Source organism: Chelonia mydas, chromosome 1 (assembly GCF_015237465.2).
Source record: "Chelonia mydas isolate rCheMyd1 chromosome 1, rCheMyd1.pri.v2, whole genome shotgun sequence".
In the NCBI taxonomy this organism is placed as follows: Eukaryota; Metazoa; Chordata; order Testudines; family Cheloniidae; genus Chelonia; species Chelonia mydas.
The window spans coordinates 111,713,115-111,785,203 of NC_057849.1; the positions used below are offsets into that span (position 1 = coordinate 111,713,115).

A 72,089-nucleotide genomic window follows, 5' to 3' on the forward strand; every position below is an offset into this window, starting at 1 on the left:
GGGTGTGGATGTAGTTAGATGATGTAGTTATACCTGCCTAAGTTTGTAGTGTAGACCAAGCCTTGTAGCCAGGCATTATGCTAGAGTTCTCTGTGGGGACCTTGGAATCTTCCCCCACTTGAAAGAGCATCAGTACAATCCCTCTGCAGTTTCTGTAACTCCCCTCTATGCAAGCATATAGGTTTGTTTTGTGGATTGGCAGAGTTGTGGAACCAATACCCACACCCCAGCCTCTCCTTCCCCCTCTGCCATAGGTGCTGGAACTAGGGATGCTGCCGCACCCCCGGGCTTGAAGTGGATTCTATTATATACAGGGTTTACAGTTTGGTTCAATGGCTCTTAGCACCTCCACTACACAAACTGTTCCAGAACCTCTGCCCTCTACTGCAATAGTGATGCCATGGAATAATGCTGCTCAGAGAGCAACAGATGTGGAATCCCCCATTTAGAACTGGTTGGGAAAACTTTGATAGAACCATTTTCCATCAGAGAATGCAGTGCTGTTGAAACTGAAACACATTTGTGTTGGTTTCAGTGAAATTTCACCTAGGAGATAAACCAGAAATAAAAAGTTTTGATAATGTTGAAACATCCTGTTTCAATATTTTTGGAATGAAACACTTTGATTTTTATTATGAAACACACTTCATTTTGAAATTTTTAAATTCTGTATTATAATATATAATTTAAAAAGTCAAAATTGAAATAATGATTGTGACTAAGCAAAATGTTTCAATCAACACAAACTTTTTTTTTGTAATCTCCTTTAGCTGAGAATTTAGAAGTTGCTGGGTTTCATTACAATTTGGAATAAAACCAGTTTGTGAAATGGAATCTCCATCCTCTGCTCAGCCCTGCCCTCAGTACAGCTTCACTGCAGGTTGTCCCCATGAACTAGCAGATCTTCAGTAGTTCTGCTATGTTCAGGCCTTCTAAGTCCATGGAAGGTGTTAGTATTTAGCCTGAAGGATGAGATCCTGGCTTCCCCTATACAGAGCCAAAGTATCAAGGCTTTGCATGGTTCATTTACAAATCATTGCCAGATGGAGTCTTCATACTCATCCTGGAACTAGGGCACTGCATTATGGCTGCAAGTACAGGCATGGTTCACTGTGCCATCAAATGGGGGGCTTTGGACTAGCAGTTCTAAGCTGTGCATAGACCCACTGGCCAGACCCCAGCAACTTCTCCTTCCCTTTCTATATGGTCCAATGGAGAATGCCACTGTGTATGCAGCAGGTTTTGGAGCCCCCTAAGTGGTCTGAATCTGCTCTTCCCTCACTCAGACAGTAGAAACATGGCATTTCTACTGTGTATTGGGCCATGTGTGCATTTGAAGGAGATCTAGTTTTGATCTACAGTCTTTAGAGCTTGACTTTTTTTTTTTTTTAAATCTAGTACTGCAGTTCATAAGGTGCACATTCAGAGCTGAGATGCAGTGTTATTTTTGAAATATGACTTTTGGAAAAACATTAACATTTCTAAAATGAATTTTATGTACATACATAATATACATATAGAATTAAAACTCCACAAAAGGAGCAAAAAAATTTAAGGATCAACCTTGTGAAAGTTACATTAACACTGAATGCAAAAGTTGATGGCTTCTTCCTATAGCAGCAAAACATATTCTTACATTTTCTGTTCTCTGCTATAATTCATAGTTTCATGAATGTTAATAAGAAACTGTCACCAGTAATCAAAACATAAGGAAATATGAATTTCAGTTTTACACTTTTCTGTCATCTGTTAATTTTACAAGGATCACTGGAGAATTACTGGAGTATAACTCTTCATTGTAGAGCAATTTAGTTATTAGGCCTCCCATTGGGAAGGACCAGTACCACTGAGAACAGACACAGACATCTAAGATGTGGTCAAGTGGCTGCAATTTTATTTGTTCTTAGTTTTCAGTGCCAGGGGGCTGAGCAGTAAGAGGCCAACGTCAGTCTGGTGCTGCCTTTTATGGGTGGTGATCCACCTGCTGACCAATCCTAGTGTTCCACAGAGGCATTGGGATTGACCAATAGCAGCCCTCCTAACAAAGAAGGACTCCCTTTGGCTGACAAGCATCTCTGTGCCAGCTGTTGGGTGTGTGGATTAGCTTGAAGGCTGACACTTACGGCTGCCCAAAAGTTTTCTGTCAAAACTGTTTTTCAATACAAAATTGGGTTTTCAACAAAGTGAATTTTTCCACATGTCCACTTTCCATAGAATATTTAGACTTTTCACAGCAAAACCCAAAATAAAATAGATTAAATTTTTTTGTTTGAAAACATTTTGTTTTTGATGAAAAGCCAAAATTTTCTACAGAATCCGCACCCCCATCTTCCATCCAGCCCTCTTGATTCCCCCTACTATTAATGGACTGTGCACTGTTACATTTCCACACCAGCAGACTGTTTATGTCCAATATTCATTTGTACACTGAGCAAAGAAATTGTTTCTTTTCTCACAACTGCAAAACTGCATTTACCTCTACAAAGCATAAATTCCCATTACTTCACCCAGAGCTTAATTTTCAACTCAATTTATTGCTTTGTTTTTTAAAAACAAGTTTTTCATCCTCTATTGGTGACAGCCACTCAGAGATAGAAAGGAAAGGCGTCTGTTGTAATATACTTTGTTTAAGTTTATCTTGCATATTGCATAAGATAACACCACTTTAAAATAGTGATATCTTTTTAAAAAGAAAAGGAGGACTTGTGGCACCTTAGAGACTAACAAATTTATTTAAGCATAAGCTGTAGCTCATGAAAGCTTATGCTCAACTAAATTGGTTAGTCTCTAAGGTGCCACAAGTACTCCTTTTCTTTTTGCGAATACAGACTAACAGAGCTGCTACTCTGAAACCTGATATCTTTTTGAACCTTTTGTAAGTATAATACATTTAACCCTCCTATAAGGAACTTATTGTTGTTCACACACTTAATTACTTTAGTAGAAATAATAAAATACTGGATGTATTTTTACAAAATTTGTTATAAGAAAAAGCAAGAAAGGTTGTTAATTATTACTTCTTGTTCAAGCTACCTGATAATTAGCAATGAATCACTTACAGTAGTGACCACACATTTTTCAATTAGTGCCAATATAATGCTGACTGCTCATTATTTTAGAGTGACCATATCATAATCTCACAGATGACTGAATACAAATGTCAAGTATCTTTATATACTGGCTGACCTAAATAATTTTCACTGTTTTTTGTTACTTATATTTTGTGTTGTATATATTTATTAAATTCTGTAGTATCAAGACCTGTTTGCATGGGGGGAGATGCGGAATTTATCCTTTGTTTGAGATTCTATAACCCAACGTAACAAGTTTGATAATAAAATACAACAGTTTATTCCCCAGGCTCCCACTCTCATAGAAGTGATTTAAAGAATTGTGCAGTGGCATTTTATTCCGGGTCCCTGTTTTTCTTCTGCTAAAATGCCTCTTACCATTCTTCATGGGATACCCTGTTGCACTGCATTTTATGTGAAAGCAGAATTTCATTTTGTGTTGGTCACTAAGTTATCTTCAGCACTGGATAGCTCTGGACTTGAATCAATGTCACTGAAGGCCTCCTTATTTGTGAAAGTTGAGTTCAGAGTCAGACTGTGCCGAGGCTTCACAGGTGCAAGCTCATTTAATATAATATTGTCACTTTTTACAAGAGTTGCTTTGTCCATGTTTTCTTGACTGTACCTCGCAACAACAGCATCAAGGAAGTCTAATTTTGGTGGCAAAGAACCACTTTCAAATAAATATTTTGCTAGGTAGGAGACTGCAATATTAGTGAAGAAGGAGGTGAGCATAGCAAGTGTTTTAAATGGGAAGCGTTGGATGTATATATGATTTTTATCTGCGTAGTAACCAGGATAGAAGATCAAGGGCTGAAGGTAAAGGTATGGTTCTCCTCCAGTAATTCTGAGAAGGAGGCCAAACAAATATCCTGCAATGGCACCATAAGTGTTGGTTCCTTTGATAAATAACACACATAAGAGTTGTGGGAAGATGATGATGTAAACGAGATCAGAACTGAGATACCAGAGTCCATAAACTGACTTAGCTAGCAGTGCCATTGCTGTTGCTGATGCTCCAAAGACAAAAATAGTGATTCGCATGACCCAAATTATTTCCCTGTCTGAAGCCTAAGAAAAAAGAAAAAAGTGTTAGTTTTCCATAGTAATGCATGTATGACTTTTATTATGAATAGATCATACATAAAACTCTGAAAAATCAGAGGATTTTGCATGATTCATAATCAGATATTGTGAAAGATTTAGCAAGATATGTAGCATGTAAGAACAAAAAAATTCAAGGAGCATGGCTGTCCCCCCCCCCCAATTTTTGCAGCTTTAGGGAAAAATAGTTTAATATAGTGCACAATCAAAAGAACAAGTAGACTGACAGAACTGAATTTTAAAAATAAGCACATCATGAAACAATTTGTTGATGTGAGAACATATCACTTCATTTACACCGACAGGCTTTTGAGCTACAGTTCATTCTACTCAATTTCAATTTGTCAAATGATTTCTAAACATTTTTGATGTTAATCGGTGATCTGAAAATGTCTCATAGTTAATGATTTAATAAAACTTGTGCTGACAATAATAATTAGGAATTGTTCAAGTATATTGTAACATCATGAATAGAGCTAGCTACAGTTTGAGCAGATGTTACTTTTTCACCTGTGTAATTAATCATAATCACCAGGATTTCTATGATTTTTCATTTTCTTCATTTAATATACTGTAATAAGAGAAATGTTACATTTTATCTTACTAGAGATAGAAACAAATGGAGAAAATTGTCAGTGTCACTTTGAAAGTCTCCCCAAGACCTTTTCATTAAAAATATAAATTGAAATTTAATCTCACATTTTGTCGAAATGAAAGTTGATAAATGTTTCGAGCAAACATAGAACTCGCTGATAAGATTGAAGAGTCAGCTGATGACATTACAGCAGCAGATACTGCACCAAGGCCAAAGAAAGAAATATAGACAGGACAAAGATATTGAAGCACAATTGGTAAAATCATATCTGCTTCTTGCCTCTCTGTGGGGTCTGGTAAACCATACATAGTCTTATTCCAATCTGTAATACAAATATATATACATATATATGTAATGATTGTATAGGATACATATTGACTTCTTTGCCTTTGTGAATAATGAGTGATCCAGTGCATATTGTCATGTTCATTCATGCTCATTGAGCCTATGCAAACCTTGCCAATTTGAGTTCCGATGGTTGCAGCAAATCTAAACCAGCTGTTCTGCTTTGCAGGGGGTTTGTACCACCTGAGGTTCTGTTGGAGGGGTGGGCTCATTTCAGCCTGAACACTCCAAATATACCTGGCTAAATTTGCTGATTTCACAATGAAACTAATGGGTTGTGCTAGCGCCTTCCCCACTAACCTCTGCACCCGAAAGGCCCCTTCCTTTTTGTTGCTATGTTCTGATCCAGTGGCCCTCAAACCTTCCCGCCTTCTTGGAATCTTTTGGGTGGCCATGTAGCCTGCTGCCCTCATCTGACTCTTTGAAATCAGTGCACGGGACTATCCCCTTCGCCCATGAGGCCCAGTCTAGGAAAGGTCTTCTGCCCCCAACTCCTCCTAATCATTAGCAGCATCACTGAAAACAGACTCTTGGTGCTGCAGATCACTGTTCTGCATTGACCACTCCCGGGGGCAGCACTAAGTGTCTCGTGACCGAAACTAGAACTAAAGAAACTCTGTGTTTCTCTAGCTCCTGTGCAGGACAGCATGGTGTATTAAGACAGCAGACTTCCCTAGAGAGCAGGGCAACAATGGGAGCAACAGCCTTTCCTGTGGTTCTGTTGCTGAATTGGAGTAGAAGGAAGGAATGCCCCAGGATATATGTCAGCGATTGCTGAACACAGGGTGGCTTTACCTATGTAGCCACTGCCCAGGTGTTTGGAGTATGAAATATCTTTTCGTTATGCTTGCACAATGCCTAACAAAATGGCCCGTGGTCCATGGCCCGTGGCTGGGGCTCCTTGGCAATATAAATGCAAATTATATTATTAATAATAAACAGCTAATATCAGGATGTAACTCAAACTAAAATATTGTATCAAGTTTGTGAACATCTAGGAGAGGCAAAATAACAGCAGCAACAGGGAAAAAAATCCCAGCTGCAATAGCACCAGGTTCTGCCACTTGAACAATAGTAAAATCTTTGTAAGATGGTATTTGCATAAGGTCTAAGACACACACAGTTAATTTGCTCTGATTCCATTCAATAGAAGGTAGGTTTAGACATTTACAATAGGTAGTTCATGAGTGTATTCAAAATATATTAAATATTTACATCATTAGACTGAGCTGTGGGATACTTTGAGTCAAAAGAATGTTCTGTACAATTAAATTCAGGTCTCTTCCTGTGTAAAGGAAATCAGGAGAAGTTTAATGGTATTCTCTAGCTGGATTATATTGAACACACACTCTCTAAGGGTTTTCACACACTGATAGTCGTGGTTGTATTCACTCTGTTCAGTCATTTACCTGTTGATGCTCCTATTGCACCAATGAGTATTGCAGGAAGGGCCATCACAAGACAGCCAAAAGCAGCCAGAAAGGATAATACTTGAGCATATGTGGCAGATGAAGAAGAAAGAACTCGCTGAAAATATGCTTGCCATGGGATTCCTCCCAACATCTGGAAGTACAATAAACAACATTCTATCATTTCTGGTTTACTGAGGGTTTCTTTAATATATTTATATACGCTGGAACAAGCAACAGCAATAATCCACTGTTGTTACTACCTCAATTATATATACTATCAAAAATTTCAACCAGGCACAGCCCATAACAATTGAATATCTTCACTCTCTCAAGTAACACTGAAATCTTTTGATGTGTAATCACATCTCTCCTTTTCTGTGCAGGCCATTCCCTTGAACAATTACTTTGCACTTCACCAGTCATCCAAAGATCTCAATGAGCATCACAAATTCTAATTAAGCCTTACAACAAAGATTAGGAAATATTATCAACTAATTTCATAGATGGAGAATTGACATTCAGAGCACCCTCTGGAACTAACTAGATCTACCTTAGGCACCAGTGGGATTTGAAATGAAGATTTCTTTGTACTTGAGACATGTTTTAGACCTCCAAACCATGCAACTATGTACTTTCAACCCAATCCTCAAATAATTCTTCTAAGCCATGCAGCCAAAGTAATATCAATGGAAAGTCTAAGAAAGCAGTGGCACGGAACTTTCAAACCATCATAATTGTAGAGAAACAATATTTTTTCTTTTAAAAATGGTGCATCTCTTCTTCTATCTTGTTGAATAACAGGAATCATGTTTGAGTAAATTTAAAAAGACACACAAAAATCTACATTACAAGTACATGACTAAGGTTGCAATGTCAAGTCTGTCTAGAGAGCAGGGTTTGAATAGTGTCCAAAATATAAGGAATGGGGCCACACGTTGAACAAAGAGAAAACAAAATATTAAACGGCTGCTCATTAACTGAGCACCATTCATCCTGTGCACGGTGTGTGGCAGGGGTCCTGTGGAAAAAGTAATATGTGATCACATAGTTAATAAGAAAAGGAGTAGTTGTGGCACCTTAGAGACTAACCAATTTATTTGAGCATAAGCTTTCGTGAGCTATGAATATTCTCAAATAAATTGGTTAGTCTCTAAGGTGCCACAAGTACTCCTTTTCTTTTTGCGAATACAGACTAACACGGCTGCTACTCTGAAATCTGTCATATAGTTAATGACTGTTATTATAATGCATACACACAAAGGGGACCAATTAAGGTTTCACAGGCAACCTAAATTCTGACATTTCTTTATTTTTGAAAGTTTGGCTTTACAGTCTTAATAGTGATTTTTTAATACAGTTTTTTTTGCGTTTATGCACGTAACTTCCTAAGTTTTTATAAAATGCATTCCATCATATGGAATCATATTGACACCCTCATGGGCCATCAACAGGGTTGGAACCTTCAGAACCACCAAACAGACCTCTTCCCCTTGAGCTAACAAGGTAATAGAGACCAGTAATATGTTCTATTCCTCTACACCAGTGGTTCCCAAACTTGTTCTGCCGCTTGTGCAGGGAAAGCCCCTGCCGGGCCGGGCTGGTTTGTTTACCTGCCGCGTCCGCAGGTTCGGCCGATTGTGGCTCCCACTGGCCGCGGTTCACTGCTCCAGGCCAATAGGAGCTGCTGGAAGCGGTGGCCAGTACGTCCCTCAGCCCGCACCACTTCCAGCAGCTCCCATTGGCCTGGAGCAGTGAACCGCAGCCACTGGGAGCCGCAATCGGCCGAACCTGCGGACGCGGCAGGTAAACAAACCAGCCCGGCCTGGCAGGGGCTTTCCCTGCACAAGCAGCATAACAAGGTTGGGAACCACTGCTCTACACCTTCCCCAAGTTGGCCAAATTTGCCTGATTTTCAGAGGGATAGCAAAAGTTACAATCCTGGCACACAGGGCATCAAATTCCAAGTTCCTGCTCTAAAGCATGGGGGCACTTGAATTCTCAAAGGAAAGGGTGACAGAATCTTTTAACATAGGCAAAAAATATATTTTCTAGCTCCATTCTTAGAAACACCTGAACCATTTTGGCTGAAATTTTATAAATAAATAAATTCATTCAGCCTGAGGCATTCACCTGGAATAGAAAGTTATATGTCCAAAGTTATAAGCAACTGAAAAGAAGGATGTTATAATGCAAAGTGCTGGGCAACCTTAAGAATACATGGAGTTACCAGCCGTTCCTACACTAAATGGATTTTGCAAACATTAAACTCAGTTTCACTCTGGCATGCATCTGTCTGTCCATCCATCCATCCAAGGTTTTCTAACTCACCTACAACTGTGGCATCTTTAATCAGCTGTATATAGTATTTATTGCCTCCTACAATATAGTCCTCTGGCAAGAATACCATCTGTTAAATCGTATCCCTATTCTATTCCTTAACTTTAACTAGGTCAACTCTTTTAGCTAAATAATATTTAACTGCTTTGCTAATGGCCCTCCAGTTCAGCTGCTGTGCTGCCATATTCTACTGAAATTTCACTGAAATCAATTGACTATCAGGATATATCTGGTATATTCATCAGCAGTGAAGAAGTTAAAAATCTCCATGCACAGTTTACTGGCAACTTTTAATTAGCCACTTTACATTTACACATGTCACATGGCAATACACTATGAATGATTAAATGCTTTTTTTCTCTCATACAAGCCATGACTTACCAGTAAAAAGAAATTGTCAAGCCATGAGTAGACATCAAGTGATTCAATGGATCCAAGCCAAGACTCTTTCTGCCCAGCTGTGAATCCAATGTTTTTAACTGCAGGATGTGACATTGCAAAAGGAACACTGATCCACTATAACCAAAGAGTGACATTTTATTGAGCGTAACAATCTGTGCAAAAATTATGAAATTATTGTATGAAACATTTTACTCAGTATTTTTCTTCTTACTGTGTGCTTTAGCTCAAATGTCAAGTTTAATCACAAGAGAACCAAATTCTCTGTTGGTGTAAATTCACTGATGCAGAGGTGGATTAGGGGTTTGTGGGGTCCTGGGACAGAGCAAGTGGGGACCCCTCCCCATCCCTTCTGTCTGCAGCCTCCCCCAACTCCCTTCCCCCCTGCTCTGCCCGCCTGGTGGTCCTGCCAAGGAAATGGGGTTAGGGTGCAGGGGCTCACCCTGTTTTGCCCACTCAGCACTCCTGTGCGGGGGTGCCCATTTTTCCAGGGGCTCCCCAATTGGCGGGGCCCCTTGGCATGGGTCCCGTTGGCCCAGTGGCTAATCCGCCACTGCACTGAAGTCCACAGAGTTATGCCAGTGGAAAGTTTGGCACAAAATGTAGGTACACATAAAAAGCAAAAGTATATAGATAAGAGGGAATTATGCTATAAATCAATGTTTCCCAAACTTTTGAAAGTGGAGTCCCCTTCAGGAAAATGAAACCATCTACATGTCCCTGTTATTGGACACTTGAAATCTGGCCATAGGGGCTGGTGTTTGCCCCAGGGATGTGCCTTGTTCATCCCCACGAAATTCTGCTCAAATTTGGTCAAGTTCTAAGCTTTAGAAAAATCACAATTTGCATATGCTCAGTAACCTTTAGATTGTAGGAGCTAAAATCTGTGAAGATTTTATCCACACTGGGCATGCTCCAGCCCAGAGCTGAACAGGACTTCCCCTTTCATTGATGCTCTGTGTGCTGCGAGTTGTGCTGAGTCCAGGTCTGGGCACCTGAACTGAGAACAGGGAGCCTGTCTCTCTTGTGCTCTCATTGGCCTCCACTGGGACCAGGAATCTTAAAAGAGGAAGCTGCCTGATTTGACAGCAGAGGGAACAAGAGCTAGACCTACTAGGGGGTGGACATTGGGGTGAAGGCCATCAGGACGGGAGAGGGAAACGGGGACGGGGAGGTGGGGTTGTGGGGAGACTGTGATTGGCTGAGCAAGGAAACTGGGACTGAGAGACAGGAACAGAAACAGGGAGAGCCGAAAGAAGCAGGATTAGTGTGGGGGTAAAATAGTATGTGATCAGGTCATTAAAGACTGTGCTGCAATACATACACGTAAGGGGGCCAAATTAAAGTTGCACAGGCATCTTTAATGCTGGCATTTCCTAAGAATTGAAAGTTTGACGTTGCCATTTTAATAATGTTTGTTTAGCGTAGCTGTTGTATGTACCATACACACATACAGTGATTAAAGGGCAGATTCTTTGCTGCATACAGTTTATGTTGAACTGAACAGAAGGGGAGGGGTTTCTCGGTAAATTCAGTAATGGATCCATTATTCTATGCCCTAATCCCAAACACTGGCATAGTTTAGGACAGTCTAGGGACTGCTCTGAACTGTGCCTGAAGGCTGTGTTTCCTTAGGGACCAGATGCCAGCTGGGGATTTCTGGAGCAGTTCCCCCTCTGGCTGCTCACCCTCTTGCACTTCTTCACCCTCTGTGCCACAGGCCGCTGGGAAGGAGGTGAAGGGGCTGGTTCCAAAAGGTATGTGTCAGCTAGAACTCCCCCATACCAGGTATGTCCCCAGCTGAGGAGTTACAAGAGGTTTGGCATTGCCTGAGTGGTTCAAAGGGATGGAATCAGCCAGAGAATAGAATCCTGTGTCCCTCCTTCAAACTCTTACACGTCATCAGTGTATGGGCTCACTGGCACAAATGCAGCTCTGTGCTCACAGAGGTCCCTCTGGAATCAAACTGGAGCAGTTCTGCTGTGCAGGCTGGATTTGGAGGCTTTGCATGAGGAAGAGGGGGCAGGACTGGTTGGTTATGGGACAGGTGTATAGATCCACTGCTGTGAGAATCTTCCAGTGCTCCTTTGAGCAGAAGCTCTTTGGGTCTGTGGAAGGCTACTTCATACTGCCACTAGGCTGAAGTAATGTCTCTGTAGAACCACACTGCTCGGCAGCATGGTGAGGGGAAGGATTTCTTCTCCCCACTCCCAGTGACCATACTCAGTTCCCAAGCTGCAATTTAGGCTGGGCTCTGGGCCTCTGGATTAGGCCTATTTTCCAGAGCAAGACCACTATGCTTAGAAAAAACAACGAGATATAAATGAGAAAACTCACCAGCCCCAGGAAGATGCAGAAAAGCTGAACCACATCAGTATAGGCCACTGAGTATAGTCCACCCACCAGAGTGTACATAATTGCAATCAGGGCAGAAACAATCACTGAAATATTGACATCAATATCAATGATCACACTTATGGTGGCACCTGCAGGGGAAAACAACAGACTTTAGCTCTTCTGCTCTCTTCAGTCTCCTTTCAGAAGCCAGTTTCAAGATCTGTCACACTGCAAAATAAAACTGTGCTTTGCTTTCTTTGGCCTGTTTTTCACTTTTAAGATCCAGTCGATAGTAAGGAGAAGGTGTGGAGCTGCATTCTGCCTCATCCCAGGGAGACAAAAAGCCTCCTGGAGCTCCTGAGCATGCTGGGAATATGTGCTTGCAGCTACACCCCTTTCCAGGCGACAGCTCTATGGGCCAGTGCCGGGTTACAGGGCAGGTATATGGCCCTGTCTCCTCCACATCTCATTTGCAACACCATATGCCCTTGAAGGAGTAGGGAGAGAGTAGGCCTATAACAGAGTCCCGGACCCTGTGCTCTGTTAATTGTAGAGACTGCAATTCTGCCTCTTTCTGACTCAGGCGTGGCAGAGGGAAGGAAGGCAGGCTCCGCCGTACACCCTCTCCTCACATTGTGTACCCTCACAAGGGCCAGGAGACAATGGCTTTGATTTCTCACTCTGTCCAAGCTGTGTTGGCTTCCCCAATTCACAGCTGCCCAACCTTGGCACCAGTTGGGGCTGTACAGGGATGGACCTTACTCACATCACTAGATGATGGGTACAGTGGACCTGTGCTTCTCCATGAGCCTCCCTCCCCTCCCTCTCCTGCCTACACCCCTCCCCTTAGGGTGGAGGGTAGAGGAATGGCTGGGATAAGGGGGGGGGCAGAGGAGACACTTCCACTGGATTTACACCAGAGGCTTATTTCCCTGCCCAGGTGGAATTCTCCATCCACCTTCTTCAATTGCTTTAACTCCACTTTGAGCTGCTGGCCTGGGGGCAAAGTGGCCAGCCCCCGGTGTTTCCAGATGTTGTGTGTATGGACATTATGCTAGAAATTAATGGCTTTTGTAGTATTGATTAAATACACCTTATTTCTACAGCACAAAACTTTAACATACATTCAAACGCTGAATCTCAATAAAGCAATTAGTATATTTTCCTTAGATGAAAAAAAAACCCAGTGTCACATGAGTGCATCTTTTATCATTCATTTTAAAAATCCTTCCCCCACTAATTTCAGAATGTTTAATTTAAACCATCACAATGACTTGTAGGTGTGGCATCTCTCCTGTATGTAATCACTAAGGTCCGTGTGAACCCATAGTTGGGAAAGACCTAGCAGTATAGCTCCTGCAGAAGCTGCGTTGTCTTAGGGCGTCAGGGAGCTACTGGGAGGCATGCTGTTGCTTCACAGATGCCTTCAGAGAGCCTCCAAGATTCATGAGTTCAGGGATGGAGCCACATACCTTTCTTAGACTCCTGCAAACCTGTCCCTTTCTCCCAAGTGAAGAACTATGAGGAAATTCAGAGTCAAAACTTATTCCCCATAGTGGATATAACCTTCATAGGGGAGAATGGTCCAGTAAATTTGGGAGCACAAAATGGTTGACTTTGTTCAAATAGTAGCTAAAATGGAGAAACCTCCCAATTTTATAGTCTTTAATTACCACTTGTTAATATAACATGCTAGAAAGACAGTCACAATACTTACTTTCTTGATTTGAAATACAACATAAAGCCTTCTCAAAAATCAATTGATCTTCATTCGAAAAGAAAGAACATTTTAAATTCTCAGAAAGTTCTTTGAGTCATTCACTTCCCATCACCTCAGCAGGCAGTTTGCTCTCAGGTTCTTAAGGGTCTTGTGATGAAATTATGGAGAACAAGTTCCCCAGTGCTTTGCAGTTAATCAGAGCACAGTTGGAAAGAAGCTTTAAATTTTATTTTTTGTTTAAAAAAAGATTGCCCTGTAAAGCAGTACTATACATGTGCACTCTGTGTGTTACTTGGTTTGAGTCACTACCACGAATGGCGATTTAACTCAAGAGTTTTCTCCATTTTTGAAGGGATAACAAAATTCAGATCTCTAATAGGGATGGGAGAATGGAGGTGTGATTTTCTATATACAAATATTAGTCTTCCTTTCTGAGCCATGTTTCCATTCGTTCGCTGAATCATTTTTGAAACCTAAGAATGTTCTTTATGTTTCCAAATACAGATGCATTCTGAGTTTAACAAGATTTAGGTTCCTTGATCAGTCACAGCATTGCTTCTGTTCTAGGATCCATTGAAATTGTTTTACATCTTAGGTCTCCTACAATGGTTGAATGCTAGGGATCATACCATTTATATGCACTATCAAAAATGTTGCGTGACTATCCTCTTTCTTTGATAGCTATTACTCCTGGTTGCTGTGATCTTGAGGCTGTCAACAAAAATTGTGTGACTGAAAATAACAAAATGTTTTAAAGTATACTGAGATAATCAAGGTTCTGATAATTGGGTATTTCTAGGCCAAGACAACTGTCCCTTTAAAAACTGTTTGGCCAGGGTAGTTAGCATTTTAAAGCAGTTTCTCGGTTCAAGGGTTGCTTTTGAACTGGTGCTTCTGTTATGCATTTCTGATTTTTAAAAACTCCCTCTGGACAGTGAATTAATGTTTTTACTGCTGATCCCTTACCTAACGCAGAGAAGATGGCTGCGGCCCAAAACATCTCTCCCATTAGAGCGGGTATAAACAGGAGCCCTCCCATTCTTTTTCCATAAAGCTGTTGAAATGGGTCTAACATTGTCACATAGCCTTTGGAACGCATGGGTTTTGCAAAAAATAGACCACCTAAAAATTAAACAATAGAAAACGCTAACTTTAGTGGAGAAATGCATTTACAGTCAGTAAAACACTGCTGGTTTTCACAGGTGTAATCGTGTCTGTTGGACTGTTTTTAAAATAAATTTAAAATGTAATTGTAATTAAAATATCCTCTCAACATGAAAGGAAGGTTTATTTTTCCATGTAAAGAAAGCAGTGGTTCAAAGAGCAGGATAAAAATGAATGAAAATCATTTAACACCCCCTACCCTATGCACATATACAACACTAACAAACATGGTTTGGTTATGAAAAACAAAATATGGATTTGTAAGGCTCGGTGCTTTAGTGCATTCAGCCTGCTGTGAGGGGTGCTCAGTTCATTTTCATTTACTGTAAAGACGCTTAGCTTGGGATCAACATATTGGAACAGGACTGCAAATTTTTTTTTTGCTCTAATTTTATTTGGTGATGTACCCACAAGCCAGACACGAATGTCCAGCATGAGAAAGGAAGGAATTTACCAAGCATTATGTCTAAGAGAAGAACAGGGTTAGATGACTGGAAAGCATACCTGGGGAAGCAAGGAGCCACCTGGTAGGGGAAGGATGTATAGGTAGAGATGAGGAAAAGAGGCAGAAAAGCATCAGCAGGAGACATAGGAACAGAATAGATGGGAGGGGAAATGAAATGAAATTAAGAGCCAAACTAGACAGTGGGAAAGGACACTTAGCACATTACCAACAGATAAAAATAAATACATACATTCCTGATAGTACTTTTCCATTCAAACAATTGCTGTAGTTGATACAGGGACCTCATGTTAAATAATAAGATGATGACAAATCAGTCAGGAGTTAGTCTATGCTATTGTGCGTGGGAAGGAAAGTGCTTCACAAGACAATAGCTTTATTAAGTGGTGCTCAGCCCTATGAAGAAGGCTGAGAGCCCCTGTTCTACAATGAATTTTACTTTCTGTATTTTTTTTAAATGAAATAAAAAGGAATTGTGATGTCGGACCAACTCCCTTTTGTGCAAATAAAATATACTATGTCCATTTAAAACAACCGTAAGACTATATTTATGAAGTCAGAAGTACTGTATTTAAAAAACAAACAAACAACTACACTGTCAATACCTTACATACCAGCAGCCATTCAGTGTTAGCCTCCTAATTTTGGTATATCACTTTGGCTTTCATTCTGCATTTGAGGGGAAGGAAGGTCCCCTGTTTAGGGCACTAGCATAGGGGTTAGGAACCCTCAGTCAATCCCTTGCTGTGCCACAGGTTTCCTGCATGACCTTGGGCACATCACTTAGTCTCTCTGCCTCAGCCCTCTGCCTGTAAAATGTTGATAATAGCACTTTGCTGCTTCAAAGGGGTATTGTGAGGATAAACACATTCAAGATTGTGAGGTTCTCAGATATTAGGGTGATGAGGGCCATATATAGTACCTTTCATAGGCAGATTTGAAAGAAACAAAATCTACTCAAAATAAAAGCTTTATATTATTGTAGCAGTCCTCTAATGCATTCAGAAGGGTTAACTTCTGGGTGTCAAAGGAAGTCTTGGTGATTTAAGATTTCAAATTATTTCCAATAATTAGTAATGCATTAGTTTCCTTTCTAAGGGACTGACTGAAAGCCCATTAAAGTCACTGGAAAGACCACCATTAACGTTAATGCCTTTAGCATCAGGTCCTAATTGTGGGGTTCCAATAACAATTTTAACATCTGTATATCTTAAGAAATGGAGAGACTAATTTATTTTTGCTTACCTAAAACCAGACTAAGGGAATAGCCAATGGGTGCCTGAGCCCAAGCCAGCCCGTAGCCTGGGACATACACAGCTTCTGCTGTCCCATTGATATAGCCTCCTCCAACCCAGGTGGCTGAAAAAGAAGAGGAGGAAGAACTGAAAACATAAACTCTATTTTGATAGTCAACAATTATCATAACTTCTAATATAGAACTATAAGCTGAACTCAACACAGAACATTCTTAACGTTTAAATTTAACAAGAGTTTAACCAATGAGGGTCCTTAAAATGTGTCTCAAGTTTCACTCTCCAGCTAAGTTAAAAAATCTATAGATTTAGCCAATTTTTAGTTCTACAAATGCCATTTAAAAAAATTAGAGCTACGGTGGGCGTGTCCTACCAAAATTTTTAGACTTTGCCTAATCTGTATTTAAGCTTGCTAAAGATATATTCCTGAATGGAGCTGTGCTATATGTAGAGGTCCTGCTTTCATTCACATGAAGAACTGCAACATTTGTGATATCCCCAACTGCTGGAAGCTAATGCACTCATTCTGTCTCTGGTGGCAGATTGCCAGACCTTGGAGGCTGAGGATCAAGACTAAGTCGCAAATGCAGATCTCACACACTGAAGTGTATTGTAATTAGATCTGGGTAAATAATTCATGGCAAATAATTGCAGTGAATATGATTTCTTTTCCTGTTTGCAGATTGTCTGCAAATAGATCTTGATTTTCTCTAATGTATTTATACAGATACTCGCTGAATAATATTTATGAATTAATATTTGTGTCTGTAGTTTGTTCATGGGCTGTTCATTACAAATATTAGATTTTTGAAATGCAAAACCCGAGTGGTTTTGATTGGACACAGAGGTCACAAGATTTTGTTCTTATTCCCTGATTAGATGAGAAGGAACGTAACTCTTAGAATCATACTTCCAGAGTAAGAACTTGTGATTCGAAATTCACTTTCTATGAGTATTCTGCAATATGCTGTCAGCAGTCACTGTTTCTACAAACATTCGTGCCAATAAACAAGTGGGGGGTGACCACAGATGAAACAAATTTATTTAAATATTTAAAAATTTCAATAAACTTTTATGGGAGATTGTTTACAGTATTCTCCCCACACTTTCTGTAATAATATCACTCAACCTCTGAGCAGGTACAAAATGCGGGTTTGTGTGTTTTTTAGTTTTGAAGCTAAATCTTGTACTTTTCCAGAGGCTAAGGAACAAAGCTAACAGTGGGGTTCTGACTACAAATCGAAATAAGGAATATCTTCTACTCTGCATTCTGAATCATAGCCCTGGTCCAGTGTGCAGCTGCAAATGTTTGTAGGAGATGTATCTGGGACAGCAGTGGAAGATCTGCTCCTGGTAAGAGTGGCCAAATCCTTCTGTCTGTGATCCTGCTGTTGTCAGTGGACATCTTGGTAGCTTGCCAAGATTTATTGGACAATACACAGACACTGGCAATGATAATACTGCATGGCCAGATATCAAGAGATAGAAGGAGCACACTCACCCCATTACTGATCCCTGGCACCAGGACCCAATATTACAGAATCACTGACATACTGCTTATACTAGAGGCTTTTGTATCCACTGACAGGGATGGGTGGAAAAGCTGGAGAAAACATGGTCCAGTCTAGTTTGGTTCTCCAGTGTCCCGACATGCCTGTGATATGTATTGCTAGCTGTACGTTAAAGAGTATAGCGTAGTGGGATTGAAGTGCCTAGATACTACGATTGTAATGTCTACATTGAAAATGCTTAGGTGGATGGATGGATGTTTTACCTTCTTCACTTGGGAAGGTGGACATAGAATCTGTCGAGTGGTGCCCAGTACTCAAAGGCCAAGGCTGGAATAACTTATTGCCTGAGTCAGATCAATTGCACAAAGCATTGGTTGCATTTGAGATGGGGAGTAACAGGTCAGGACCCCGGACTTTCTCATTCCAGTCCACCCACTTTTCTTCCTATGCTGCTTAGGCATTTTATACCTGCTATAAATCATATCGGAGTATGGATATCAGGGTTCTGAATGCACAGAAGGGATAATTTTGTCCAGCACAGCCCTTTTCACCCAGAAATACTGACCAGCTTCCTTAGTACCGGACCAAACTCTTATTTTTTTTATTTTATCATATACTATATGAATAAGACAAAAATTCTGAGGTGCTGTTGCTAATGTATTAGCACATTTCTAATGGGATAATCTCTCATTTTAGGAAAGAATTGCTGGGCTTCACTTCATGGTCATTTCGGTTTCCTTCCCTCACAAAACTGCTCATGCAGTAATACTCAGGTACATACATGGTTGCATATATAAGATAACCGATCATTGTATTGTTCTTTCTGATAGTTAGAATGTTCTGACAATGGCCCAGAGCATCTCCTGGCCTGGTTATACCCAAGGATCTCTTAATAGACCTTTTCCTGAACCATTCTGTGGGGGTGGTGTTAGCTCTCACCACCTCCCCGCATGAACAGGGAGTTCTGCCCTCAGAATCAGATCTCTGAGATCAGTGCAGACCGCAGGAAATCTATTTCATACCCACTTAGGATATTGCCTCTCTCATTGCCATAGCTATGATCAAGGGAGCTGCTGGGGCAGGAGCAAGATCGGTCTGTAAGAGAGAGAGGCTGCTGATAGGACATTCTCCATGGAAGCACCATGACTTTCCACTCTTATCACAAATAGCCCAAATTGGTTAATCTTCATTGGACGTTGCAGAGCTCATCTATTTTCCCAGGCTTTCAGGAGAAAGGGCTGGTATTTGAGGATAGGATGGAATATTGTTCAGTATTAATTTTTTGGTTGGTCAGTTTCTGGATTTGGGGGTGAGGAGTAGATTCTAATTACATTTTAATTTGCAAGACTGTCTTTTAAACATCCGTTGAAAGAACCTACAACATTGGGAAGGTGCTCTTTTGGGAATGCATACATCATAATAAATAAGTAAATAAGAGCCGTAATGGCTGGGATGACATAAGGATAAAGTTTCATTCTTAGATGTATATTTTCTGATACTTATCTTTGCTAAGCCTCACTTTTAAAGTTATTTTAATATAGTTATTGTGTGAGCTCCCTTTTTTAAACAAGCCAGCCACAGGGAATAAAAAAACTAGTAATCTGCAGAGTCAGTCACATATGGGAGACTACTTTAATCTTTTATCTGCCTACACTTCAGATGAAATACAGACAACACTAACTTTCCATTTTAAACGTACACTATGAGAAATGTTATAGATTATAATGTTATAGATTATGATGTGGAGTCAAATTCTGCTTTTAGTTCAGCTGAGAAACACAGAAATTCATATTAAATGATCCTTCCACTTCAACATGTATCACAATATTGGATTTTTCTAGTAGTTACGCAGATAGAAAACCAGCTAGCATATCTTTATAAAACAATCTGCTAACTGATCACTCAAATTGTTATCAAGCTAATGAGATTTTGTAAAACAAAGTTAATAATCACACAAGCATCATATTCATAATTTTTCATTGTGTAAGAAAATGTAGTGCTCTCTCTGACTAAAATGAAGAACAGTGTCCAAGGATCGTTATTATCGTGGCTCCATTTGGAGCATTATTGTTAGGCTGTGGCAGCATTTTGATTAAACAACTTCCAGTGTTTTCCCCAGGGTTTAATCACAAACATAAATGTTTATGGTGGGCTGAAATTTGCCATGGTTCTCATCTCTGAGGTAATTTTTTTTTACTAAGTAAAAGGCTAATAATTTGTTCATATTCATATTTATACATGTAAAATGATATATGAATTAAAGACATAATTTGTTCTTCAATACATCTTAAACAATTTCAGGTTTAAAATGAAATTTTGTGATTTGTCCATAATTCAGTCTTCTAACGCTTTGTATTTTGAGAACAGCAGATATGTTCAGCTTTGAACCGTTTTGTGTTAAAACGTATTATTTACTTTTTAATACAGCTGTTCCTTAAGAAACATAAACATCCATTTAGTTTTTCCCCATTGACATTATTCATTGGGTGTATACATTTTATAAACTGTCTAAATGCTTATTTACAAAATAAACTTTAATGAATCTAAGGGCCTGATCCTACTCCCATTGAACTCAATCCAAAAATTCCAATGGACTCCAGGACTGGGCCATAAATTTGATATTGAAAGCTGCATACTCAGTTCTGCCACCCTCGTGTTGAGTAAGACCTTACCCTCTGATTTCAGTGGTACTACTTGTGGAGTAAAGCACTGCTCAGCAGGAGTCAAGGTAGCAGAATTGGGCCCTATTCTAATAAATACAATTTTGAAAAGGAAGTTTTAAAATTTTAAAGTTTTTTTTTGTTCCCACATGCTTGTACTATGGGTGCACTGTGATGCTCAATAAGCAGTTTTTCATTTACATTCTCATTTACGTGACATTTCTCATTTTTGAATTAGCATTTAAACAATTAAGGGAATTAATGGTATATATTTATGTTAGAATACTATTCCTGTAACTCAGGATTTTCAAAACTCAACCTAAAATACTTCCCTTTAACTCATTCTGCCTGGATATCACAAGATACTATCCAAAACTCAAAATCCCCTATTGTTCAGAGACATCAAAATACCAAGGCGTAACATGGCAGTTTCGTGGATATTATGGTTGATTATCATCATCTTACATTTAAAAATTGCCTTTCATTCCTGCTTTACAAACTGTGTGGCCCAATCATCCCTACTCAAACAAGACTTAGGCCCTGATTCTGCATAAATGTATGAATACATGTACGTTTGAGCACTGTGTGAAGTGCCATTGAACTTAGCATGGGACTAACTTTATGCACGGTTGGTAGTCCCACATTAACTTCAGTGGGGCTACTCACAGCATGTAAAATTAAGCATGTGCATCAGTTTTTGGATGATCAAGCCTTACACCTTAAAGTACATGGGATTTTTACCTGAGCAAAGACATCAGGACTGGACCCTGTGTGAATACAGGAAACATCACCCGCACAGATGATCAGAGGATGACAATTCTGTTTTGCGGCAACTTTTGAGGTTTCAAAAAAATTTGCTTTTGTTCTTCCTTTGTTTTGGGAGAAAAACCTTAGGAATGTTTTCAAGATAATGGCATTGTGTCAGGAGGATGTGTGTGTCCTGGTGGTTAGGACTCGGATGTGATAGACCTAGGGTCAAGTCCCTGCTCTGCCTGATTCAGAGCAGAGTTTTTCATCCCAAATCAGGCAGAGCAGGGATTTGTACCTGGGTCTCCCACAGCCGACGCCTAACCCTAACCACGAGCCTCCCCACACCCTCCTTTCATGAAAATGTTTGAGAGGTTTTGTTTTCATTCCAAGGTGGAAGTAAGACAAATTTTGAAACTTCAGAAATTGCCACAAAATGGAATCATCATCTTCCAGTCACTTCTACTGGTGATGTTCCTCATTTTGGCGAATAAGTTCTAACCAGAGTTCGTCACCAGTGATCATCGAGCTCCCTTTGAATGGAGAAGTGGCAGTTCAGCAGGCAACAGGAACACACTACACTACACAACAGTGGAGGGAGGGAAGTAGAGTTTTAGCCTTGATTCAGAATCTATTTAAACAACGTCCTGAACAATTTTCCTGCCCTACAACCAAATCTGCAGTCCTTAAGTGAGCAAAATTTCTATTGCAGTCAGTGGGAATTCTGCTTGATTAAGGACCACAGAATTTTGCTCTTAGTTTTTATGAGTCTCTTCCTTAACTCTGAAGCTGGAAAGACAGCACAAGAAAGAAATTTCAATAGAATCTGATCAATCTAAATTGGAGGTGTAAGGGCTTCATGTTGGAATTGCATTAAGAATATCACAAATGTGAACGATTCTAAAACAAAATGACATATGTTTAAATAAAAAGATGACCTCAGTTCAGTTTGTACACAATGTAATTTTGTACAAATTAGATAGACTATCTGAAAACACTTGCAATTTAGGGCCAGATTGTGATGCTTTTACTCATACTACTGAAGAGTTACTCACACAAGTAGCCCCATTGTCTTCCTTTAGTCCAGTGGCTCTCTCAGACACTCCAGTGCACCCCTTTGAGTCGCAGAGGTTGCGCTGGTATGATTGAAAGTAGAACTCAAATCTTCTCCTAATCTTTGTCCGCTAATATGAATACGCACAGTACAATATTAAATCGTTTTGCCAAACTATGGCAAAATAGGCCAAATAATCCCTTGTGTAATTCTATTGAAATCAGTGGAGTTAAATTTGGCCCGGTGCAGAAAAATGGTCTTTGCTGCAGCATATTTTTCCATTTCTTTCTGAATTTAAAGTTTTTTTCTCTCCTAAAACACATCACTAACCCACAGGTTTGGGATGCTATAATAAAAGTAAACTGTATATTCACTCCACTGAAAAATTCTGATGACTCAGTCTTCTAACGAAAATCATTACTGCCCCAAATGTCTCTATTTTACTGATTAATACGGCACCAGTGTAAAATAAAAAGAGTTAATTCTTCCTTTAGAATATAATAATGACTATTTAAATGACTGGCATATTTACTTATTCATTAAACAAATACAGTATCAAACATTCAAAAAAAATCATCCATCTTAAAACATGACTGTGCACTGAAATTAAGATTTCTTTTCTCCACTTTGCATTATTCAAAACACAATATTGCCTATATCTTTTATTCACATGAAAGAAAGAATGAGATGCTATGTTTCAGGTATAAAAAAGAGGGTTTATCATACCGGTCATCGTAAATCCACCAACTAGTAAGCCTATATCTCTTCCACCGACTATGATAGCTTCTCTGCGATCTCCATCGCTGCCACTATTTTTGGTTTTCCAGGCAGCCCATATTCCAACAAACAGGATTGCCAGATAGAATACAATTATAGCTACCAGCCCCTCCACATGGAAAGGCATGTCGAAATCACGACTGTTCCCTGGATTGCTATTTCATTAAGACCTCTGGAGAGAATGCAATAATACATTATACACTATACATTTGATAAAAGCAAACCAAATAAATCAGACATGGCATGAGACCAATTAGAACCAGAATATAAAGAAAACTCAGCGGTTCATCAAAGAGAGTATATGGATTATTTTATTAAATGGTTATTTCAGATGTAACCAGCAGTAATATGAGTTGTGTTTAAAACAATCCAGGTTACACCAATATTTCACAAACTTCTGACAAACCCTTGAAACTAAAAGCAAATGGTTACTTAATTTTTTTAAATTTGTTTCAGGAACAGAAAACTAGCATTACCTGAGTTAAACAAAACAATCTTGCTAAAAACTAGGGCCCTGCAAGAAATCACTTCTAATTCTAATTGTTTAATATACTCCTTCATATAGTAGAACTCTCTACTCAAGAAATACTTTCGCTTACAGCCTCCAGAATAGAAGATATTAATAATATGAGCTGTTCATTTTTACAAAGGGTCTTTAATGAGTTTAAATCCATGCTACAAAATTATATTAAGGAATATCAAAAGCTGTGGACAAATAATAACCACACTAGAAAATTTAAGTCTTGGAATCTATCCCCGTTTCCTCCCCACATTAACTCCCCATTCATCTCCTGTACTTATACATCTGTATTTTCCTGCTCTTGCACATCTGTATTTGCTTTTTGATAAGAAAAATTCCCTGCACACCACAAAAATCTCTTCACTTTTGTCATTCATTTTATAAATAAAAAACTCCGTACATTTAAAAAAGTCAGAACAGTGCAACATGCCAAATAGAAGACAAGTGTAACTGAAATAATCTGAGATAAACAAACTCTGGAGGATTGATACTATTAAGAAATATACATATTCAGTACACCTTTGCCATCCTTTCTTACAGTTTCTTTGAACTCACTCTCAGTTACACAAAGAAATGAACCCTGTATTTTTATGTACTAGTTATTGACACAAAATATACAATCTTTAACGTATACTGTGGATCTCTATATAAAAAAGTATTTAAGTTTGCATACAAGTCTATAAGTGAAGTTTAACTCCCCTTCTCCCCCCCCAGGAACTGCCAATACTACTGTCATCTAGATAGCGTGTAGCAAATTCTTCCAATCTTCCACATATCACCATCCAATACCTTTGACATACATAATCAGCCTTTACATTCAAGCATAGCAGGTAGCTTGTGGTTTCTGAGTTCGCACAGGAAAACCCTGAGCTTGCCTACTAGCTACAGTAGCAAGTTAGAGTTATTACTCCCATTCAGCAAAAATAGGATCCAGACACACACAGTTCCCTGCATCTTCAGCATCACTCAGCCAAAGCTTTCCCCCTCCAAAGCTTTTCCCTCCCCAGTGTCAATAATTCCAATCCCTGCCCCCATTCACCTCTTTTGTGGTAGGGTCTCCTCTTTCCCCTTCTTTCTGTGCTCTCTGTCTCCCTGTCTCTTGAACTGGAGTCAAGCAGTCAGATCCCAGCGCCTTTTGTCCAGAGGTAGATTGTGAGAAGCTTTCTCCTTTTTTAAAGGGACAGTTACATTGCAAAGAGCTCCAGCCCTGCAGGAGCATCACATCTACTAGAGCAAATGCACATAGTGTCCTGTACAACACGGCACACTACTGACGCAAGGGCAGTCACACGCCATGCCAGCTAAGAGGCTCACTGTGTTCCCCTCTTCTGTGTGGGGAGTGCGTCTGTCAGAGTTGGGGGGGGGGAGATATCAGAATGCAAGGGGGGACTGAGGAGAGAGATGACTCAAAGGAGAATGTCTGTAGGAGCCATGCATTGGGAACGGAGGGAGGGAATGATGAGGGGGGAGAAGAGGGAGGAAGAAAAAAATAAAAGAAAGGGTCAGAGAGGAGCAGGGAAGGAGGAAGAGAAGGAACTAAAAAGATTGGGGATGAGAAAAGGTGAGTGGAAATGATAGGAGGAAGGGAACAAGAGAAAGAAGGGGCTGATTAAACTATCCATGCACTGGGCAAAGGGAACGAGGGGGGAGTAGGTATTAGGTGGGAAGGCTCGGTAAGGATGAATGAGAGACAAAGGGAGAGAGAGAGAGAAGGTTTGATTTAGATAGTATTAGCGAGTGCACAAGTGGTACAATAAAAATGGAAAAAAGTTCAAAATCCAAAATATAAAGTAGGGAGATAAAAGAGAGATGTATACATTACAAAAAATCATAAGGGCTTAAGAAGGCATCACACATTTTAGTCATTCAGTAGCCCCAGGATCAGCAGTATGGAGTCTGGAAAGTCCTCCTGATAGAACAGGACAAAATGATCAGCCATTCAGTAGGTGTTCGGCATCCTCAACTACACCGCAACTGCACTGACGGCTGTTCCTGAAACCCCAGCTGTGGTCATTTGCCACACACCTCCCCACCCAACATCTGATATGCTTGAGCTTGCACTAGAGATAGCATGGCTGCTTGAAGCCTGGCAGTCTCTCCTCAAGCTGAGTGATGAGGAAGGAGTTTCTTACAGAGGCAGCAGCTCATTGCCGTTCTGCTCACCACAATATGACAGCATCTACCGTAGACGCGATCGGTCACATAGTCCAGATTGGTTCGTGGTAAGGCACTTCCAACATATCTTTTGGAAAGTGACAGTTGTGTCGTCTCCTGGAATTTGTCAAGGAGGTTCTTTGCTGCAATATAATGCCTGATGTTAGGAGGAGGCATATTAGAGAGGACTGGTAGCCATCACGGTTTGTTGGTCTCATAGCTGCTGTTATTCTCATCATTTGATTCAGTTGTATGCCAACTAGCTTTGTATGGGAAGAGGTTAATCACAGAGAAGCACAGTATTTTCCATCTGAGTATCAGAGAGCTAGTGCTCTGTTTGCATGTTAGCTGCTTAAGTTGAGCCCACCTGTTTATTTAGGAGGCCATTTCTGTTCTCTGTTTTTTGAGCCACCTTGGTGAGGTGGTCCTTGTAGGTAAGTGTGTGAGTTAGAGTTACTCCTACTTAGTCCTAGTGGCTTTGGGCCATGTGCTACTTGTTCTCCATTCAAGAAGATGTTGAGCTCTTGTGAAGTGTTGGTGTGGCTGAGATGGAAACATGACAACACTGTCTTTGACACACTGGGCTTAAGTCTCCACTTCTTGCAATAGCTACTGATGGCTGACATTACTGGTGCAGGTCATCCTCAGTTTTTTTTGAAGTCTCTGTCTCCTGAAGCTAGGCAGAGGTCATCTGCATACTTGAATGGCCTTGAAATTGTTGGAGGTAGATAATCTTTAAATATGTTTAAAAATGTTTGAGCAAGAACACATCCTTAGGGGAATCATTTCTGCTGAGTCCTCCAAATGTTCAATTAATCAACTAGTATTTCTTGGAATTGTCTGTTTCAAAGCATCGTTTCTGTAGCCATAACAACACATGGAGGTAAATCACTGATCTCTTGACCAGCACAGCTGTGTGCCAGGTGGTAGCATATGCTCCCATCAAGTCAACAAACACGGCCCCTGTCTTCTCTTTCTGTTGGAAACTATTTTATTTATGGGTGCTAAGAGCAAGAACTTGGTCACAAGTGCTCCTATAAGATCTGAAGCCTGCCTAGTCATCAGTCAGAGCCTGCTCTACTGTGGGCATGATTCTTTTCAGAATTAGTCACTCTAATTCAGTCAGCTCAGAAGTGATATTGGCTAGGAGCTATATGGAAGAGAATGGCCTTTTCTTGGTGTTGGTATAGCTACCACCTTAACTTTCTGCCACATCTTAGACCTCTTGTTCTCTTGGATATGAAAATTGACAGCCATTTTATGTTCTTCTTACCAAGGTGTGGTAGCATTTCTGGTGATATGTTGTCAAGACCGTCTGCTTGTAGACAGTGCCTGCTGGGGAAGGTGGGAGCCGTTCGCTATCCTCCTTTGCATCCTCACTATCACTTAAAATGGGTGCCAATGCGGGGCAGAAGTCAAAGTGAAGAAATGGTTCCCGGCTGCTGTTCAGGACTCTTGTTCCCATAGTTAAACTCCCATCCCAGGCAGACCTGCTCAGAGCCTCATCTCCCACTCACAGTGCTACCAACTCTTCTGATTTTTTTTCATAAGTCAAGTAAATTTGTATTTGTCTTAAAACCTCAGCTTGTGGTTCGTCCTGTGAATTCATTAGAATCTCAGATTTCATTAAAAAAAGTTTCTAGCCCTCATGCTTGTAGAGAAAAGCTTAAAAACATGACACTTAAATGCTCAAACCCCAAATATATGTACTCGGGTGGGGGAGGTGTCTCCGTGCCATTCAGATTTGGCCCAGCTGCCCCTCCATCATGAGCTAGAGCTAGAGCAGTATCTGCTCAGATTAAAGTCATGGCATCCCATGAAAATTCACAAACCCTCTCATAGGGCTCCACTGTAGTCAATGACAAAACTCCTGTTGAATTCAGTGGAACCAAAATGTTACCCCTAAAGTTTAAGATTAAACAAGACAGCTTTTCTCAGGTTATAGGCCTTAGGGAAAAAAGTACCTCTTCTCATTCCTGAAAATTGTCCTAACTCATTTAGTCCATTTGAAACTGAAAAATGGACTAACACCTTCACAATTATTTATCTCCAGTGAAAACTAGGTCATAGGTCTACTTTTCCAGTGTACATAAGCCTAATTCTTTACTTAGCTATTTTCCCCCAAAACGTGTTAAATTATGCATTTTCCTCTAAGGAGTTAATCAGATCTGTAGGTTCACTGAGCTCTGATATGGGATTGGATCCCCAGACTCCCTTTGCTGCTTCTAAGTGGTCTCACTCCACTGCCCGAGAAGACTGTGGTAGCAGTTTTGTCCTGGATTGGAGCCATATAAACCATCAGCATTAACTACTTAGCACCACCCCCTGCCCCCGAAGTACACAGTCAGCAGCATACCAGTTCATATGTTGGATTTACAGTGGGAATCCCAACACATTCCTCTTGTACCCTCCAAAGTCCTTCATTCTATTAGCTGGAGAGGGGCTCTGCTAGTACTTCAGTCAGGATCAGTATAATACAGCAGCACCCAATAGCATTCATTACCCATAACTGCACCTCGAGCAATTATTTCTATATTATTACATGTAAAAAAGTATGTTAAAAGAACACTATTAAGGTTGCAAAATCAAGCTCTTAAAAGTTAGGAAGTGCCAGAATCAAGGTTGCCTGTGCAACCTTAATTCAGCCCCCTTGCTGCTATGCATTATGATTCAGTCTTTCATTATATGACCACCTACTATTTTTCCACGTTGCCCCTGGGATGAATCAGGGTTGTACCTTGAAGGAGGCTATATAGGACCTTATTTGCTGCAGAAGTTGGAAGGTGTATAGTATTTGTAATACTGGGACAGGTGGGTCTAGACCTGCCTATGGCTAAAGGCAGGCCTCAATAAAGGGGGAAGAACCACTAAATCTAGGCTACAATTGATTGCTGGGGACAAAAGGAGAAAACAGGAATGGGAGTGATGTTACAGACTGAAAATCAGGGAACCACAAGGGGACACTTAAGCAGAGAACCCTCGACATTGCCCACCAGTCCACAAAGGCATCTAAGGAGTCAGTGGACACAGCCCAGGGGAACTCTGCCCAGAGTTGTGATCAGATAAGGGACTGTAATTAGGCCCCACAATCACAGAGTACCCCCCATCCATTCAGCTTCTTCCTCCTGGTATGATGGCTGGCTGTCCTGGCTAGTGCTAGGAGGAGGTTGACGAGGAGATCTTGCAACTTTGTGGGATCACAGATTAGGTGTGCATAGATCAGGAGGTGTGGGGAGAAGTGCAGCCAGAACCTCAGTAGGAGGCTCTGGAGGAACCGGAAGATGGGCCACAACCTGATGCATCTTATCTCGATGTGCACCAGGGTCTCTCTCATGCTTCCAAAAGGACAGGTGTCAAGAACACGTCCATGTTCATGGCTCTATGGAGGAGCTGCCACCTGATATCCTTAGCAGGCTCTGGAACCAGAGTGGGGTACAGGCTGGTCCACTGCAGTTCCTTGCCCTCCTCAGGTGGCAGCAGGTCCTGCCACTTGGTATCAGGGTGGGACATGAAAGCAAAGAAGTGGATGGTATGAAGCACGAGGGTGTGCGGGTGTTTTTTGGGTATGGTTCACAGAAGGAATGACTGGATGGCATTCAGCTGACTCATGTGGTGTGTCGGGGGTGGTCAGGGAGGCTCACTGGGCAGGGGCCTGATGACGTGTTCTGGAGGGGTGAGCTGGGGGCGGGGAGCACCTCTCCACCTTGAGAAAAGCAAGTGAAGCTGGAGGCCAGGTGGCCCTCACCTCCTAGAGCATACAACAAGGACATGGAGGGTGGGCAGCCCCATGTGCTGGCCATGCGCTGTAGGGTCCACCCAGTCCCTGTGATCATGATGCAGAAGGTCTCCAATTCTGTTGACACCAGCCAGGTCCATCCTTTGGCGCACCAAGTGGGGCTCCACCACTTGCACATGGGATGGGAGTTGTGTAGTAGGGGTTCTGTGAAGAGATCCTCCCCCTTGGTGGGCACTGCAGACCTGGTTGCAGATACTAGCTTCCAGGTCCTGAGGAGGTCCTGGTAAAAGACTGGCATCTCAGAGGTCATGGGGAAGACCTCTCAGGTGGAGATAAAAGAGCTGCCAGTTGTATCAGAGCTCTCAGAGGCAGCTCCATGCCTGACTACCTGCACTGTAAAGGAATCTTGGCAAGGCCTGAAGATGGGAGACCAGGACCTGTCTTCCCTCTCCCAGGAGGAGGCTCAGGACATTCACAGAGAGCCAGTGCAGCCCCAGCCAGAAGAACTCCAGAATCTTTTTCTGGAGGCTGGCCAGGGTCCTTAACAGCTGGCTCAGGGTGTTGAACCGGTGTCAGAGCACAGACAGAACTAGTTGGTTGAGCACCAGCACCTTCTCCCGAAGGAAAAGGCACCAAAGTAGCCACTTCCACCTCCACAGCTGGTCAGATACCCTGGCCTCTACATCATTCCAATTCTCCAATGGGGAGGGATGGGTGGCAGAAAGGCAGACACCCAAATAGAGCAGTAGACAAGCAAATAGAACAGTAGACCAGATGGCACAGAGTGTGGGTGGGAGCCCACCTGCCACTTGTCCCAAACCATCAGGCTAAAGCTGGGCAGAGAAGGCTGCTGAATAAATGGATTGGCAAGCCTCTTCCTGCACCTTAGTTCTTCCATGTCCTGGGCACAAGGAGCATGCTGTTGGCATATGCCGACAGGACTATCCTCAAGGCTGGCTCTTGAAGCACCAACCCTGTCATCCTCTTGTGGAGGAGATGGTGGAAGGTCTTGATAACAGGGGTATACAACTGGCTGGAAAATGGGCAGCCCTGACATACGTACCCTGGATCGAAGGTAACAGGTGTGGGCATTTGAGCTTGTCCAGCCATTCCATAGCACCAGAGATACCCCATGAATCTGGACCCAAAGCTAAATGCTCACAAAGTGCCCATGAGATACCCAAGATCCACCCTGTCAAATGCCTGCTCCTGGTCCAGGGACAGGAGGGCAAGTGAAAGACCATCCCTACACATTAGGTGGTCCTAATGGTAGGTAGATTCCAGACCAGATAGAGGTTATCGAAGATGGTCCAGCCAGGATGGTGTAGATCTAGTCAGGGTGGATCATGTCCACCAACACAGACCCCAGCTGCGGCGAGATGGCTTATCCTATGACCTTGTAGTCCAGGCTGAGCAGCAAAACTGGCCACCAATTCCTTAGGTTGCGGAGGTCCCCCTTCTTAGGCAGCAGGGCGAGCATGGCATGGGGAGCACCTCACTTCCAAAGGACTCAGCCCACATGGTGGCAAGGTTCAGGCTGAGGACATCCCAGAATGCACAATAGAGATCCACGGTCAGCTCTTCGATGCCTGGAGATTTGTTGGTGGGCATCCGATAGAGGTTTTCCTAGAACTTGGGCAGAGGGAGAGGTTGCTCTAGACAGTCCCGGTTGCCGGTGCTGACTGTAGGGAGTGATCCCACAGGACTCTGTAGGTATTGATGTTGGTTGGATCTGAAGGGAAGAGGCTGGTGTAGAAGGCCCTGGCTCTTCCCTGCATCTCCACTGGATCTGTGAGAAGGGTCCGTCCTCCACCAGGAGACAGGTGATGTGTTTTTTGGCATCCCTCATTTTTGCCAGCGTGTAGAAGAACAGGGAGCTGTGATCCAGGATAATGCAGGATTGAATGAAGGTGCCCGGGCCCAATGGTCATCAAAAGTCCAGAGCTCACTCTGCTTCTCCTGATACTTTCTGCAGAGGGATGGATCCCCAGGGAGAGTGCCCAGGTACCCCTCCAGCTCCAAAACATCTCACGCCAACTGCTCTATCGCCTTGTCCCTTCTCCAACTAGCCCCACGGGTATAGTCATGGAAAGACAGCCAGGCACTTACCTTCCCCACAACCCATCACCTCTTTGCTGAGGGAAAGGCATGCCTCTGCCAGGCCAGCCAGAACTCCCAGGTAGATGCCGTGAGGCCCATATCCTCCAACAGGCTGTTATTGATGTGCCAGTGTCAGTGATGAGCCTGATAAGTACTGCTGTGTCATCCATCAGTCTGAACCTGATGAGTCATCTCTGAGCCAGGGGTGTAGCCACAGGTGGGCTGGGGTGGGCCGTGGCCACCCACTTAGCATCCAGGCCCACCCAAATCAGGGCTGGAGCCCCAGGAATCCACAGGCTGGGACTCCTGACCCTGGCTTGGTGTCCATCCGACGTCCGGCCGGCCACGTCCCTCTCCTGCTGGCACCCTGTGCTGCTGTCCTGGTCTCCGGCCCCAGTGCCTGGGGTGTGCCTCGGGGTGGGATGGGGGTCTGGGTGGGGCTAGCGCTGTGGCCAGAGACTGGGGCAGCTGCACGCTGCACCTGCAGGAGAGGGATGCAGCTGGGTGGTCGGACACCAAGCCGGGGTCGGGAGGCATAGGCTGAGCTTGAGCCCTGGTGGGGCCCCACTCTGCCCCATGGGTGTGCCCCAGAGCCTGTGTGCCCCAGGCAGTCGCATCTTCGGGTGCCTGCTGAGCAGTAAGGGCCGGCTGGACGGGGTGGGGGGATATGGCCCCCCGTCCCTCCTGCTTCCCCTCCCCCTGCTCCTCCTCCTCCTCTCTCCCCAGTCATTGCCTGCCCACCTGAAAATCGGGGCCCATCTAGTTTTCCTGTCCTAGCTATGCTACTGCTCTGAGCCTGATTACCTGAGGGCTCCACATCAATCAACAAGGGCTCAAGCAATCCCCAGGCCCAGGTCTAACCTGGTGACCCCCAAGGCCAGAGATATGGGCTCCCAATAAGAGCAGTCACTCCAGTCTGCTCAGTGTCATTACCTTGTTGGGAGTACCCCCTGCCTCTTGGTTAGGATTGCCAATTTTGGTTGGATGTATTCCTGGAGGTTCCATTACATGACATAATCTTTAATTAAAGAGTAATCTTTAATTCCTGGAGACACCAGGACAATCCTGGAGGGTTGGCAACCCTGCTCTTGGTGTTTCTGACAGACTGCTCCCGCTCCATTCCAGCCACAGCCTCTTTCTGCTCCTGCCTTTGCCTTTTTCCAATCCTATTCTTGATTCCTGCTCTGACCCCTGGCTCCAATCCCCAGCCTGACTAATAGGCTTGACCGCCGCTGCTTCAGCCACTAGGCCTGACCAACCACATCTCAGTTTCTGACAGCCAGCCCCAGCTTCTCGGATGTGAGCAAGCCTGTCATGGCCACCAGGTGGTGGTCCGAGCATGGGGCCAGCCTGATGCTGGAGGACTGCGCCTGCAAAATGTGAAATTGAGAAATGTAAATGCAGTCCAACCAGGAGTGGCTCGACTGACTGTCCTCCAGCTGGACGAAAGTGAAGGCAGTGGAGTCGTCTGGGTGGTGGTAGCGCCAGACTTTCACCAGGGAGTGATGGTTGACAATCTCCTTGAGGACATCTGCGGTGGCCTGGCATTTCTCTATCCCAAGATGGTCCCTTGTGTCCAGGGCGATGTTAAAATCCCTGCCCAGGACCAGGCATTTGGGATGATGCAGGATGACTGCTGATAGAAGTGCACCTGCTCCAGGCCCATTATTGGGGCATAGACGTTAACCAGATTGAATGTCAGCCCCTCCACACAGACCTGGAGGTGCATCAGGCATCCCAGCATGACCTCGGCAATCCCCAGCACCTCAGGCTTTAGATCCAGGGAGAACATGGTGGCTACCTCACCTGAAAGCATGGTGAGGTGGCTGAAATATACCCCATCCCACCACTCCAGCTGCCAGCCGGCTTCGGTGGCTAGATTGATGTAAATCTCCTGCAGGAAGATTACAGAGTGTACTCCCTGCCTGAAGGAAGGAGAGTACCTGGAACCTGTGGAGACTCACCCTACAACCTCTGGTGTTGAGTGAGGAGACGGTGGTTGGTCTCATCACGGGGTGGGGGGAAGGGTTGAGGATTGCAACAGCTGGGAAACACTACTGCCCCGCAGAGCTACACAGCAACCCATGGTCAATCCCAAAGGTGACCAGGGAACCACGGAAGCAGTGGGCCCACTTGTAGGCTGCAGAATCCTATTTCCTGGTCCTCTTGCTTTCCCCCATCAAGGCCCTTAAGGTCTGGAGAAAGAAATTAAAATCCCCCTATTACTGGAGAGCAAACTCCATCTTTCCCATGGAGCCATGTGTGTCTGCCAGGAACTGACACAGCTTATCCCGCAGCAGGGTATTGCCTCAATGGGCAGATGGAAAGGGCAAGGGTGCCCCAAAACCTACAGCAGGGGCAGTGTCTGGGCAGTCGACCAGGAAAGGGGGGAAGGAGGATATGGCGCTGTGATAGACTCAATGCCCACATCAAGGCTGCTGGCTGAGGGTTGTCCTCCCTCTGAGCTCAGGGCCTCACTTTCCCAGAGGATTGCTTGGAGGACCCAGCCTGCCATAAAGGGGCCTCCCCATTAGCGACTGAGGCGAGTTCCATATTGGCACCAGTGGGGGGGAACAGATGGCAGAAAGGCCTCCTTCATAAGGGACTCTGTCTCCCCAGCTAGCTTCACAGAGGCCGTGGAAGCAGGCCCAGTGGTGGCCCAACTAGATGCCTTACAGGAGGCCTCCTCCCCTTCCTCAAGTGGGAGGTACTGGGCTGGAGACTTATACCTGCTGTGCTTCCCCCCTCGTAACTAGTACCCAGCTCTCCGTGGTGTCACTGGATGGCTGACCAGAGGGACAAGGGCAATGGGATTGGGACTTGGGGAGGCAGGGATAGGGCAGTAGAGGGAGCAGTGGACTCCTCCTGAGATGGACCTTCTCCCGGGCTCCCTGATGGTACAACCACCCCCTCCTCCATGGACCCTGCCCAATGGCTTTTATCAGCAGTGGGTTCAAGTCTGCTCAGCTGGGTGCCACAGGGGAGGAGGGGCGGCTCTCCCTGGTGCTCCCCCAAGGATTGTCAGCTGGTGGAGGAGGAGGGGAACTGGGCACATAGGTTCACAAGCAAAGACAGGGCCAGCTCTCCCCTGAGCTTCGGGGGCACCTGGCATCCTTCCTTGCTGGGCCAAGGGACAGTGCCTGTGGATGTGCACCAAAGCCCAGCAGAAGAAGGATCTAGCCTCCCCCAACAAATAATGGAACTGGCACAGGGTGTGCTGGTAAGATACCAGGATAGACAAGCTCACCCCACCATGCACTGCTGCTGGCAACTGGATGGTAACTTGCTGGTGGAACAAGAGTATGTGATGGAGGGAGGGGTCCTTTTAGCCCAATGGTAGAGGGCTGATGGTGGATCCCAGCTTTCCCAAGATGGAGAGAGGAAGGAGAAGGGCAGAGATGGGGCGGATGAACGGGACAGAGGTCAAACCACCCATATGCCCAGGGGCTCAAAGGGGACAAAGAGCCCCCACCGAGATACATTTCTCCTCTGCCTCTTGGGTGGCAGCCTCAGGTGGTAAGAAGACAACCTTCTCATACCTCTTGGAGGTTGCTAAGATGGCTGAGGACCCCACTATCTGTGCCAGCACCCACATATAGGTTTTGACATGGAATGAGGCAGCCACCAGGAGGCAATGGACTGGTCAGGGGTGGGAATGGGCCCACTTTCACCCCTGCCTCCAGCCCAGTGCAAACTGGGGGAAGGGTAGAGAACATCCAAGGACGTCACATGCACCCACATGTGTTTGCGAAAGTTATGAGGGAAGTCCTCCTCTTGCTCCCTTGGGATTGTGTAAGCTCACCTATCGGGCTCAACGACGTCTGTAAGATTGGGAAGTGAGGCATTGATCTACCAATTTAGGCTTAATCAAATGTTGCCTTTATTTATACATTTGCAGATGGAATAATTAGCACTTATAGTTTCTGATCAAAATGACATACGACAGATAATAAATAGATAAGGCAGCAGAGGCAGGGGCCCATGTTACTGAGTTCCAGGGTCCTGTGGAGCTCTTCTGGTCGTGATGGTCCTCTCCAGCTCTGGCCTGGTCTTCTCCAGCTTGTGCCCCTTGTTCACTTGGTTTCTTATACCTTTCCACATTACATACTCATTAGCTTTCCTCTAGTCAACATTATTTAACATAACACATACCCAGTGATACATTTATCCAAACGCTCATAAATTTGTTTTTCATTTTCCATTCTATGCTATTATAAATCGTTAACATCACATCAACATTAAACAAGTAAAATATAACCCTTATTTTCTACTATTCAGCAATTTTCTTCATATATTAATATCATAGTTCAGCATATGTACATCATCCTAAAACATTCATTAATATAGCCTTTAAAGTGATGGGGAACAACATGACTTATGTCAGCATATTCTTATCTTTTCCAAACATGGGTTTTCAGGAGGCTTTTTGCTCAAAATTTAGCATCATGCTTGTCACTCATTAAAAAGCCTTATCAGTAATTTTGCCTGTTGCATTTTGAGGTGCTTTATTCCGCTTAGGGCCTAGGTATTTTATTGTTCCCCAACACACCTACTGTATCAGACCTTGCAGGTGAGTTAGGCAGAGGAACAACAATTGTCCCCTGGTTCATGTATTGCTCTGAAGCTTAGGTTTCCAGATGCCTGACATGAGGCTGTGGTGTCCATGCAGAAACACAGGCACCTAGGGAACTTTTTTTGCAAAAATGTAGGTACTGAATGATTTTAGGCACCTACGGGAGTCAGTAGCAGCTGAGCAGGGACTTTGTGAATCCCAATGGGGCCTGATTCTGGGATTTAGGTGCCTAAGTCCTTTTGTGAATCCAGCCTCAATAGTCTAGAAGGTGGCAAGCCACGAAGGGTAATGGGAGAAGACACAATAAAATGATCTGACCCATGAATGCCTGGCAGCGTACTGTCTTGTGTACATCTTCCTTGCTTGTGTAGCCAGACTGGAGTTTAAAATCCCCAGTACTAGTGGATACTGTGCTCCTGCCTAGGAACCTATGCTCCTCTTGTCCATTAGGACTCACTCCTTGTTATTTACTATACGCAGAAGACATCCACAGTTGCCTGCTGTGCAGATGAACTTTTCTGGGGACTGCTTCCAACCTGGTGGTACTTAGTTTCTGTCACCAGTGTCTCACCTCTGAATGACAATCATCTGGCTGCAGCACCTAAAATGGATATACTTTAAAAGTTCCTTCAGGATTTAGATATAGTAAATTTTCTGGAGATATTTGCTCTGTTTAACATGGGGAATAACTGGTAACATCTCAAAATTCCTTCTGATTCTGTTCTGTGTGACCTCTGTACCTGAACTCTTATATGGGCTTTCTCTTGCTCCATCTGAGCAGATGCTACACAGCTGTCTTGGCAGGGGATTCAGTTTGTGGAAGTGATGTTTGTCAAGACACCAGCATCCACTGGATTACTCTTCATTGGTAGCCCCTGGCTAATGTCCAGGAAGAGCAGGCCACTCTTAGCAGCTGCAAGATTCTTCCATGACCTTCCCCTAAGAATTCCCATGCCCCATTCTACACTAGGCTATGCAGAAGTCAATTGTACCTTGGAACACTTTCTTAAAGCAGGGTGAGAGCCAGATTCTGTTCTCATTTACAACAGTGCAAGTCTGGAGTAATTCAGCTGAAGTTAATGGAATCACTTTCAATTTACATTGGTTTAGGTGAGAGTATAATCTGGCCTTAAACCTCACTTTTACTACCCTTTGAGCCTATCACTACTCCTTTCTCTAGGCAAAGGTGCCAAGCTGTGTTTTACTGAATTCATGTGTAATAATTTACAACCTTAACTTGATCTTAATAAAGATTTTTGTCTTTGAATTAATTTTTCAGTCACCGAAGCTTTGTGTATAGAATAGTCACAGGGGATACCCCTCATGGAACTGATCAAAGTATTTGAGGGTAGCGGACAAGTAATAATTCATCTCAATGTGTTTTAAAAATACAGGACTTTTAACAAGGTTTTCTCTTGTTAAAATGCTTTTATTGAAGTTTAGTTTAAAGTCTGTAGTAAAAACTTTCCTGAGGCAGATGCTAAAGAAAGGTTTAATGGCAGAATTATTTAAAAACAAGGTCTTTAGACCAGTTTGTGGCTTTCAGGATATCATTCATCTTCGATTCCCACTGCAATTTCTTTATTAGCCATGGAGTCCCTAAAGAAAATTATCCATCCATTTGCTCCACAGCTCAGCAAAACCATCTGGATGCAGTAGGAAAAATATTGGAAGATATAGCTGAAAGAAATTAACACTTGCTGATTACCTTGAGGAAAGATAAAATTACAGTTACAGTTCTATGCTCTCAAGTCCCCAGACAGTGTGCATCACAAACATGAACTTCTTGATTATAAACTGTATAAAACGCTGAAGTAGCTGCTGTCTTTGTCTCTCTGGCAAATACTGTATATGGCACATTATTTAATATTGTACTGCATAATATCCTTTAGCCTGTAGTATATTACATCCAACAAAACCCCATGCTAAAAGAATGTTAAGGTTGTAAAATCAAGCACTCAAAAGTTAGGAAAAGCCACAACTAAGGTAGCCCGTGCAACCTTAGTTCGGCCCCTTTGTGCATATTCATTATAAAATGGTCTTTAATTACATGATCACATATTATTTTTTCCCATAAGACGCCAGGGTCATTCAGTGAATGAAGAGTTCGTTAATATTTCTTCTTATCCTCCTCATTCAGTGTATGTCCCTGGGACTTATTTTATTACACAGCATTCAAATCCTGCATTGAATACAAGGTTACTAATTTCTCTTTGGGTATTTCTACGGTGCTGTCACCTTAGTATCCAAACACATAAACATTAATTAATTTACCTTCACAACATCTGGTGATAAAAGGTGGCATTATCATCCCCATCTTGTAAATGGGGAACTGAGTCATGGAGAGATTAAGGCTAAAATTGTCAAGATGCCATTAATTTTGGGTGCCCAGCTCGAAACACCCAAGCCCTGATTTTTCCAGCATATTTAACATTTTTATACCACATTATATCCTCAAAACACAGCTCTAGTTGACATTATGACTACTCAGTCATGAGTGCTCAGCACTTCTGCAACGTTCAGAAATAGCTAAACCTTAAACCTTAAAACCTGAAATTTAAAAAATAACAATTCAGCCTTAGTCAGACACCTGCTATGGAAAATTTCAGCCTGAACAGCTAAAATATGTCAAAGCTATAAGTGACTGAATACAATCTGATAATAGGAAGATTCAGGTAACATTAAGTATAGGTATTGTTACCTGCGAATAATTAGCAAGCAGTAAGCACACTTTTTTTATCTGTCACACCTCTTACCATTGTTAGTCCACCAAGAGATTCATTTTCTCCTTCCACTATTTCATCTTCTGTATTTAAAAAGTTGTGAAAATAAAAAGTTAAAACAAAAATCAAAAGATGAAAAAGAAATGGCTCTGCTTTTCCACTCTTACTCTAGTTTGACGCCAGTCTAACCCTAGTGAATTTAGTAGAATTACTCCTACTTTACTTCAGTGTAAATGAGAGAAGAATCAAATCCATACTATTTGCACCATGTTATAATGTGGGTGCTCACCCCCCAGAGTGACCCCTTGTGTCAATGTTGGCATCAGCTTTTGGTGGCCCGGTGCAGACCAGCAGGCCTCTGCCTCATTTTCCCCTTTGGGGCTATCAATAAGTTTAATGAGGCTTGTATATAGTGAGAAGTGCCCTATCAGGGGTCTAATTTATTTAACTGGAGGCCAAACAGACATTCAAGCAAGTCTTCACCCCCCAGTGCCCTGGGAGGGGGTGTGGGTGGGGAGTTAATATTAGTTTGTCTTTTCCACTTGGGTCCATCTGTCTCCTCTCTCCAGGCTCTGTGCCAGTAAGGCCCTCTCGACCTGGAACCCCCTTCTGGAGTCAGGCCTCCTGCCATCACCTCAGGAAGGGTTCCTTCTCTGGGGCCAGTGTCCCTGCAAAAGTTAAATCACTGAAGCTCTTCTCCAGAGTGGTGTGTAATTCCTCAGTGACCTGGACCTCTTGCCACTGTCTGATAAGGTCCTTCACTGGGACCAGGCCTTTGCCACTCATAGCCTTTTCAGAATCCGCTCCCTCCAGAAGCACCTTTCCTAGGTCTCCTTTCCTGCTGAACTCCAGTCATCTCCTCTGAGAAGCACTTTCCCCAGGAACTTCCTCTCTATGTTCTGGGGCCCCCTGACTGAGCCCTCATAAGCATTCATTGGGTCCAGGTGTTCCCAACTAATTAACTGCCATCCAGCCAACTAGGTAATTTTTCGCCTTCCTCTGCAGCGTGGGGCATGGGTCACTTGCTGGAGGATTCTCTGCACCTTGAAGTCTTTAAACCACAATTTGAGGACTTCAATAGCTCAGACATAAGTTAGGGGTTTGTTACAGGAGCTGGTGGGTGAGATTCCATGGCCTGCGTTGTGCAGGACGTCAGACTAGATGATCATAATGGTCCCTTCTGACCTTAAAGTCTATGATTCTATGATACTTAAAGGTGGATCTGGGTTGGCTCATTCTCGTTAGCAGAGCCTGTCACAGGTAGACTGTCCCTGACTCTTATGAAAGGACCAGCTCCTGTGACACCACTTAAGAGAGGACAATCATCTGGTGAACTGTTTTTGAATTTTGTTTGTCAGGGACTAACATTTATATTGTGGTGGTTTCCAGAAGCCAACCAGATTGAGGACCCACTGTGTTAGGTGCTATACAAACATATAATATGATAGACCTTGTCCCAGAGACCTTATGCTTTCCTCTAGGTTTTGTACAGTGCTGAACATACCAATAGCATTAAAATAATGAATAGAAATGTTAATAAAATCAATATAGGACATAGCTAAGGCTCTTAAGAAGAAGCAAATTGCACTCCAGAGGGCCATCTTGGCAAACAATACTTTGAAGGGCCTATCATTCTTTTATTAACCTATGAAAAAGCCAGAGTTTAGTACAAACAAGGAGAGGTAGACAAATTTAGGATCCAGCTTTTGTTGGCTCAAGATGATGAAAGATATTGCCAGCCAAGATCAAGCTGATTGATATGCTTAGTGGACTTCTGGGGAAATCTCTCCCTAAGCAGTAAATCTCTCTGAACACAGACTCACCATTAGTCAAGCTTAAATAATATCTTTTGAATTGGTAAACTATTAATATAGTTTATATATATTGTCTCTGAGGAACTGGTTTGGCTACTTCTCACACTTATCTGGAAAACATATTTTAGTAATGATTTCAGCTTATGTTTATAATTACACATATAATGCTGCTACATGAATTTTGCCATGATATTATTGATCAGCAAATTATGAGTTTTTAAATGATACCTCAAGGCATACCTTGTGCAAACATTATTACAGAAGAGTGTACAGTGTGAACACAGAGGTATATTCTGTCACATTCTGATAGATAGACACTTTGTTCTCAATGTGAATTTCACCTCAGTCTCTGAACATTTCTCAAACAATCTTTGAAAACAGCCTTCTTTCAGAACAACCAAAGCAAAGCAGAAAACAAACAAAACTAACCCAGAAACTGTAGCTCATAGGCTAGAATCAGGAGAATTATGTGATTTATTACAAATTCTATTTGATTTAAACATTGCAATTACCAGTAGGTGCAGTACTAAAGACTGTACTTAGTACTTATTCAAGCAAAGTTCCCAATGTCTTGAGCCAGAATTTTGCTTGAGGGGTGGATTAACTGGAGAAAATCCATGCATGAATCTGAAGATCCTGTGATTCTCAACCTGTGGAGTTTTCTTGGAACCATCCCACTAGGGGTGGAGTGAGATTAATTTCTCTCTCAAATGGACAAGGGTCCACAAGGGGCAGAGTACCCCGCAGGATTTGGGTCAGGGTCCCCGCCTCTTTCTCAGGTATAAAAAGACCACATCCTGACTTTGCTTTAATTATAGGGGGACTCTCATTGCAAAAGACCCCTAATCATTCTCATATCAGTGGCCCTTGTAATGCCGTTGGACTTTATTGCTGCCACCACCAAGCATCTAACAAATATATAACAGGGAAAGAGCCCGCTTGGAAACATCTTTCCCCCCAAAATCCTCCCCAAACTCTACACCCCCTTTCCTGGGGAAGGCTTGATAAAAATCCTCACCAATTTGCATAGGTGAACACAGACTCAAACCCTTGGATCTTAAGAACAATGAAAAAGCAATTAGGTTCTTAAAAGAAGAATTTTAATTGAAGTAAAAAGAATCACCTCTGTAAAATCAGGATGGTAAATACCTTACAGGGTAATCAGATTCAAAACATAGAGAATCCCTCTAGGCAAAACCTTAAGTTACAAAAAGACACAAAAACAGGAATATACATTCCATTCAGCACAGCTTACTTTATCAGCCATTTAAACAAAACAGAATCTAACGCATATCTAGCTAGATTACTTACTAAGTTCTAAGACTCCATTCCTTTTTCGTTCCTGGCAAAAGCAACACACAGACAGAGAGATCATTTGTTTCTCCCCCCGTCCAGCTTTGAAAGTATCTTGACTCTTCATTGGTCATTTTGGTCAGGTGCCAGCGAGGTTATCCTAGCTTCTTAACCCTTTACAGGTGAAAGGGTTTTTCCTCTGGCCAGGAGGGATTTTAAAGGTGTTTACCCTTCCCTTTATATTTATGACACCTGCTGAGATCAAAAGATCCGCAGGAAAATGCCACTGATTTGGGGGCATTCACCAAAGTGTGGGGGCAGGCACATAGGCTATAGAGACCCAGTGCCTCAATATTGCTTCTTCAAATCTCTCTTGCCTCTGTGGCAATATTAGTTGAATAGCTGCTGAGCCAACCTACTTACCAGCAACTGACACCAAACAGAATGGAAACATTTTCTTCAAACTATGGAGACCCAATTGAACAGAGATCCTGGACAGTAGCTTCTATGGAGCTGGATGATGAATTTCAAGATGATATCATTAATGCTCATTTTCCTGTCACCCCCATCTACATAAGTCATCTGAAATAATATTGAACCATTTCTGAGAGCTTTCATCCCCCTTGGGGAAAATAATGAAGGAATTGATCTGATCCTTTGTCAGGAGTTCAGGATTAGCTATACTTAAGATTTTTGACAGCGCTGAACTTTTCTTGGGAACTATAATTGACAAATCCATATACCATACATCAGATGCCCATGACATTTCATTGGTTTCTATGATCATGGGCTGTAATGATGAAAAAGTTGGATATCAGAGTTCAGTTCAGGTAATGTTAAGTTCTTGATGGAGAACAAAAAACATGTGCCAGAATTTCGTAATGGAAATCTTCCCAGAATTCTTTACAATGTTCCTGTATCTACACAAATCACAACACATTTCTTTGCACGGGGAGCATCTACTCAAATTGAATTACTTTCATTGAATCATAGAAATGTATGCCTCAAAGGGACCTTGAGAAGTCATCAAATCCAGCTAACTGTGCTGAGGCAGGACCAAGTAAACCTAGATTATCCCTGACAGGTGTTTGCCCAGCCTGTTCCTAAAAAACTCCAATGATGGGGATTCCACAACTTACTTTGCAAGGCTATTCCAGAGCTTAACTACACTTAGTTAAAAAGTTTTCCCTAATATCTAACCTAAATCTTTCTTGCTGCAGTTGAAGCCCATTACTTCTTGTCCTGCCTTCACTGGACATTGTGGAAAAGTTGATTACAGTGCCTTTTATAACTGCCCTTAACAATCTGAAGACTGTTATCAGATCCCCTCCCCCAGTCTTCTTTTCTCAAGATTAAACATGCCCAGTTGCTTAACCCTTCCTTGTAGGTCAGATTTTCTAAACCTTCTATCATTTTTGTTGTTCTCCTCTGGACTCTCTCCAATTTGTTCACATCCTTCCTAAAGCATGGCACCCAGAACTGGACGCAGTAATCCAGCTGAGGCCTTACCAGTGCTGAGTAGAGCAGGAAAATTATCTCCCATGTCTTACATATGACACTTCTGTTAATACAGCTCAGAATGATATTAGCCTTTTTCACAGCTGCAATCACATTGTTGCCTCATATTTAATTTGTGGTCCACTATAACCCCCAGACCCTTTTCAGCAGTACTACCACCTAGCCAGTTATTACCCATTTTGTAGTTGTGTATTTGATTTTTAGTTTCCTAAGTGAAGTACTTTGCACTTATCTTTATTGAATTTAATCTTGTTGATTTCAAACCAATTCTTTTATTTGTCTAGGTTGTTTTGACTTCTAATCCAAACCTCCAAAGTGCTTGCAACCCCTCCCCTCTTGGTGTCATCTGCAAATGTTATAAGCGTACTCTCCACTCCATTACCTAAGTCCCTAATGAAAATACTGAATAGTACTGGACCCAGGACTGACCTCTGCAGGACACCACTAGATATGCCCTCCCAGTTTGATGGTGAACCATTGATGGCCACACTTTGAGTACGGACTTTCAACCAGTTATGTACCCACCACATTTCCCTAGTTTTCTTATGAGAAAGTCATGTGGGTCTGTGTCAAAAACCTTACTGAAATCAAGGTATATTACGGCTACTGTTTCCCCGCATCCGTTAGGCCAGTAAGATTGCCAAAGATGGCTTTGTATAATCCTGGTGATGTATCTGATAAATATAAAACTCAACATTCAATTGTGCATATTTTTGACTTCCTTTGTATTTTGGACTGAGATAAAGGAGAGATTTTACTCTCTCTCTCTTTCTGATTTGTCTCATCCTGTAGTTGCTGTCAAGTTTCACCTGTGTGAAATTCACCACAATCAAAACAAGTATGATGAAAATTCTTAGGCCAGTTATTCATTGAAAAACATATACAACAATATTAGGGCATAACATCACATACTTATAGTTTTCTTAATTCATCTGACTTAATGGGATTAAGGGAGGGGTTGGGTTTCTCATTGGGGTGCCGGGGAAGGTCATAGAAAAACTTTGCTTTATTTAAAAAGATTTAGAAGAGGGGAAAACCACTAAAATAAATTTTAAAAAAGGCAATACAACTACCCAAGATGACATATTTGTGTGTAGTATCAAAAGCACTCAGGAAAGCTGGGATCCTAAAACTCACAAATGGGGCCAGGCTTCTGACTACTGTCATGCTTTCTCCAACAGGGCCTAAGAGAGACCCACTGGACTGTCACATACATGCCTCTTGATGCATGAAATTCACCTCTGCTGAGAAGGCTAGCACAAGCCATATACACTATTTAAATCCTATTTAAGTTTCAGAATAAACATTACACGTGTCCTCTGCTGAGGGATGAATTTCATCCTCTAGGAATACATTGCCCCAAGTCTCTCCCCATCCCTCCACAGACAAATTTAAATATTACCAAAAAAAATATATCTTAAACTCACACTCTGTAATGTACCCAGATACAAACAAAAACACATGCACTTAAATGGCCATCTACCTACTGGTATTCTGGTTTCCCAGAACACCACAGGACATGGTTCAGGGTTCCCACCTCTTTCAGGTATAAAAAACCCACACCCTGGCTTCGCTTTAATCAGAGATGGACACTATTGGTAAAAGACAACCAATCATTCTCATATGTACCAGTGTTCCAGCTCCTCACTGGCTATTCTGGTGCATAAACAAATATATCATAAACTAACAACAAAATTAATTATCTTTTAACCATCGGTGAATAGTTCATTATTTTCTGGATTATAAGGTATGATTTATAAACAACCCTTTCAGAGATATGATCAATTCTTTTCATATTAAATAAATTTGGCAAGATAAAAAATATGAATATTCAAAATATGTTTCATCATCATTAGGACAGACAAAACCCAAAACAACAGGAAAACGAAAATGAAAGAGCTCCATTTCATCCTTTAGAAGACACTTTTTTAACTAACTTCACCAGATAGGCCTGCTTACAACATAAGCCCCGATTTCTACAAGGTGTAAGCAAACTAGTTAAACTTATTTTGGAGTAGAAAATCAGGGTAAAGATATTCTTGGAGGAATGTGATGGAAATTATATACATCTTTTTCATTTCACACACAGTATCTAATAGTCTATTTAATCAAATCCTTCAATAATTATCAACCAAATACATGTAATTTTCAAACTGAAATACTTGCCTTGTGGTACACTTAATGGCAATGTGCATAGAGCCAGCACTTCTAGCTTGGGATACAGTCTAATCTCTCCCAAATATTTGAGCAGGAAATTCTGTTAGATCTGCAACACTGTGACTACCTAGTGACTCAATCTTCAAAGGACAAAGGCATCAGCTTTTCTTCTGTATTTACTAATGCAAGCTCACAAATGTTCCCTGGTAGTTTGATAACGGAGGCCTTTGCTGAATAGACCACTTGGTTGAACTTGATTGGAGAAGTTTTATTTCCTCTGACACAAATTGGATGAGATTCAGCCTAGGTGTAAAGCCATGTTTAGTCTCCACCAGAGACTAAGATGTTTCTTTCCAAATGGGACAATAATTCTGAATCCTCTAGAACAGAATGGGAAGAAAATGTGACTAATTTGACTTAGTTTTCTTTTTTAAATAGATAAATATAAAGCCTCTTACTTAGAGTCTGAGGGCTTAAGTGGGTTTTATGTGCTGCACAGACCTTTTGTAGGCCCTCTGCACATGGGTGAATTTCACTTACAACTGAGTTCTTTCCTCTTTATTTTGCCATTCAGTGATTAATTTCAATCTATCCTCCACAAATGAAATCTATTAGTTTGACCAGTTAAATAAAGAGTTTCAACAAATTTATTTCTGTATGTCACTATTCACTGTTACCAATTTTGTAGATTTGGGCATTGGAGCCCATGATTCAAGCCTTGATATGGAAAGGTACTTGAACACATGCCTAACTTCTAGTATGCAATTATTCCCAAAGACTTCAGTGGAACTACTAGTGTGCATATGCTGAAGTACCTTTCTGAATCAGCCTCAGTAAGCCTAGCATTGCATGATGTGAACAGCAGCTGACCACAGCAAGAATCCTTCTGTGGGATATGGGGAATAGATCTGCCACAGCGAACCACCCACACATGTCCTTAACACTGATGTCATGCCTCAGCACTGGAGCAATGCTGTAATTGCAACGAAAGGCCGCACACAGGCAGGCCTGCTACTCCCAGTATCTGCTGAGCAACAGGCTTACAACAGACCAGTTGGTATACTGGAACTCTTCTGAATGTTGAAAGTATGGAACATGGCCACACCTGCAGTACAGCAGACAATTAATGTTCCATGCTGAGAAAAGTTCTCTCTGTTCGTTGGCAGTGAGGAGGACCAGGGCCCTCAGAGTGCTTTACAGCTGTGTTTTATGCCACACAGTCCCATTACCAGGGGCACCAGTTCTTGCAGGCATAGCTTGGCTTGCTACCAGAATCATTCATTATTTTGGGCATTTGTTGCCATTTGCCAGCAGTTGTGTGGCTTAGCTGAAATAAATTAGCGGTCTTCCGTTTCTAATAGACAGGTGTCATACAACACACCCCACAGTCACCAACAGCACCAATTAGTACACTTTTTAGCATGCTCAGCCAAAAGGTCAATATCTGAAGGAGCATGGAGATCTTCTCAACTCTAGTCAAGTCCCCTACACAACAAAGGTTGAAGCAAGTTGACAGAGGAGGGTGGGAAACTTGCAAGATCCTCATTAAACTTGTTTCTGTGGAGCAATAGGGTGCAAAATGTAACTGCTACTAAAGTAAAAGTGGAATTAGTACTCTGACGAATCCACGAAATCTGCCAAAGAAAGTTAATTTTTAATTAGAGGAATTAATTCTACTGTTTTATTTATGCAAAAATACAAATCAGTCAATACGGATTTATAAATTTTCCTTGTGGTATTAGGATCTGATACAGATGGGAAGTAAATGCAAATAGCATGAAAACAATGTTTTCTAGGATTTGTTTTTAATTTAACTTGAAGCTAGGAAAAGATTGAATTCAGGCCCATGGGGCTACCACAGGTGCATTTCATTTTGGCATTTTGCTAAAAGGTGCTTTAAACTACAGTGTTCATAAAAAAGGGGCAATTTATTAGCATAGTTTCATAAAGCTTCAATACCCAGAGCTCTAGCAGATTTATTATGAAGTCATCCTCTCAGTCTGTGCTTTTATAACTTAAACAAATGACAGGGAAACATAATATTTGTATATAATTTTACATTTTTTCAAAAATGATTAATAATTTTTATGTGCACTGTAGCTGTGTGGGTGATCCATCCTGCAGTTGTTAGACAGAATGAGAAAAAGAGAAAGACCTTGCGTGATCCAAGCAGAAGGCAGTAAATCACAAGATCCTGAAGTCACAAAAGCAAAGAAATGCAGAGAGTCCATTTATTACAACCCATTGTGGGTTTGTTTTTAGAATGTAGCCATATTCTGCCTTCAGTCATTCTGGCTACAGAGCTATGCACACATATGGTCCTCATTTTCTGCTTAGAGTAACCTAAAATATCAAGGCACAGCATGGAAGGCAAAGGAATGTGTTCGACTTCAGCTGTACATTTTCTTGATTTTGTCAAATGCTTAATGTAATTTGTATTCATCTTTGTGGTTTAATTCCAACATGTGTCACTGCTATGACATCATGTCTGCAGCTGTGCCAGGCTTACTAATATGTCCATGAACCCATTGTGATTTTAGTGAATTGTGTAAACTCACTGCATACGTGGCAGTTGCCATTGTGGTGATATTGTGCAGGGGAGTGCACCTTTTGTAACATGAGAGGAACAAATGGAATCAATATTGTAAAAGAGGGAAGACTGGCACTTGTAGGTAAAGCTTTAATTTTGTATGTGTACATTTGTTTGATGTCGGGTCAGTTAGTTTTTTAAAAAGTTTATATTTATTAGGAAATAGGTAAGTGTTTAAATCAGTGATTATGTGTGAAATATTCTACATTTTAATCAACCACCTCATAATTAATTAATTATATTAAATAGTATTTCAATCATGCAAGGCAATATGTTGTTGCCATTTGCTGCCTAGAAATCATCTGATCAGCACCCCGGACAGAAACTCAGGTTCACATTGTTTTTTAAAAATTTTGTAGCATTTAATTTAAATCCGTGAAGTCTAAATGTGCAAATGTTAAAAGTCCCCAAAGGGACAGATTACAAAGCCAAATCTTCCCTAACAACAGGGCGGAACATTGGGCTTTTATTTCAGTATCATTAACATAAAATGAACCAGCCGATGAGAGCAGGAGGGGGAGGTTTGTTTGCTGGGCCTGAAGGTCTCTCAAGGTCGAAGGTGTAGGAATAGACACTGAATTAGTTGCATTTTTTTGAATAAAAATATTATTGTGACCTCTCTACAGTAGGGACTGTAGCTTTCTGTGTGTTTAGACAGTGCCTAGCCCATTGCAAGCGCTACTGGAATATAATAATACAGGAGAGATTTTCAAAAGGCACAAATGGCTGGGAGATACTTAGGCACCTAAGTCTTGAGTTTAAGTGCCCAAATACCAGTTTTGGATCTGCTGGGATCCACAAAACTTTCACCAAGCCGTGTAGACACCTAAACTCATTTTGCACCCAAGCTTTCAAAGTCAAAATTCCCTCGGCACCTATGTTCCGGCCTCTGGGCATGTGTACTGTTGCCTCCCTCTAGTTGACCAGACATGTATCTCCTGCCTAAGCCCCTGAGTAATTCACAAACCAGGGAAGACAGGCATTCAGCTGCCTAAGTCGCATGTGGGGCCTGCACTAATGGGCATGCTCAGAAGTTGCTTACCAGCTCAGGTGCCATTCAAAATCTGATTGGAGGAGGAGGAGCAGCCACCCACCACCTTATCAGGTTTAGCCCTCTGGATAGAGTACTTGGCAGGGATGTAGGAGACCCAAGTTCAATTTCCCCCTCTCTATCAGAAAAGGAGAAGGGAGGCCCTGTTCAAATCCCACCTCTCAGAAGAGTGCTCTAACTGCTGATCTATGGGATACACTGGTGTGGGGGTCCCACAATGTCCACTCTGGATAACTAATGAAAAGTGGTTGGAGCAGCTTTCTAGGTGGGTGCCGTCAGCACTGGGCTACAGAGTCATTACTATTCTCTGTGGCCCAATGACTATTTAAATATTTATCCACAGTGGAACAGTCATTGGGATACAGAGAGCATGACACTGTAGACTGGTGATTGGGGCACCTATCTAGGAGGCAGGAGACCCCAGGGTCTAGTGCCACTGCTCCCATCACTCTTTCATTAGTTATCCACAGTAGAACTGGGTCTCTCACATCCCAGGCAAGTATTCTAATCACTGAGCTAAAAGTTGTTAGAAGGCATTACTGCTGCTTCCTCCAGAACCAATAAATATGGTCAGAGTTAAGGGTAGCCATCTGTTGTTCAGGATTAAATGTGGAGCTATGTGGGCTAGTCGAGAAGCAGAAGAGGAATTAATGAATAGCTTATAGATTGCGTGTTAAATGACATAACCCCAGAAAAAAGAGGAAATATGTTTTGCATTGATGGGATATGCAGTCTAGTCATCTTAATGTAAAGTTAATGGGTTTTATTTCTGTGGGAACAGAAATATAATATGAACATTTCCAAAATTAATTATAGCTCTGTTTCAATCACGAATGACTGAATCAGATTTTATTGTGAAAATGAAATGCATTTAGTCATGATCACAAAAAGTCTCCAGGAAGGTTGAGCAAAATCAGCTTTTGTTCCAAAGAGAATTTACAGTAATGTGGCATTGACTTTTCTGCCTCCCCCCAATCCCTCCATTTCAAACTTCATAGATAGGAGTACATGGAAAATGTAGCTCAGTGTTAAATGACCTGAGAAAACAGGGACAGAAGAGGAAAGGACAAGATAATTTCACTTGTATAAGTGAGCAGACAGAAAAACCAATAACCTGGAGATCAATTGAGCAAACAGAGACAGAAACAAGAACAAAAATGAACAAGGGTAGAGAGCTCTGCCCAAGAATTAGGGGCCAGTTTGAAATATTTGTATAGAAGATATTCCTCAAGATAATTATTTTTTCAAACATTTACTTAAGGTGTGAGATTTTTATCCATGCCTGTAAATCACTGAAATACTAAACAATAAAAAATTGTTTATTTATCCTAGAAAGGAAATTTATCCTTTGATATAAATTTTGATCAAATCCAAATCTCTCTCTTTCCATCCCACTCTCTTTTAAATACATTTTTAGGCCTGATTTTCCACTGGTGTAAGTATGTATAGCTCCATGACTTCAGTGGTGCTCCACTGTTTGATACTAACTGAAGATCTGACCTTCTGTAAGTATTTAGTCATGGTGAAAGGTGTCATATTGAAAGCCCTGGAGGCTAAAGTTCTCTATTTGCCCACAGAACAGGTATACAGCATTGACAGTTCAGACTTTCCCACAATGAAAGCAATCAAAAGCAAACAGTGAGCAGAAAAAGCAGATACCCTGAGATACAGAGGATCATTCTTTTCGGTTTATAAAACACAACTATATTTCTTCATTTCTGTTCGGTTTTTGACTTCTTCCGAGTTTGCCAAATACTGCCAGTTATGGTGGCTTTTAAAATGTTCATCTTGTGCTTTGGGAACTGATCTGAGACACAGCTACAAATGAACTCCTGTTTCATATTAGATGAAGAATTAATTCATTAATTGAATGCCAACGTTGTGCAAGAAGTCACTCAAAGGTCAGGGAAAAAAAGTTAAAGTGCCATGCACAACCTTTGTGCAAATGGGTTATGATGCTGTCTTTAATTTTCATTTTGGAAATAAGGTGCAGTTTTCTTTTAACAGGGAGGGTAATTAACAATTGGAACAAGCTACTTAGTGATGTGATGGATTCTATATACTTTACATCGCTGCATCAAGACTGGATGCTTTTCTAAAAGAGCTGGTTGAGCTCAAACAGAAGTTATGGGCTTGATGCAGGAATGGCTTGGTGAAATGTTGTGCCCAGAGTTATGCAGGAGGTCAGACTCGATAATCATTAATGGTCCCATCTGGCCTTAAAATCTATTGATCTTGTGCTGTAGTTAGTTTATAGTTTGAGAAATCAAATACTATATCTCATGCAGACGTTTTCTATATTTTGATGAGCACATTAATAGTATGCTGTATTTCCTCCTACCCCTTGTTTTTATATTTGAATCTGTAGTGGCTCAGTTTGGGAGCCCTCCCACTCTGAGTCCTCGGGAGGCCACACCACCTCACTATGTCACTGGTACGTTGGCTGCTGTGGGGAACTGAGCGGTCTCCACTTGCAGCTGAGGCCCAGGCCTGTGCTCAGGCTGAGCGGGAAACAGTCAATTGGCCCCAGCCCTGGATCAAGGCCGGGCAACAAAGAGTCTGAGGCTCAGGATTCTGGCATGGGGAAGGGGAGACTGCCACCCCCGGGTTGGGGTGGCAGGGTGGACACAGGCCCTCCTGCTCCACTGTGTCTCGGCCCAGGGCCCTGACAGTGACAAAGCGCTTTGTCACTGGGTCAGCGGGGATCCACGTCACAACACGCTGACTCACCCTCTGTCAGTGTTGTGGCCAGACAGGGGTCTGCTACCCCTGGGCCACTTTCACACTCCCCTTCTTGGTGTACCTGTTGCCGTGAGGAAGGGTCGAGGTTGACGGCGGATCCCGGGACCACAAACAAATCTCTGGGGATCTGGTCCGCCGGTGGTCCGGGCCAGTCGTCTTCTTCCTCTGGTGTCAGGTCCAATGGCAGTCTGGATGGTCTGGGCCAGTTGTCTGTTTCCTCCTGGTCTGAATCAGCTAGCAGCCCCGATGGCCAAGGCCAGTCTTCTGCTTCTTCGGCACCCTCCGCCGCTTCCCAGCTCAGGAGGCCACAGGAGGCATCTGGTGTCTCCGGTGGTTGTCTCCCTACTGAGCTTTCTTGGCCACCTTTTATACTTTCTGCCTTCCCACCCCCCTCCTGGGGGAGGGGGAACTAGACCCTGGTTCCACCCACCAGGGCTCAGTGCGGGGACCCTCCCGTTCTGGGTCCCCAGGAGGCCACCCCACCTGACTACAGAATCACTGAAATTCAATGTGTGCTGGATACCTAATTCCATTAGAAAATCCCATTTATTTAGGCCAATGTTTTCAAAGGTGGCCTTTGATTTTGAGTGCCTCACTTTTTTTGGATGCCGAGGTTCATACACCCTTCTATAGCCCACTCCAGGAAAGCATCCCTTTTGAGGAAAGCATTTAAGCACATGCTTAAAACTCACTGAAGCCAATGGGACTTAAATACTTGCTTACAGTTTAGAAAATTCTTAAGTGCTTTACCAAAGAAGTGCGTATATTGCTGGGATTTGGATCAAAATTTGAATCTGTTTCCCCCACCCCATCCTGCCTCCTCCTCCCTTAATTTGCATTTTGTATGCCCAAATTGGAAAGCCAAAAGTTAAGGGGTGAAATTCTAGCCCCATTCAATGGGAGTTTGACCATTGACTTTGATGGGGCCAGACAGGGCCAGATTACCACAAGGGATTTAGGGGCTGCAGCCCAGGGCCTCAGGCTAAGTGGGGCCCCGCAGGCCAGATGCGGCCTGCTGCTTTTTTTCATCTGGCCCACGGCAAGTCTCCATGCCGCGGGCTGGATTCCAGTCCCTGAGCCTTGGCGCCCCTCCCTCCCCCGCGGGGCTGGAGCTGTGAGCACCAGCTCACCAGCATGGCCCTGCGGCTCCTAGGGGAGGGGCATTCAGGGAATCTCTGCATGGGCAGTGTGCACTGTGCAGAGTGGACCTAGGAGCTGGAAATGCCAGCTACCTTGAGGAGCAGAGCAGTGCGGAGCCAGGGCAGGCAGGGATCCTGCCTTAACCCAGCTGTGCCGCCAACCAGGAGCTGCCCGAGGTAAGTGCCTCCCAGCTGGAGCCTGTACCCCGCACCGCAACCCCCTACCCCAGCCCGGAGACCCCTCCTGCACCCAAACTCCCTCCCAAACCCCACACCCCCACCTGCATGCCAACCCACTGTCCCAGCCCTGAGCCCCCTCCCACATCCAAATTCCCACCCACAATCCACAGCCAAACCTCCTGCCACACCCCAACCCCCTGGCCCATCCCTGGCCCCACCCCTCCCAGCTGGAGCTGCACCCCCTCCCGCACCCCAATCCTCTGCCCCAGCCCTGAGCCCACTCCCGCACTCCAAACCCCCAAGGACCCCACAAAATTTAATAGCCCCAGGCCCACAGGAAAGTTAATCTGGCCCTCAGGCCAGAATTTCACCCAAGATCCCCCAAACCAGAACCAACCACTGAAAATATTTGCATTAGACATTATAGATGACATTATAGGGTTTCTTTTCTCTAAAATAGCTATTTTAATAATTTTGTTAGCAACCATGGAAAATACATTCTTTTGAACCAGAAGCATCAAAGCCTTATATGCAATTCTGAGAAAAACAACAAATAGTAATTTTATTTATGAAGCACCCTCATGCCACAAAAGTTCTTGGGGTGCTGAAGAATCGTAGAAAAAATTTTCATTCGTTAATAAAAGAACACCCTGACCTCAATGCCATTGCAGACAAGGTGGGTAAACAAACAAAACAATAAAACAGCAGTGGTAGAATGAGGCTGTTAATGGTCCACATATGTCTTTGAAAGGAGAGTTACCCTTCTATATCATGTTGTACTTTTAATGCACTGATTTATATGTAGTTCTCAAAATGCTATATATCTCAAAGATGGATAAGTACAAGTGCTTACCCATGAGTAGCCCATTTCCCTAGGAAAAGTTTCCCTATAGGGGAATGTTGGTTGGATGAAAGCAGGAAAAGGAGGAGTATGCCTTTTCCTAGATTCCATATATTTGAGGGACATGTAGAATTGGGTCAGTTTTGGGAGAATTGAGGAGGCCCAAGTGAAGCACTCTAGGTGATCACAACAGACATGATGGAACATGAAGAAGTTATCGTTCTAAGTTGTCAGTTAAGATGTACAAGTGGCATGTAATAGTCTAATATGTAAACAGTGTGGTACCTGTCCCTTCAACATTTATTCCTATTAATATTCCTCACTCATGCAATTAGTCCTGCAGATTACAGTGGGAATCTGCGAGTAAATAAGGATTGCGGGTTCAGAGCCATTTTTTTTTCTTTTAACAAAAAATAAACAAATAATTGCTCAATCGCTTGAACATACGGAAGTAGGCAATTTATAAATATGAAGGTGGTGCACTCTTTAAAAATAATGTATTTTGCTATAAACCAGTTAAGATGCACTTAATGAGTCGCCAAGTCTTTGGGCTCTCTCTGCTCTTACTTGTTTCAATTAGTCACATTGAGAATCAATAGGAACATATATCATGTTATGCACCCAGTAATTGATTGTAGTGATCTGTTTTATTCCAGATGAAGAGGCCTTGTTGAAGGGAGATGCATTTTACAATAAGTGGTTCTGACTTCCAGGCAGCTGCTGCTAATGTCTCTCAGTGAGTAATGCTATATAAATGGAAATGGCCTTCTTTCATGCAATTAAAGAAGGTGCTTATATAAACTTTACTGAAACTAAATACCGTGAAACTTTCTTATAATGCTTCTGAATTACAACATCAGAACATCAGACAACTTTAGACCTGATTTAGAATGGAGTTTGTATTCATGCATTAGAGTTTAACACTCATACGCATAAGGTCACTGTTTGTCTTTCTCCTACTGCTGTGCAAGTAGGAGAAAGACAAACATATACAGCATTGAATATGAAGGAGGTAATGAGCAACATTCTAATGCAGACATTAGAGCAGGTGCCAGTAGGAAGCACTACAGCAATGGTTGCAAAACTGCTGCCATTCAAGCTTTCAGAATATTGACCTTTAGCTCTGAATTTTGCCATGTCTGGCTTCTTGTCTGAAGGTAATTTTTCCTGGAAAGCTGAGCACATTCCCTTCAGAATTTTTGAATTAGGAGAGTCAGGAAGATATATTTTTCACATTTAAAAAAAAATTCCCATATTTGCTTTGTGATGGGATAACACAGAGCAGCTAAATTGTAAAACTTTATGTTTTGCAGGGCATAATCCCTCAGGAATATCATGCATTTTGGACAGTTTGAAAATATTTGACTGTAAATCCCCAGGAGATCATTGGAATTGTCTGGGCAAGCACAACTCTGCAGCAGGAGATTGGAGGAACAGAAGAGAGCTCAGTGGGAAGGCTGGCTTGACTATCATCCTGGACTATGCTCCTAGCATCTTCATTCCTTGTGTACCCTTTCCCTGCTGTGCCTGCCAAGAGAAGCTTCCTGCCCCACCCCTTGCAGAGATTCTTCTGCCAGCCAACACAGCTCCTCCTCTACCTGCCCAGCACAGGGCTGTGTCCTCCTCATTGCAGCTCCCCTAGGTCTCTAACTATAGTTCCCCAAAGCAGAGCTTTCTTTGTCTCATCATCTATTTTGGGGATGATAGAGCTTTTGCCTTGACTAGAGGTGAGGTGCTTCTCCATCCAAACTCTGTCCTTACCATGGTACTGAATCAGCCAAAGTTTTTGTTTACAGGCAACTGGTGCTGCTACTAACTTGGACCGTTGCTGCTGATGAAGGGACAAATTCTGCAACCTTTCCTCATGTAACCAGGGTCTGAAAGAGCTCTCCCTGGACTTCTAGTGATGTGCTGGGGGAGAAGACATCAGGAACAGACCTTATTTGCATAGACACACCCATTCTGCCTAGGTGTGTAGCATGATGGAGCCACTTTGCCCAAATGATCACTTTTGGTGGGTGTTGGAAGGCAAGTCACTTTGTTATTGGGTACAGGGGTGATAACATGTTTTTATCCTTGTAAGCAGAGTCAGGATGAGCTCCACCTTGACATCTGGTGGTGAGTTGTGGCAAGTTGTGGAAAAGAACTTCAAGGGCTGATCTCATTTGCATAGGCACACCCACCCTGCCTAGCATGAGCTCATAGCTGCCCAAATGGTCACGTTGGCTGCTGTGGGATCCCCAGTGTCTCTGTTATTGGGGCAGGAAGAATAAATTGTTATTATCCTGATTATGTGAATCAAGGACAGTGGAACTGTACTTGGCCTTTTATTATGATGGAGGGACTCGCCATCACCTAAGTAGCACTCGCTAGGGAAGGGATATGGGTTCCAAAACTCAGTGAATTGAGAGAGGAGTCTAGCTACAGGTGCTGAGTTGAATTCACTTTGGGCTTATGGTGCATCAGCACTGAGGCTCCCATTACTACAAACTGAAATCACTAAAGAGCTAAAATTACTAAGAACTGTATTAAGTAGTGGGGAGCCTGATGATATATTGCTGGACAGTGAGCGGAGCGGAGTAGTTCGTGGGACGGCTGGAGCAGCTCATGGACTGGCTGGTGGAACTGGTCACAGGATGGCAGGAGCTGCTTGCGGGATGGAGCGGATCAGAGTGAAGCCCTATGGGGCAGTGGGGCAGTAAGCTTCGGATCATGTAAGGTGCCCCTTACCTCTCTCCCTCCCCCCAACATTTTCACCCAGACTGGGGAGTAACACTCTGTAGATGAACTTTTGAACTCTGGGGCTGGGCTTTTGGCTTGTTGGACTTTTGGGACTTTGGGTGATTTCTGGGTTGCTGGACTCAAGAGACATTTGGATTGTTGGACTCAGGAACCAGAGGGAAAGGACATGGCCCAATTTGCTGGGGTGGGTCTTTGCTCATGGTTTGGTTGATGAACCCTAGTTGTGGTGTTTTCCCAATTTAATGCTGATGTCGTTTACCTCATGTTATTAAAGATTTTCTGCTACACTGAGACTCTGTGCTTGCGAGAGGGGAAGTATTGCCTCTTTGAGGCGCCCAGAGGTGTGTGTAAGATTTTCCCAGGTCACCGGGTGGGGGCTCGAGCCAGTTTTGCATTTGCTTTGTTGAGAGGGAACTCCTGTGCACTGAACCCAGCCCTTGCTGCTATCAACTCAGCCTGGCAGAAGGGTTACATCCTTGTTGTGTGAATCAAGCGAAGCAGAACTGTGCTTTGCATGCCCTGATTGAAGGGGTCACCCTCAACTGAATTGTGCTTGCTAAGCATGGGGTAGGGATGCCAAAGCCCCATGGAGAGGAGAGATGTGGAAGGGCGGATAAGGGCTGGGAGTTTGTACCTGGTGGTGTGGCATCTGACTAAGGGTCCAGACAGCATTTAACCCTTCCCCTTGCTACTGTTTAATAACAGATCTGATTAAGACTCAATGGAGAGGCTTTTCTTGTGGATCACTAGAGCTGACATCATTGCTAGCTAGGTCTAAGCATTAGAACTGCTATGGGGCAGGGTCTCTGGTGAAAAAGTCTACCCAGCCTGTACTAGCAGTGAGGCTCCATCACTAACTGCTGAAATCGCTGAGAGCTGTGTTAAGTGGTGGGGCTTCAAGACATTCCAGAGGTTGCAGTAGAGAAGGCAGTGGTGGAGTAAGTGATGGTGGAGCAGCTGAGAGTGCCTTGCTCCCACCCACCTGGGATGGGGTGTGAATGCACCTGTGAACTCTGGGGCTATGTCTATGTCCCCCCACCGATCGATGCACCGGGGTCCGATTTAGCGGGTCTACCGAAGACCCACTAAATCAATGGCAGAGCGCTCTCTGGTCAACCCTGGTACTCCACTGGGAATGAGAGGAATAAGCATCTCCCGTTGATCTAGCACGGTGTAGACACCGCAGTGTACTATTCAGTGTGAGTAAGGGTTGCAGAGCCAGGCCCTATCAGCAGGAAAGAGGGAGGGTCAGGGGCGCCAAAACAGGCTAAAATAATATTGAACACTTTTAAGGTACAGTAAGGTTGGCCTATTATTCTCTATGCCGCATCCTAAGCCAAACTATCATTTCAGATGCCCTTTAAGCAGGCATCATTTCTGGGGTATTAGCTAACGCTTTTGCCAGGGTTATATAATACAATGTTAAAATGGATTTACTGTAACCATCTGAAAAACAAAATAGTTTTCCTGAAATGCCTGGACCAAATGCTCCTGTCGCTAGGACAAGAGTAAAATTTCTGCGTTAGTGTTGTGATTGGAGAAATAGGATATTACTGACCCCCAGTCAGAAAGTTCCATTCCTGATTATGGATATAATCTTCATTGCTACTGCACTTGAAACTCACGTTGATTTCAGTGCAGGGGTGTTTAAGGTCTGAGGTGGCTGCAGATTGGGAAGCAGAATTATAAAGTTATTTCATCACTGAGGTGCCGATCATGGCAGTGGTAACAAAACAAAAATGTGCAGATTTGCATAGTGAATGAGGTAAGATTGCACATCTGCTTTATATTAATGGAGATGTGCAGCTGTTAAGAACATTGTGATTAGGCTGATAGCAATGCAAATGCAGATGCTCTCCTAAGCTTAGTAGGAATAATCCAATTATGTAGCCCATTTGAGCCTGTCTTCTATCACAATATCTAGCGAGTTACATTTCTCAGTATCCAACTGGTGTATCTGCTTTATTTTGGCGATGAGAAGCATACCTTTTTTAGAATCGGCTTTCTCTTTGCAGTTATAAAACCTCTTGGTCATTCAGTGGCATTTCACCTTGCAAAACGTTCTAACGATGATGCTTCTTACATAGATCAAATTCTGAACAAATGCCTGATTATCCAGTCCACTTTTTTTTCTCTTCCCAACAGAGAACTCAGTCTTTTTTTCCCTACCTAGTATAGTATTATGGTGCGCTCCAATATATAATCTTGGTGTTAGATGTTACTAAAATTCAGTCCCTTGCAGTAAAGTACTAGTCCTTTGATGTCTGCTTTGATGTGCTGGACCCTGCAATTTATTTGAAGGGTGCAAATACCAAGAAGAGAAAGTATAGAGGTTTTAGCTAGGAGGAATAGGGTTAAATTTAAAGAAGGGAAATTTTAAAATCAGTATTAGAACAGACTTCCTGACAACATGATGAATTAGATTGTTGGATAATCCAAAGACATGGAGGGAGAAGTGATGAATCTGTATATGCCAGACAAAGACCAAGAAAGTTGCTTACATACAAGGAGTAAGATTTTCAAAAACGGGCACCTAAAGTTAAGCTTCCTAATCCATATTTGGGCACCTATATAAGAACCCTGGTTTTCAAAGGTGCCGAGCAACCAAGAGCTGGGAAGTGCTAGGTGCTCAGGATTTTGAAAAAAATGAGGCTCCCTTTCACCAAAAGAAGTTGGTCCAATACAAAGATATTACCTCACACACCTTGTCTCACCAAAGTCAATACTTCATTGGATCAGATCCTGCTTTCATTTATACTGTGTAAATCTGGAGAGCCACCACTGACTTCAGTGGACTCACTCAGCACTATACAAAGCAGCAGAAATAAGAGCAGGCTTTAATCCATTGTGCTTAATTTATATCCTACCATCTGCTAAATTATGAGTTCTTAAAATGACCTGGTTCTCCAGTAGACATAAGCAAAAAACAAACACGCTAAGCTACAGGTTTGTCAATAGGGCTGAATGGCTCATTAGATTTATGAAATTTCAGAAATACGTTTTGTTAGCTTAGAGCAACTGTGACACATGTGAGACAATTGTCTGTCATTGTATAAAAGGTATACATAGCTGAAAAGCTGGGTGTATATATAATGGGAACAGTGATGAAAATAAGGGGACCCGCACTAATACTGCTTATCCCAAAGGTAAAAGTTGACATTCTTATTTTCCTTTATTTTCTAGGATGAAAGGAAAGTGAGTGGTAGGAAAAGTAGCAGCAGGATGCCCCCTGCTGGACAAACTGAGCCAGCTGCTTTTGAACAAGTGACAACGGAAGGTGTGTAGGCTTGTGTGTCAAAAAGCAAAATCCCAACATCCATCTTATCAATACCCACCCTATAGTGGTTGTTGCATGTTACTAAGAGGGTTCTGGATGATTTTTTTTATTCGTTTTTGTAATTATTTTTCCTTATACTATTTGTAAGCCAGTGCTGTAGGTTTCCATATTTGATAACAAGCTCTGAGCCTAAAACCACCCAGCTCAGATTGTCTGCTTCTAGGAACCATAATATTCTTTCTACTCTCCACCTGGTTACTGTAGTAAGTAATATAGCCTTGTGGAGGATTCCTTCTCCTCCCCTGTGTTACTGCTGCTGAGAATTGCATTAGGCAATTGAGCAATAGGTATTCTTCATTCTGAGCCAGAACTGATACAATGCCCCAGCACGGTGTTAGGGGACACTGCTGTGGGTATTGTGATTATTCAGAGGAGAGAAAATAGGGCAATACCACTTGTGGCCATTAAAACTTGGAACACAGAGAAGGAGTTTTTCTTCCCTGTAATCTTCCTACTACCCCCACTGTGGAGCTGAAGAAGAGCTCTGTGCAAGCTCAGAAGCTCTCTCACCAACAGAATTTGGCCCAGTTCAAGATATTACCTCACCACCTTGTCTTTCTGGTAACAACAGTTCAAAATAAGATCACAGCAATGCTACCTGATGAGCATCATGTACTGTGGCATGACCAGTTCCTTCTGCTGTATTACCTGTGAACATAGTAGAACATCAAAGTTACGAACATCTCGGGAATGGAGATTGGTCATAACTCTGAAATGTTTGTAACTCTGAACAAAATGTTATGGTTCTTTCAAAAGTGTACAACTGAACATTGACTTAATACAGCTTTGAAACTTTGTTATGTGGAAGAAAAATGCTGCTTTCCCTTTATTTTTTTAGTAGTTTATGTTTAAAACAGTACTGTACTGTATTTGCTTTTTTGGGAGGGTCTCTGCTGCTGCTTGATTGTGTACTTCCATTTCCAAATGGGGTGTGTGGTTAACTGATCAGTTCGTAACTCTGGTGTTCGTAACTCTGAGGTTCTATTGTAGTATTTCGATAAAATGCAGTCAAGATATTCAGTATCAACCTGTAGAGCTTGTGGGTGGTTGCAATTACAGTTTGTAAACAGTGTGTGGTTTGTAGTGCAACTGATTTGAAGCACCACTTGTCCTTAAGCTGGCTAGCTAGCATCTTTTCAAAAAATACCCTCTTTATTCACTCAGAAATTGATTTTTAAAAGACTCATTAAGTCTATACACTTAAATGGATTCTACCCACAGCATAACCAGGGTGTAGAAATAGTGTTAGTCTTCCCTCACTGCCCTTTTCGGACCCACATTGTGGCCTAGTGTAGGTCAGACACTTTAGAGGAAATAGAGGCATTGGCTTCTGGAGCTAGTTAGGTTCTCTTTGTTGATTTCAGGTTTATTACTGAAGTATGTAGTGGTAGATGTGAAAATAAGCCTTCTCACTGGAGGTTGATTGTATTGCTGTGCAAATGGACACAACCACCAGGAAGAAGGATTTAGCTCTCACTCATGCTCATTAGTGCAAACAAGTTGCAAGCTACTAGGTAAGAAGTAGAGACGGACCCACATGGGTAATACCAGATCTGACCTCTCTGGACTTGGAGAATTTCAGTGGTGGATATGTACTTTCCTATGCTAGTGAGAATCTTCATTAAGAACCAGGACACAAATTCTGCCTTCAGATTTGGGCATGCAGCTCCCGTGGCAGTCACTGGGAGTTGCACAGGCATATCCAAAAATAGAATATGGCCACTAGAGATTTCACAGTGTCTTTAGTATTCTGAGAAATGTAATGTATTATCACAGCCCTTATTGACCTTTTCCTACTGGACACTCACCTGTTTGGACCCACATGCTGGCCCCATGTGCTTTTAAGCTTCCTTGTGTCACTGCAGGCTCCGGCCACCGTATCTGGCTCTAGCCTCTCTGGCACACTTCCTAGGCACAGACCCTGATATCCCTTTTGAGAAGTAAAACTTCACAGCCCAGCTGGTCTAGGACCCAAGGTCAATGCTGACTCCTCAAGAATCCCAGTCATTTAAGCATACCCTTTCCTAGAGCTCCACCCTTGTGAGCACTCTGGTTTACAGTTTACCCCTTGAAGGACGTGTGGTAGTCAAAGCAAATAGACACAGACTTTGCAGAAGGATTTCTAAAGACAATGACTACTTTAGTCAGCATAAGAAAAATACATACCAGTCCCTGCCTCAGTTTCCTTACCACTTGAGTGTCCTCTGAAATTTGGTCAGAATCGTTTAGGGGGCCCAGGATCCTTTTTCTTCTTTCATATGACTTCTCCTTTGAAACACGGAATCTTCTTTTCTGACCCCTGCAACCAGTGTCCTTCAGCTCAACCAATCTGATAGTCAAAAATGTTTCCTTCTCCCTCAGGAAACTTGTCCCTTTGTTCCTCCCCTCAAATCTTCTCAGCCTCTGTGATGTCAAAGGGCTATGCCAACACCTCAGTCTCTTCATTCTCCCCTTTGTCCACTCCTTCTAGAGATCTGGAGAGAGCTGGTTGCAGGTCCCCTATTGTTCTGCCACAGCTTGGCCTGTTCCCTTGTTGATAGTCCTTAACAACTGTCTCATTCAAAGACAGTGGTGTTGTAGCTGTGTCAGCCCCAGGATGTTAGGGCTTACAGTGCTGCAGCGGTGGAGGGGCAGCTGTGCCGCTGTAGCGCTTAGTGTAGACGCTATCTATGCCAATGGGAGAGCTTCTCCCGTCAGCGTAGATACTCCACTTCCCCGAGAGGCAGTAGCTATGTCGACGTGAAAGCCCTCAGGGGCTGAGTGACTTGCATATACTGATCTAACAGCTCTATATCGATTGGGGGGGGGGTCTCCCGTTGGCATAGGTAGCATGTTCACTAAAACCCACGCCTCTGAGCAATGTAGTTATACCAACGTAAGTTGGTAGCATAGACCAAGCCTTAGATAGAGAAGGTGGGTGAGGTAATATCTTTTATTGGACCAACTTCCGTTGTTGAGTGAGACAAGCTTTTGAGCTTACATAGAGCTCTTCTTTAGGTCTAGGAAATTTAGGCCATGTCTAGGCTACCACTTTCCTCCCTGTAACTGGAGGAGATCTAACAGACCACTTCATCTTGCATGGTCCCTGGAAATATGTGTTAACTACTTATGCTAAACAATCTCTTCCACTTTGTGTTTAGCTGTGACACTCTGAGTAAGTTTCTCAGGTCTGGTCTACACTACAGAGTTGGGTTGACGTAAGGCAGATGTACATAAAGACCCCCATCTGTCAGCCTCGTGCAGCGGGGCTTCAGCTGTCAGTTTCCCACAATGCCCCACACTGACAGTTAAATCAGTGGAAGTGCTCCTGGTGAGGATGCGCTCTGCTGACAGAAGGAGCTAGTGTGGAAATGCAAAACCGATTTAATTACTGCAGTGGCTATATGTCGACGTTACTTAAGTCAACTTAATTCTGTAGTGTGGACTTGCCCCCAGGGCTGAAGAAGAGCTCTATGTAGCTTGATAGCTTGTCTCTCTCACCAACAGAAGTTGGTCCAACAAAAGGTATTTTCTCATCCGCCTTGTCTCTCATTCAAAGGCAGACATTCAGGTGCCCCTCCTCGTCTCCTTCGCACAAGGAGGGTCTCTTGAAATAAGTCAGCTATGAGACCAAGTAGGTAGCAATAATAGTGAATGGGTAAACTGAGTCACATAATTTTCATAAAAATACTGACACTTCCCACATTCTTCTCAAGTGTTATGCACGAACGTGTGTATTTTGTTGGCTGGTATGGGAAATCTTACGTATAGCAGCTGCTGGTCAGCTATTCAGTTTTAAGTTAAGTCACAATATGTATCCTTGGCTTCAGATCGGCAGACTATAGCAGTCTGTTTTAGAGCACCTGCCTGGCCCTGCACAGTATACCTTCTGCATTTTAAGTGAAAGACCAGATGACTCTCATACTGTGAATTACTCTTCTCGTTACATGCTGTTGCACCAGAAGAGCTTGTCACCAGGATGTAAATAATTGTATTGATTTCTGGCTTGTATAGTTACCTTCTATAAGACAAATTAATTAAGACACAAATGACATTGGAGCCTGAAACAAGAGATACCCCAATGTACTCTTTAAAACTGAATAGCCTCACACCATCTGCAAGTCAATTCCAATTTACTATGAGCCTGAAAACTACCTCGATGCTCTTTCATCAGGCTTTGTTCATTCATGCATTTCTTTCTTAAAGCATAGTTTTTATTAAAGCATAGTTTTATTAACTCACTCTGCTTAAATGGCGGATTTTAAAAGATATACAGTAAAACCAGTGGGTTAGAATCAGTTACCCTTACTTGCATTGAGGAGTACCACATTTTGCAAGCAGTCCTACTGATGTCCATGAGATTGTTTATGGAACCAGAGTAACAGCCATGTTAGTCTGTATTCGCAAAAAGAAAAGGAGTACTTGTGGCACCTTAGAGACTAACCAATTTATTTGAGCATAAGCTTTCGTGAGCTACAGCTCACTTCATCGGATGCATACTGTGGAAAATACAGAAGATGTTTGTTTTTATACACACAAATCATGAAAAAATGGGTGTTTATCACTACAAAAGGTTTTCTCTCCCCCCACCCCACTCTCCTGCTGGTAATAGCTTATGTAAAGTGATCACTCTCCTTACAATGTGTATGATAATCAAGGTGGGCCATTTCCAGCACAAATCCAGGGTTTAAAAAGAACGTCTGGGGGCGGGGGTGTTGGGAGTGTTGGGTCATCCTTCAGGATAGGTTGTAGATCCTTGATAATGCGTTGGAGGGGTTTTAGTTGGGGGCTGAAGGTGACGGCTAGTGGCGTTCTGTTATTTTTTTTGTTAGGCCTGTCCTGTAGTAGGACAACCTATCCTGAAGGATGACCCAACACTCTCACAAATCTTGGGAGACAGGCCAGTCCTTGCCTATAGACAGCTCCCCAACCTGAAGCGAATACTCACCAGCAACCACATACCACACAATGGAACCACTAACGCAGGAACCTATCCTTGTAACAAAGCCCGTTGCCAACTGTGCCCACATATCTATTCAGGGGACACCATCACAGGGCCTAATAACATCAGCCACACTATCAGAGGCTCGTTCACCTGCACATCTACCAATGTGATATATGCCATCATGTGCCAGCAATGCCCCTCTGCCATGTACATTGGTCAAACTGGACAGTCTCTACGTAAAAGAATAAATGGACACAAATCAGATGTCAAGAATTATAACATTCAAAAACCGGTCGGAGAACACTTCAATCTCTCTGGTCACACGATTACAGACATGAAAGTTGCGATATTACCACAGAAAAACTTCAAAACCAGACTCCAGCGAGAGACTGCTGAATTGGAATTCATTTGCAAATTGGATACAATTAACTTAGGCTTGAATAGAGACTGGGAGTGGCTAAGTCATTATGCAAGGTAACCTATTTCCCCTTGTTTTCCTAACCCCCCTCCCTTCCTCAGACGTTCTTGTTAAACCCTGGATTTGTGCTGGAAATGGCCCACCTTGATTTTACACATTGTAAGGAGAGTGATCACTTTACATAAGCTATTACCAGAAGGAGAGTGGGGTGGGGGGAGAGAAAACCTTTTGTAGTGATAAACACCCATTTTTTCATGATTTGTGTGTATAAAAACAAACATCTTCTGTATTTTCCACAGTATGCATCCAATGAAGTGAGCTGTAGCTCACGAAAGCTTATGCTCAAATAAATTGGTTAGTCTCTAAGGTGCCACAAGTCCTCCTTTTCTTTTTATGGAACCAGGTGCTTCTCATTATAAGTAAGGTACAATGAGATGTGGGTGAATTGGCTGTAGCATGTGGATTAATTATTAGCTGATGAGGCCTTAGCTGAAGTACTGTGTCAATTCAAGGTGCCACACTTTAGAAAAGATGTGAACAAATTAGAAAGAGTCCAGAGGAGAACAAAAATGATAAAAGGTTTAGAAAACCTGACCTACGAGGAAAGGTTAAAAGCCTGGGCGTGATTAGTCTTGAGAAAAGAAGACTGAGGGGGACCTGATAACAATGACATGTATTTAAACACAGGCTGCATCCATTATCTCCATCCATACAGTCATGACAAACTATAATAAAAAGGCCAGTCCAGTGGTGTTTCAAGCTTATCACAGATTGCAAATGTCACCATTGCCTCTATCAGGTATACGGGGATAGTTTTCCAAATAAAGGCATTTTATATCAAAAGGAAGGTATAATTTCCTTAAATTCAGATAGTGGTTCTGTTTAAAAAGGAAGAAGTGTACTCCTAAATAATTTTTCTTAATTCAGCGTGGACTATAGAGCGTTCCTTGTCCTGTTACATTGCTTGCAGTTCACTAGAGGGAGGTATAGGAAAAGAATTCAGAGAAGCTAAAGCAGAAACAGAATTGAAAATTCGATATCTATTTAAGCTGGTGCTTTGTGTGTTTTGGAAGACAACCGTCAGAGCAAAAATGTCAAATCAACTGGCAAGGCAAAGTAGACACTTCTTTTCCCATTCCCATCCTGACAATAAGTGTATTGCAGTTGTCTCACTCAGTAGGGGGAAGCACATTAGATGAGTTCAAATGCTATAAGTAGTTTTAGGCAATTAAAAAGTGTGCACAATTTTCTTCTCATGGAAGCCCTCTCATGAGCTGAGACATTCTAAATTCTTTCTTTCTTTGGACAGTATGTATTACCCTTTAAGGAGACCTGAGGTTGGCTTTTACAAAATAGCTGGGAATCAAATATAAATACAGCATCACTACATAGATTATATGAATCCTTTTCAGAATATGGCAGCATGCCAGCTTCTGGGATAATTTCCCCCTTATTCCTTCTAGGGAATGGATAACTGAGCATTTGTACAGCACTTGTGAAAGGAGAAAGTTTTCTCTTCAGGTAAGGCATGGTGCTGGCATCTGCAGTTCAAGTATTCTTGTGTTGCCCTGCCAATGCAATCATTCTACACTGCTCTTTTTTAAAAGTAAAGGGCAATTTGAGAGCAGTAGGTAGTTACTTAAATAAATAGATAAACAAATAAATAAATGGGGGGCAGGAAACAATGCCGGATTTAACTTGCAGCACAAACCCTGTTTGTTCCAGTCCTGACAGCAAGAATAATCTTTTTAGAGTTAACTTTAAAAAGGGGCCTTAAAAAACCCAACACTTCCCCTCCCCAGTGGGGAGGGTTCCCCCTTTCTGAATAAGATGTCTGTTCTATGAGGGAAAGAGGAATGGTGTCTGTCACTTACTGCCAAGATGAGTACTGATACAGAAAGCCTACTCCACCCTACCTGGGCATGAGGGCAGCCACCCAGCCAAGAAACACTTTAAACACCTACAGGCAGATAAAGCAGAGGGAGCAACCGTTGCAGAACTGTGCCAAAAGGGATACTGTGCCTGGTTCATTAATATACATTTGGAAGAAAAGGTGGGGGGGGGGGGGTAGAGAGAGAGTGTGTGTGTGTGTGTGAGAGAGAGAGAGAGATGCGGGAACAAAGGGAAGGGGAACTGACCTGTAAATGGGAAAGAGGCAATCAAGTGTGTCATTGCAATTGAGAGCTGAGGGAGAGTTGGGTTTTTCTTTCTTTCTTTCTCTTAAATTACGGAACAGCCAGCATTTCATTTTGTTCCATTCTGAAATGGAATGCTGTTCCTTATTTCATTAAAAATGTAAGTTCCATAAAATATGGATCAGCAGTAGGCCCCTCTGGTGAACAGCAAGTTACAATTTTACCAATCTGAACTAAATTATTTGTGTAGGTTTTACAGTCTGGAATGCAAAGTTGCATACTCCAATGTGACTTTCCAAAGGTTTGAAACACTTATAGTACTTCTATAGAGTTTTGGTGTCTGAACAATGTAGTACGTTCAGGGTGTGTGGGAGGAGGGGACGGAACTGTACAACATTAGTATGAATAGTCTCTAGAAAAACCCAATATTGCAGAATGGAAAGTTGTTGTATGATGCTGCTTTCTTGAAATATCCTGACTGAGAACAGCTTAGAACATAAGATTCTAAATATAAAACTGCCTTAATTTAAAAATAAAAGGATTATTGAAATGGATATTTTAAAATCAGAAAACCACCATCTATGATGAAGTGGGGGGGAAAACTACTTTAAAGTAGGTGTGGAGGAGAGCCCAATATTGGAACCTCAAATTCAGACTTGTTTGATTTGCAAGTTGGTTCAGAATTGAATCCTTGGATCAGAATCTCCCCCTACAGTTTAGGTTCCGATCCAGAACTTAAGGGGCCCTATTTTCTGGATCTGGTTCATTTGCAGCGGAAAGCTCGAAAGAACATCTGTTGTCATGAAATTCCAGCTCAAGATGGCATAGTACTTAAATCAAAGCTCATCTTAGGAGACATCCATCATTAGGCAAAGTCATGAAAGAACACCTCATGACATTTTAGCATTGTACTATGGAATCCAAAACCAACCCCTAAACTGACTTAGCCTCAAGTTTTGAACTCCACACCTGTCCAAAACCTGCTCAGGGTCAGCATCAGACACAAACACTTTGGGCGGTCTTTAATTTAAACTAATCATAAAATGTGAATGTCAGGCTTATTATTTTTTTTAAAAAATGTGTGTTTCTTTTTTAAAGTCTTATTTAAAATGGTCTCAAATGAGCTGTATTTCTTTGTGAGTAGGGTTTGACTTTTATTCTCCACCAAATATTTTCACTCCCTTTGTCAGTTTTTTGATAAATATAAAACATGTAGGAAAGAGCTCCTTTCTCTTTTGATTAATGAAGGCTAGAGCTTGAAATCCAGCTGAAGATTAAGGGCACTGTCTCCTCTATGGAGTCATAGTAAATTGAATGTTATTTATAATTTATAGGAATGCTGAGTAGGAGGAGCACTGCTGCAATATATTAGCTTTCTTCCATTAATCTAATGAATATAATTATTTCCTAAATCTTATATGTAATTCTTTCCATTAAGGAGAATTACTCTGTTTAGCTTTTTAAGAGCATTATCACTAAACCTCATTAAACTTAACTTGTTTCTTTTTGAAATGTAATGAAAATCAGTAACATAATATAATGCTCCCAGGTCCGCATTGCTACACACCCTGTAAAAGCACTTCTCACACAAACAGTATTTATTAATGTGTGCGGTATGTACATTATTTAGATTTTACTCACGAACTACACATAAATACATTTACTTCTCGGGTCTGATCCTGTGTCATGCTGATCACCCCCAGCTTCCATTTAAATTAATGGATGTAACCAACTAATGGTCAAATTCCCATTGAAGACAATGGGAGAATTTCCACTGAGTTAAGTTGGAGTTGAATCAGGCCCTAATCTCACAATCAGGGAAAACACCCTGAGGGAAAAACACCCAGTGGACACAAGTGGGAGTTCTGACTGAGTAAGGACTGCAATATCAATCTCATCATCGCACCAGCTTAATTTGACTTTGATATGGCCTCGTATCAATATATGAAAACACAATACATTAAAGAGCCAGAGCCACAACTGGTGAAAAATTGGCATAATTCCATTGATTGCAGCGGAACTATGCCAATGTACTCCTGCTGAGAATCTGATGCAAAGAACTGGGGCCAAAACCTGCCTATTTAATAAACAGAGCATTATTCCAAAAATGTTGGTGGATCCCTGTGTGCAACAAAAAGAGCAAATCTTCTACCAGATTCTTCTCTTTGAAGGTCAGAGATCTATGTATGTGGATCTGTTTGACATTTACAGTGTAATTTGTAACTCCTATGATTACCATGTGTGCCACAGAATAGTAATAAGTTTGTCATCTTTATGTTTCAACTATCAGATCTGTGATCATTAGAGATTCATTTGCTTAGTGTAAAATAGTTACTAGGCACGCTGTCTTCTCAATAAACAAAACTGTGTTAGCACCTAAGTAACCCGTATCAGCATTTTAACATTATACCATACGGAGGAGTTTATAATTACATTTTAAATACTCCTTATTTTTACTGCCATAGTGTTGCTGTATCTCTAAAGCTTCTATCTTTTACATTGTAAATCCTCTTTTCCAGGGTTTAATCACTTGGCCATACACAATCAATGCCGAAAATAGGTTTTACCTCCAAGTCTGGGAACTGATTTTTTCACCAGTATTTCACTGAAGTCCATACAGCCGGTTTTCATTGAAAGGTGTACAGAAGAGGGTTACCAGTTCTAGTTATTTTTCTGCACTCCTGTAGCTCACAACAGAATTAGGCCAGAATGTTCAGGCCCGGGTTGCTTTAAGTTATGGACTTAGGATGGAGCCTGCTCATGCACATAAATAAAAATGTGCTGATTTCAGGCTTGCTGAACACCCACCGAATGAATAGGAGCTAGAATTGCTCAGTACCAATGAAAATAGGTGGTGGAATATCCTGCCTCTTTGCAACTTCTCCCGCTGGGATTTCAGGGAGGTACTCCACATAGTCAGTCAGTGCATCCCTTTTTCAGTGGCTAGGGTTGCCAACTTTCTACTCACAAAAAACCGAACACCCTTGCCCCACCTCTTTTCTGAGGCCCTGCCCCTTGCTCACTCCGTCCCTCTTCCCTCTGTCGCTCGCTCTCCCCACCCTCACTCACTCATTTTCACCAGGTTGGCTCAGGGAGTTGGGGTGCGGGAGGGGGGGCGAGGGCTCCAGAGTGGGACCAGAAATGAGGAGTTCAGGGTGCGGGAGGGGGCTCCAGGCTGAGGCAGTGGGTTGGGATGCAGGAGGGGGTAAGGGCTTCGGCTGGGGGTGCGGGTTCTGGGGTGGGGCCGGGGATAAGGGGTTTAGGGTGCAGGAGGCGGCTCCAGGATGGGGCTGAGGGGTTCAGCATGTGATGGGGGGCTTTGGGCTGATGCAGGGAGTTGGGGTACAGGGGTGTGTGTGAGGGCTCTATCTGGGGGTGCAAACTCTGCAGTGGGGCTGAGGGGTTTGGGGCACGGAAGGGTCCTCTGGGATGGGACCGAGGGCAGGAGGGGGATCAGGGCTGGTGTACTGCAGAAGGGAGGAAGAGGTGTTTGTTGACTGATAGATATTCTGTAAACTGTGGAAGATTTCTAATGGGATTGTATGGCCCAAAGACATTTCTTCTATTCTTTCTGCCCTCTGCTTGCCAGATAGGAAGAAGCAAGTAGCCCAGTGGTAAGTACAGTACCTTCTTTCTCTCATCCTATGTAAAGTGAGATTGGGGGAAGAGGAGTTGGGGAAAAAAAAAGAAAAAAAAAAGCCTACTTCAAGAGGACTAGTAAATAACTATTTAGTAAGTGGCCTAAAAAGTCAGCTGGGACGTGTACCTCTCCCATCTGGGGTCTTCACAAGTAAGTTACAATAAAGCTAGGGCCAAGCAACGTTTTTATAGTTTATATGGCTTGGGTACATTGGGCTAAGACCCACAATGGGGAGTAATAATTTGTTAGGCATTTTACAAAGAGCATGACGTTTAGTTATCTGTTGTGAACAATAAGTTAACCTTGTTCTTATAATATTTGCCAGATCTGAATTCTAATGTTTCAAATTGAGGGTCAAGCTAACAAGATTTAGAACAGTACAAACGTAAGCCTATCAAAAGATAATGCATTTCAATAGGCACTTACAGAGACTATTAAAAACGATCAATACTATCAACCTGTTCCGAGTCCAAAGCAGTGGTCTAAGATGAAAGGACGGGCATCTCATTGCCGATCTTCTGAGTCCATCCAGTTGCACTAGTCTTTTAAAAACTTAGATCTATTCAGAGAATTCAGAAATGGTGCTTAGGTACCAAAGTCTACTACTAATGCACGTAGCTTTTCATTCATAGTTAACATGAATTAGTTACAGAGCCAGGAATAGGATGCAGGACTCAACTTCCAATCTGATGCCCTGTCCACTATTTAGACACCAGCTTGGTCTACACTACCAACTTATGTCAGTATAACTATGTTGCTCAGGGGTGTGGAAAATCCACACTCCTGAGGGATGCAGTTATACCAACATAACCT

General features: G+C 42.5%; 1 protein-coding gene across 1 annotated transcript; it reads right to left on the minus strand.

The window, feature by feature from the left end:
- Positions 1-724: 724 nt before the first annotated feature.
- Positions 725-25,253, minus strand: SLC5A7 (solute carrier family 5 member 7). The gene is made up of 9 exons (XM_007054610.3): positions 24,509-25,253; positions 22,899-23,121; positions 16,193-16,306; positions 14,287-14,442; positions 11,601-11,749; positions 9,246-9,380; positions 6,525-6,678; positions 4,875-5,092; positions 725-4,142 (listed from the first exon to the last, which is right to left on the minus strand). Exons 2-9 carry the CDS (start codon positions 23,074-23,076, stop codon positions 3,501-3,503), a joined length of 1,746 nt encoding a protein of 581 aa, XP_007054672.2. The 5' UTR covers positions 23,077-23,121; positions 24,509-25,253; the 3' UTR covers positions 725-3,500.
- Between the last annotated feature and the right edge of the window lie 46,836 nt (positions 25,254-72,089).

What these genes read in the sequence shown, in the direction of transcription:
- SLC5A7 (XM_007054610.3), bottom strand. Translation starts at nt 23,076, where the DNA reads ATGCCTTTCCATGTGGAGGGGCTGGTAGCTATAATTGTATTCTATCTG. An exon ending in TTCCCTTAGTCTGGTTTTAG is followed by an intron (nt 14,443 to 16,192) that starts GTAAGCAAAAAT and finishes TTTAATTTTTAG; the next exon opens with GTGGTCTATTTTTTGCAAAA. An exon ending in TTGACAATTTCTTTTTACTG is followed by an intron (nt 6,679 to 9,245) that starts GTAAGTCATGGC and finishes TTGTACTTCCAG; the next exon opens with ATGTTGGGAGGAATCCCATG.